The sequence below is a fragment of the Phyllostomus hastatus genome, unplaced genomic scaffold (genome assembly GCF_019186645.2).
Source record: "Phyllostomus hastatus isolate PE091 unplaced genomic scaffold, TTU_PhHast_1.1 phas_contig_551, whole genome shotgun sequence".
NCBI classification, from domain to species: Eukaryota; Metazoa; Chordata; class Mammalia; order Chiroptera; family Phyllostomidae; genus Phyllostomus; species Phyllostomus hastatus.
The window spans coordinates 3901567-3968801 of record NW_025333909.1 but is presented as its reverse complement, the minus strand read 5'-3'; the positions used below and the strand labels follow the sequence as shown (position 1 = coordinate 3968801).

Genomic DNA, 67235 nt, shown 5'->3' with positions numbered 1-67235 from the left:
TTATAAACAAAAGTTACTAGAGCATTGATAGTCATATTGAAGTTGCTGGGTCACCAAGGATATAAGTTAATTTACTTGTCAGAGAAGGAGGAAAAGGAGAAATGGTTTCAGGCCAAGGTACCAGCAAGTATTAAGACATATATCTGGGGAAAGGATATGGCATTTTCAGAGAAAGGATAAGGGGTGGAGGATGGAATGAGACCTGAATCAAGGTTGTAACATCCTTTGTGTGCCACATAGAGTACTTTGGACTTTAACTCTATCTATTTGCATATTATCTAGGCTATCAGTGCCTCTCTGCCACCCCCCCCCCCCACACACACTAACTAGGCTGTTTAGTTTATTTGTCAGACAGGCCAAAAATAACAAAACAAATTATTTTTAACCTTGCCCAGTTACATAATGTAAACCCAAGCTGAACAGGGCCCAAACTCTGGTTTGCTGCCTTCTAGATCTCTTGATGTTGATTAAAATGGAGGGGAGGGGGCTGATGTGGAGAAAGTAACTAAAAAATGAGACAGATTCCAGACATCTGGACCAGCCTCAGGTAAATCAATATGCAGACTATGTCCTGTTTGCTTTGGCTTTTACTTTAGCTCCAGGCCTAGAGATTGGGTGGGAAGAAAATGTTTGTTCACCAAAGCATATTTATCCACTGACCTCCAGAATATTTTCAGAGATGGTTGCAGTTCCATTGAAAACATGCAGGCCACAACACATTAGCCTCAAACCACACAAGAATTCTCATATTTATTCCAAATAGTACTCTTTCTGCTCCCATGCTTTATCTGGGTGAACGTATTGGTAATTATCAACCTCACAATTCCACTTCCTCACATGTATGGGGCTTCCCATGAACAAAGTCCTCTCACAACCATTGGGATCATCAACAACCTTTGGAGGGAAGTTAATAGGTGAACTCAGTTCCTTGTTTTGCAGAAGAGGAAACAAAGGTTCAGAGATGGACCTCCCCCCATCCCAGCTAAGGGAAGAATGCAGAGCAGGATTCCAAGTTCAATAGTGTTGCCACCCATCTAGTTCCTGTGAGGAAATGTAATCAAAGGAACGTGAAAGCCTCAAGATTTTTGAAGATTCAACAACATTTTCATTAAAAATACCCCATAGTTAATTTTCATTTATTTTAAAAAAGATTTTATTGATTTATTTTCAGGGAGGAGAAAGGACAGAGAAAGAAAGAGAGAGAAACATCAATGTGTGCTTGCCTCTTGAGTGCCCCCTACTGGGGACCTGGCTTGCAACCCAGGTATGTGCCCTGACTGGGAATCAAACTGGTGACCCTTTGGTTTGCAGGCCAGCACTCAATCCACTGAGCCACACCAGGGCTCCATTAACCAGGGCTAATTTTCATTTCTGGTACATTTTCTTCAGACTCACAGTCCTAAAATGCGGAGGAGCCACACTGAACTTAGACAAGTGTGACACATTTACATTCTGTGCCAAAATGTCAATAAAGGTCATTCTTACTGAGCAAAATAGGGCTTCAGGGGAAGAGGGGCCTCTCAGAAGTATAAGGCTAGTTGAGTAGCATTTATGCCTAGGGCTCCAGGAACTGGAAATGTACCAAAGAATTGATTTATTTTTCCCTGTTAGATAAAACAACCCTTGCAAGCCTGAGTTGTTCAGTGACATTAAGGCATTCTTCTGCCTTTAGCTGCTTCTCTTTGATAACTGACTTTGTTTGTATCTCCCAACCTCACGGACTGGGCTTCAAAGATCTGCTACTGATCTACTCTAAATGCTCTTTTTCTGTGTCTTATGTTTCTATCATTCTCTGTCTATCTTTCTGTCTCTAAGAGAACTCATTTCCTTTGTGCTGAAAGTCCCACATGTCCTTATGTGTTACCAAGCCATATATACACATGTGTGTGTGTTTGTATTCCCTTTAGATTCTCAAAAAACACCATTAGTGTTATTATCCTTTTTAACAAGTAACAAAACTGAGGCCCAGAGGGGTTGTTTGTCCAAAGTCAAACTGTAGTAGGCATTTAGACAGGCATGAGCAGAACAAGGATAATAGGCCAGGTACTGAAGGTCACCCGGGGTGGAAAGCCCTGGGTGCCAAGAAATGGACAATGTAAGGTGGGACCTTGCCCCCATTGTGACCTTTTATCCATAGCATATCACTGGTCATGCAATTTAGACCCCCTGGCCTTTCATATTGCTGGCCATGTAGTTCAGACCCTCCCTGACGTCTCCTCTCCCGGCATGTTGCTAGTCATGTGGTGAACCCCCTTAGAAGAGAAGCAAAAAAGCCAGAGAATAGCCACATATGAATTCCATACAAATCCTTCCACAACCACTAAGTATTAAGCCCTTAAGACAATGAGGTTCTGAAACACATTAGTCTTAGCAACAAAGCCTTGGGTCTACTGACCATGGAGACAGGCTTTTGGTCAAACTAGAGATAACATTTAGGCCTCAGTTGTGTTTCAGCTCCAGGCTCGGAAAAGCATCAAAACCAGACAATTGATGCCATGGCTGATATCAGGACCTGATACATTGACTAATGGTTCCTATCCTGATGTTGACCTATCAGTGGAGACCATGACCCTGAAAGGCCACACCTGGAAAAGCTGATGAATATTCTATAGAGATCCTTCCCTAAGACCACACCTAAGATCCCTGCACTTAGAGAGGACCTAGTGGCTCGCTCTCTCTTTCACTAGCCCCCATGTTTCCCCATGTACTTCTTTTCCCAGCACATGCTGTCTCTGTAGCACACTGAAGCCTTTCCCCCACTCCTTCCCCCAGGAATCTATATATATACTTGCTTTCTTTCTCCTAAGCTTCAAGGGCCCCTCTTTTACCTCTGTAACTTATTTCTTTAGCCCATGTAGCCCAGCTGGCTCACTTCCACGGCTCACTTCTTCTATCCCTGGGTAGACTTTCTAAAAAACTTTTGTATTTGAGTCTTGGCTCTGAATTCTCAGCCAGAACTCAAGTACCAAGGTTGCTAAACCGAGGTCCAATAGCAGGTAACATTCTGGTGCTGTTCCCCAGCAAACAAAGCTGTTTGAAAAGTGCAAGATTTGAGCCCAAGTAGTCTAACTCTAGAGCCTGTACACTAAAAACCATCCATTTTTTCTTGCTTTTAATTTCAGCAGTTGTTGCACTCAATTATCCTATGTACTAGGTTTATTCCAACATATATGTCTTGCTTTATGCTGCTCCCTCCCTACCATTCTCTTTCCATTTTTTTGTGCCTATACCTATATTTAGAGGTTTAATTGAAAGTCCTATGTTTTCCACAAAAAGTGACTTGAACACACCAAGATGTCTAGCAATTTGAATGCAGTTAGCATGGAATATTAGAAGCTAATGTCTTTCCTAAAGATAGATTTATTTATTTATTTATTTATTTATTTATTTATTACTAGAATGGAAGGGAGGGAGAAAAACATCAGTGTGTGGTTGCCTCTCACATGCCCTCTCCTGGGGACCTGGCCTGCAACACAGGCATGTGCCCTGACTGGGAATCGAACTGGTGACCCCTTGCTTAGCAGGCCAGCACTCAATCCACTGAGCCACACCAGCCAGGGCCAATATCTTTTCATTGGTCTCTTAGTTTTCTGGGATAGATATAGTTTCAACTCCATTTAAACATTTTCAAGAGCAAACACATTTCTTTGGTAGCTCTCACATAGCTTTATCATACCTAGGTACACACTTCTTGTGAACCTAAATAAATACTGGTTGACAACAGGTCAAGTTACTTGAATCTGGAATGAATAATCTCAGTCCACAGGGTAGACTTTAGCTTGTGCAATAAATAATTGAACTAATGTTCAATTAAATAATCAATCACCTTAGTCAGTCACCCCATGCTTATCAGAATGTTATCAGCAGATTGAGCATGTATTGTAGTAAGCAGCTCAGAATGACTTCAAATTTACAGAATGAGCTAATCCTTGTGATTTTAATGTAAAAGCAGTTACATTTCAGGCAACTTCCCATGGAGGAGGGTCACAAGAGAATCAATCTTTGATGAGAGCTTTCCAAAGCAGGGCAGAATTGAATTCTCTCAGTGTGGAAGTGAAAGCATTTTGAGCCCAAATATTCCTAAAGAGCTACAGACTAAACTGGTTCCTTATTATAAATTAGAACAAAAGTAGAATGAGGGCCTTAGGGAAATCCCTTTAATGTGAAACTAGCAAAAGCTTTGAGTTTTTAAAGAAGTGTTTTACTGCCAGCTAACTAGCTAGCTATAAAGATTTGTATTTATATTTATATACTTATTTAAGGATATGTACATGGATGAATAAGGATCCTTAAATATGTTTATATCCTTTGAGTCAATATTTCCAATTCCAAGAATCTACCCTAAGGAAATAATCAGAGATTCTGACAAAGATGTGTGTAAAAGGATATTCATTGCTGCAGATATTATATTTTTGCCAATTTAGCAGGCTGGAGACTGGAAAGAAAGGTTGAGTTGTAAAAAATAAACATGTTTCTGTGCATACATGCTTATGGATTACTGAGATTTATAGCTGATATAGATGGGTATATAGATATAGACAGATTGATATAGATATAATAAATATATAGATGTCTATAAGTTTAGATATCAATGATGGGTCACATTAAATGTCCCAAGGAGTGCCTAAATACATATGATATAACTGTAAGATATACTGTGCAGCCATTAAAATTATGATTTCAAAGAATATTTAGCAACATGGGAAAATGTCAATTTTATGATGTTGAATGAATAAAGGAGAGCACAACACATCAAATAAAGAATATGATCCCAATTAAGAAAAACAAGCAGAACACACACAGAAGCACACAACACATGTACACATACTCAGAAAAAGGACTAGAAAAATGCACCAAAATGTTAACCATTGTAGCCTCTTGGTTATACAATTATGGATTTTTTTCTCATTTACATTTCTCATGTTTATATCCTTTTGTTCTAGGTACTGTTAAATTTTCTAGCCTGAGCATATTTCACATCTGTAATAGCAAAGGAAACAAATATTTTAGAAAAAGGAAGGCTTATACAATGAGATACCACTTCATACCGGTGAGAATGGCCATCATAAACAAAGCAACAAACAAGTGTTGGAGAGGCTGTGAAGAAAAGGGAACCCTAGTGTACTGTTGGTGGGAATGCAGGCTGGGGCAGCTACTGTGGGAAACAGTACGGAATTTCCTCAGAAAATTAAAAATGGAACTGCCTTTTGACCCAGCAATCCCACTGCTGGGATTGTATCTTGAGAATCCTGACACACCAATCCATAAGAAACTATGCACCCCAATGTTCATAGCAGCACAATTTACAATAGCGAAGTGCTGGAAGCAACGTAAGTGCCTATAAGTAAATGAGTGGATCAAAAAACTGTGGTATGTTTACATGATGGAATACTACACAGCAGAAAGAAAGAAGGAGCCCCTACTCTTTGTGACAGCTTGGATAGAGCTGGAAAGCATTATGCTAAGTGAAATAATCCACACGGTGAAAGACAAATACCATATGATCTCACCTTTAACTGGAACATAATCAGTTTTGGATGTTATGCATAATGTTTATTTTCAATACAAATGGTATCCATGTCACCTCAATAAATTCAATAAAAAGAGAAAAATGGTATCATACTGTACACATTAGTCTGCAATTTGCTTTTCTCTCTCAAAAACATGACTTGGATAGTAGACATTCTCATTCTGTTTAAGTGATCCATGGTAATATATAGTACTGATACACCATTTGTTTATTCAACTATGTCACTATTGATGTACGTTTAAGTTGTTTTTAAGTTGCACTATTACAAACAGAAGTAAAAAATATGGTTCACAGCACTCTTTGTAGGAATGTTCTTTTAGGATAGATACCAGCAGAGAAATCAGTGGATCACGGGATGCCTAACACTCAGCCTCAATAATTATCAACAAATGGCCAACCTCATTTCGTCTATACTCCACCTGTCAATACAAATTGGATTATTTTAAAGCAAATCATATAATTTGGATACATATTTTAAAATTTAGTATATGTTGAAAGTTTTGCCTCCAAAATGGCTGGACCAACTTATATTCCCACCAGCAGTGTTTGAGATAACCTATTTTTAAACCCTTTGCCAAACTTGAAATTATGAAACTTTACAATTTTGTAATCAGAAATAGTATTTTTCATTATTTTAATTTGCATCTCCCTGATTAACAGTGAAACTGGGCATCTTTTCATATGTTTAACAGCCATTGGTTTTTCCCCTTCTGTGAAATGCTTGTTCAAATTATTTGACAATTTTTTCATTTTAGTTTGTCTTTTTTCAATCACATTAGATGTTTATAAAGAAAATGCCACTAAATAAATATGTACAACATTAGCTTGTGTTAGTGGTTTGAGTGTTAAAAGGCAAGTGGACTTCTCTTAGCATCCAGTCATTTTTTTATTCACCTGTTTGTTGAACACTTGCAGTCTTCCAAAATCCAGAGTACATAATGTTGAACAAAAGAGAGAAAATACCTGCCCTCATAAAACTCATTACCATCTAACTGGGGGAGGCAGAGAATTAAATAACCAAATATATAAATATACAGTAACAGATAATTATGTGTTATAAGATAAAAGTACCTTAACCAAAAGGCTTGAGGTAGTCAGGCTGATGGACCATTGGGTAGGCTGAAACAGATAAAAAGGTGAGTAGACCCTGGCCTGGTAGCTCAATTGGTTAGAACATGGTGCCAATACACTAAGACTTTGGGTTCAATCCCCAGTCAGGGCACATACAAAGAATCAACCAATGAGCTCTGGCTGGTGAGGTTCAATAGATTGAGTGCCATCCTGTTTACCAGAGGATCGCTGGTTTGATTCCTGGTCCAGGGCATATGCCTGGGCTGTGGACTGGGTCTCTGGTGGAGGGTGCTGAAAAAGCAACCACACATTGATGTTTCTCTTCCTCACTTTCTCCCTCCCTTCCTTTCTCTAAAAATAAAATAAATAAAATCTAAAAAAAATCAACCAATGAATACATAAATAAGTGGAACAAAAAATTGATGTTTCTCTCTCTTTCACTCTCCATTTCCCTCTCTTTCTAAAATCAATAAATTGAAAAGTAAAAAAAGAAAAGAAAAAGAGTGAGTAGCAGTTGCTCTCATTCAAAGGACCAGAACCAATAGGAATGGATCTTTCATATCCTGAAGACATTCAGATCCTACGGCTATCTCTAATTAGCTTTAGGGTCAAAATCTGCTTGAAAGTTATTCCTTTATGAAATAAAGTTGGCTATAAAAGCACTGGCTGAATGGGTGATGGAGCACTTCAACATTCATCTTTTGCAAACAATGAGGCAGAGACTATCCCCTCTATCCCATGGACAAGTTCACTGCCAGAATCCTTCTAGGAAAGCCAGAAAAAACATGTGATGGATAGGCCAAGTGTCTTTGAAGAAACTAGGAAAACTGTAACTTAGGGAATTTCAGTAGGATTCGGTACTCCTTTATAGCACTATCAACAACAGTGAGAGCAACGTATTAGCAATGTCAAAACCCACAGCAATAGCAAGAATATCAAGATCTATAATGATAAGACCAAAAACATCAATAAGACTAAGAATAATATCAACCACATCAACAGGAAATATAAGGACAGGGATGACAAGAGCACCTCAGACTTTTTTGTACCTACTCTGTTTTTCTTTTTAACTTCTTTTTTTATCCTCACCTGAGGACATTTATTTTCATTGCTTTTTAGAGAGAGGAAGAGAGACAGAGAAACATCTATGGGAGAGGCAAATGTTCATTGGTTGCTTCCCGTATGCACCTGGCCAGAGGATCACTTGTGCCCTGACTGGGGATTGAACCCACAACCCAGGTATGTGCCCTGATTGGAAATTGAACCCACAACCCCTTGGTTAAGGAACAGTGCTCCAATCAACTGAGTCACATCACCTAGGTCTGTACCTACTCTTTTAAAGAAGACAATAAGACCACGCTCAAGGATGCTTGCCACCCTGTCATATTGTACAGCGAGAATCCATCTTCAGCCTCAAAACATGAAATGGAAGAAAAAGTGCCCCAGAGTGTGATCTATCAAACTTCAGTGATCCCTAGGGGGAGGGTGGTAATGGAAGGGAAGTGGGGAGGGTTGGGAGGGGGGGCTGGATTGGGAGTAAAAGGGAGAAAACTGTATTTGAACAATGATTAAAATAAAATAAAAAAAAACTTCAGTGATCCACTGAGAAGACACCATCCACTATGAGGAAAAACATAATACTGAGCAAGAAATGCTTCAGTTATATGAGGATGAGTCCAAAGAATTTTGGGAAGTAATCTGTTTAATCTGTTCTATATCCCCTGTTATGCACATTTCCATTCTTTCCATGTTTGACTGTGAGAGACTCACCGAGGCTTGGGATATAAAAAAGTCTTCCAAAGGCAGAAGATAGTTTGGGCTGTGGTAGGGGGCAGTGGCCTAAATAGTTGCTGTTTATGATGTTTTGTGACAAAATAGAATGACCTTCACTTGAATTGATTTTAAGACCCTAAATGTTGAGAGGCAGAACATAAAACCAAAAATTCTCCAGAACTCATGGCTCTTTGAATGATGAGAGTTTCCTGATATGGCTTGAAGCTAGGCTGTGGGCAGGACCGGGCTGTGGTGAGCTTGGAGGCTAAGGCTACTCCAGGGGGAGCATTGAACCCATAGTCATCTCTAGGGAAATGTGGAGTTTGAAGCTGCTGCAGTTTATCAATGTTTCTCTCAGAGTGTGGTACCCATGAGGGAAAACATTCTGTGGTCTGACCATTGCTATGTAGAGCAAGACTGTCAACTCCCTGGATCTAGACACTGCATGTTTGTCAATGCAGCCAAAGATGGCATTGGTTTTTGGTTGACACATCTCACAACTAGCATACTGAGCTCACTATCCACCTAAATCCTTAACCTATACTACATATGCTGCTTCCAAACCACATGTTTTCTACCCTGGATGTGTGTGTGTGTGTGTGTGTGTGTGTGTGTGTGTGTGTGTGTGTGAAGCAAGTTTGGGGAGACGAGTGGGCAGAATTCAGAACTAGGTAAGAACTGATCCAAAGAAGGCCTCACCAGTTAATCAAATGCTACTACCAAGAGAGACCCCTAGCAGAAGTAGGCCTCAGAGAGGGGACACCATGGGTTCACAGTCTGAATTTAGCTTGGAGAGATTAGAAACCTCATTCAGTGTTGGTCCAACACAATGGAACTAGGACTTTGGGTCAAGATGGAGGCATTGGTAGACATGCTTCACCTCCTCACACAGTCACAAAAAGAATTAGAAATAGATCTCAAAACAATACCCAGAATTGTCAGAAAATTGAACTGTATGGAAATCTGACAACCAAGGATTTAAAGAAGACACATTCATCCAGATGGATGCCTTTTTGAAAATAGGCCACCCTACTAAGGCAGGGAGTCAAAGCAGTTCTATCTAATACACAGAAACAAAAACAGGGAGGCTGCCAAATTGAAGAGAGAAAGAAATATAGCAAGCAAAATATAACCAGAGACATTGAAATAAAGACCAAATTGACAATAACCAGAGAGAGGAGGGAGGGGGATAATGGAGGAAAGAAAGGGAAGGGTTGTCAGGGTACATGTATAAAGAACACATGGACAAAGCCAAAGGGGGGAAGGTTTGAGGGTGGGAGGTGGGGGTGGATGGGGCAGGAAAAAGTGGTGGTGGGAAAATAGAGACAACTGTATTTGAACAACAGTTAAATTAAAAAAAAATATGGCCCAAATGAGAGAACAGAACAAAACCCCAGGAAAAAAAAAAACTAAACAAAATGGAGTTAGCCAACCTATCAGCTGCAGAGTTCAAAACACTGGCTATCAGGATACTCAAAGAACTCATTGGGTATGGCAGCAACATAAAAGAAGAAATGGGGGCTTCTGGCCAAGATGGAGGCACACGTGGTAGACACACTGTGCCCCCTTGCACAACCAAAGGAAGGACAATAACAATTTAAAAACAAAGAAAAACCAGTACTGACAGAAAATTGAACTGCATGGAAGTCCGACAACCAAGGAGTTAAAGAAGAAACATTCATCCAGACTGGTAGGAGGGATGGAGTTTGGCAGCTGGGGCAGAGAGGACTCGTGGCAAGATGGTGGCTAGTGGGCCCCAGGCATGCAAGGCAGCAGTAGGTGGACCCAGCAAGGCAGAGGATTGTGGAGGGGCTTGGCCTGTGAGGTGGCTGGAGGACCAGATGGTCCCACATTCATGAGCAGATAAACCAGGCAAAACTGGGGAGTGAGACAGACCATGCAACCCAGGATTCCAGTACAGGGAAATAAAGCCTCAAAACACCAATTGAAAACACCTCTGGGGATTGAGGTTCTGGGAGAGACTCCCAGCATCACAGGAGAGTTCATGGGAGAGACTCATAGGTTCCTAGAATGTGCACAAACCCAACCACATGGGAATCAGCACCAGAAGGGCCCAGTTTTCTTGGGAGAAGCTGTGGAAGTGAGTGAAATCTGGCAGAGAGCAGAGCAAGTGCCATTGTTCCTCTTGGACCCCTGCCCCACATACAACATCACCACCCAGCAACTGGGTTGCCCCACCCTGGTGAACACCTAAGGCTCCGCCCCTTACTACGTAACAGGCATGTCAAGACAAAAAAATGGCCCAAATGAAAGAACAGATCAAAGCCCCAGGAAAAATACAACTAAGTGGTGAAGAGATAGCCAACCTGTCAGATGCACAGTTCAAAACACTGGTAATCAGGATGCTCACAGAATTGGTTGAACTTGGTCACAAATTAGATGAAAAAATGAAGGCTACGCTAAGTGAAATGAAGGAAAACATACGGGCAACCAATAGTGATGGGAAAGAAACTGGGACTAACATCAATGGAGTGGACCCGAAGGAAGAAAGAAACATCCAATCAGAAAAGAATGAAGAAACAAGAATTCAAAAAAATGAGGAGAGGCTTAGGAACATCCAGGACATCTTTAAACATTCCAACATCCAAATTATAGGGGTACCAGAAGGAGAAGAGGAAGAACAACAGTGAAAAATTTAGTTAAACAAATAATAAAGGAGAATTTCCCCAATCTGGCAAAGGAAATAGACCTCCAGGAAGTCCAGGAAGCTCAGAGAGTCCCAAAGAAGTTGGACCCAAGGACGAACACACCAAGGCACATCATAATTACATTACCCAAGATTAAAATTAAGGAGAGAATCCTAGAAGCAGCAAGAGATAAGGGGACAGTTACCTACAAAGGTATTCCCATCACACTGTCAGCTGACTTCTCAAAAGAGACCTTACAGGCAAGAAGGGGCTGGAAAGAAATATTCCAAGTCATGAAAGACAAGGACCTACATCCCAGATTGCTCTATCCAGCAAAGCTCTCATTTAGAATGGAAGGGCAGATAAAGTGCTTCTCAGATAAGGTCAAGTTAAAGGAGTTCATCATCACCAAGCCCTTATTATATGAAATGTTAAAGGGACTTATCTAAGAAAAAGAAGATAAAAAATGTACAGTAAAATGACAGCAAACTCACAATTATTAACAACCACACCAAAAACAAAAACAAACTAAGGAAACAACTAGAACAGGACCAGAACCACAAAAATGGAGATCACATGAAGGGTTATCAACAGGGAAGTGGGAGGAGAAGAGAAGGGGAAAAGATACAGAGAATAAATAGCATAGATTGTAGGTAGAAAATAGACAGGGAGAGGGTAAGAACAGTATGGGAAGTGTAGGAGCTAAAGAACTTATAGGTATGGCACATGGACATGAACTAAAGGGAGGGAATGTGGGTGGGAGAGGGTGTGCAGGGTGGCGGGGAGGGAAGGGGGTGAAATGGGACAACTGTAATAGCATAATCAATAAAATATATTTTTTAAAAAATTAAAAAGAAGAAATGAAGGCTACCCTAAGTGAAACAAAGAAAAATGTACAGGACATCAACAGTGAAAGGAAGGAAACTGGAACTCAAATCAATAATTTGGAGCAGAAGGAAGAAATAAACATTCCACTGGAACAGAATGAAGAAACAAGAATTCAAAAATATGAGGAGAGGCTTAGGAATCTCTGGAACAACTCTAAAGGTGCCAACATCCAAATCATAGGGGTGCCAGAAGGAGATGAGGAAGAGCAAGAAATGGAAAACTTATCTGAAAAAATAATGGAGGAGAACTCCCCCAATCTGGCAAAGAAAATAGACTTCCAGGAAGTCCATGGAGGTCAGAGAGTCCCAAAGAAGTTGGACCCAAGAAGGAACACACCAAAGCACATCATAATTATGTTACCCAGTTTGAAAGATAAGGAGAGAATCTTAAAAGCAGCAAGAGAAAAGGAAACATTTATCTACAAAGGAATTCCCATAAGACTATCAGATAATTTCTCCAAAGAAAATTTGCAGGCAAGAAGGGGCTGGAAAGAAGTATTAAAAGTGATGAAAAGCAAGGATGTATAACCTAGTTGACTCTATCTAGCAAAGCTATCATTTAGAATGCAATGGCAGATAAGGTGCTCCCTAGACAAGGTAAAGGAGTTCATCATCATGATGCCCTTAATTATATGAAAATTTAAGGGGACTTATCTAAGAAAAAGAAGATCAAAATTATGAACATTAAAAAGGTAAGAAATTCACAACCACACATAACTGAATCTAAAAAATAAGCTAAGCAAACAACTAGAACAGGAACAGAATCATAGAAATGGAGATCACATGGAGGGTTATCAGTGGGGAGGGGGAATGGGGGAAAATGAACAGCAAATAAGCATAAATGCTAGGTACAAAATACATAGGGGGTGATTAAGTACAGTATAGGAAAGGGAGAAGCCAAAGAACTTATATACACAACCCATAGACATGAAATAAGAGGGAGATTGCTGGAAAGAAGGGGGGTACTGGGTGGAGGGGGGCAAAGAGGGAAAAATTTGGCAATGTAATAACATAATCAATAAAATATATTTTTAAAAAAGCACAGGGGGAACTGATTTCCATTCTCTATAAACAAAGTTGAATTACTCCAACCTGCTACTTATCCAAGTTGCTCTGAGTCTAAACAGGAAAGCAGACTGGAGTGCAAAAGAGGAGTTTGAAAAACAGAGGATTAAGGCAAAATGGCTTGGAATTCCTTCTGGCACATACCCCTGGAGCTAGGTAACTGGATGAATTGGTCTCTCTAGATTTTGGGAGATTTCTGTCTCTGGGGCACAGTTTGAGCCATAGACTGAGAGGTCTCTCTCCTTGGAGAGTGTCAATGCCACATCGATACATTCTTTTGCTTTGATCTCTTCTTTAGCCTCCATGAAGAACCGCCCACAACCTTCTCTCTGTTATGACAATGCAACAGTAACTTCAGCTGAGTTACAACATATACCAAATTCCGTTTTGCTATGTCTTCCTAGGAATGAGACTTGGGACATGACCTGGTCCTTTGATGGAGACCTAGGACAAATGTGATTCCTGTCACATCAGTAATAATGTATCCAAACTCTTTTTTCAGGCTCAACTTTTTCTGCAAAAGGTCTGAGCTCATATGTTTTTTGTTGATTCTGTTTAGGTAAGTTTCCAAACAGAATCAAGTTAGCTCTACGTTGGCCTCTTTATGAGGAAGTAGAGGAGCTGGTGTTGGATGAAGGGTTTACCCCTTGTGGGGTTTGGCACATCTTCATAATAACTATCCAAGGTTCAACTCTTCCAGTATGTATAATGATTAGCTTTTATACATGATTACATTTACTCATTATAAGAGACCAGTGAGATATACATTGTCACCTGCTTAGATGCAAAAGTCAGGGTTTAGAGAAACTAAAGCATTTTTAAAATAGTCACAATTAGTTACCAGCAGAGTTAAACACTGAAGGTCTCTTGACTCAAAATCTAGGTAGTTTCTGCCTTTTCATTGGCTTTTCCTAAAAGTTGGTGGGGCTTCCCACCTGCTGTATTCTTTCCAGGGCTACGCTGTCTTGGGCCACTTCTGGGGACACCAAATAAGGGAAAAATATGCCAGTAAAAATTACTTTGTACCTTGTCCAGACATAAAGTAGAAGACACGAAAGCAGGCCTCATTGTTTAAGCTCTGCTGCCCGTGAAGTGACCTGGTCATAGTGGTTAAAGAGGAAGAGAGAAACCTTACCAGACTACTAAGAAGGCCTCTTTTTTTTCAGGGACTCATGGTATGTTGACAGGGGGATCAGTGGACATGGACTAAAAAATGGTCTCTGCCTATATTAGTTTTTCAGGGTTGCCATAACCAAATACCACAGACTATGTGGCTTAAGAAATAAATTTATTTTCTTACAGTTCTGTAGACTAGAACTTCAAGATTAAGGTGTCCGCATTTTAATCTCATGAGGCCTTTTTCTGAGTATATAGATGTCCACCTTCCCACTGTGTCCTCACATAGCCTTTTCTCTGCATGTATACATTCCTGGTGTCTGTTAATGTATACAAACTTCCTCTTCTTATAAGGATCACAGTCATATTAGATTAGGGCTCATCCTGATGGTCACATTTTTACATAATAACCTCTTTAAATGCTCTGTCTCCAAATACAATCACATTCTAAGGAACTACCATCTTCAATATATGAATTTTTGGGTGAGACACAATTCAGCTTATAACACTGCTCACTATTCCTCATGGCTTGGGCTGAAACCAGTCCACTTTTTAGGTTTAAATAACGACAGAACAGCTGCATAAAATAACACAAAAAGAAGATATTTTTGAGATGAAAAATATAGGGTGGTAGGGGTCAAAATATTAATTCCCATCCAGTATCTTCACCTCTTCCCCCAAGTTCCAGTTCTTCCACATCAAGCAAGCCTAGAACTTCAGGGATGCTTGGCAACCTTGCAAGCAAAATATTGGCTTTTCTGCTGAATTGTCTCTTTTCTTCTTTTTGGTCAATATTTAATGATTTGAAGAAAATTTTGGGCTCCTTTCTAGAAACACATATTCAAAATAAGACTGGTCTATTTCCCTTTGATTCAGAAATGTTCAATTATATCTTTAGGCAGTGGTAATCATAAGTATGGTGGATATAGATTTTACATTTTTCAGCATAGCTTCAGTTCCAAAAATTTGGTCCTGTTGGTCCCATAACTATACACACATTTATCAGATTGGTTGTTTGAATCTGAGTTTACTTAGAAAATATGCCTTGTATACAAATACTTTCGGGAGATGCTAATGAAGTTTACTATTCCCTTTAATAACTTTTCATTGTTTTGGGGACAAATTCTAAACTTATACTGATATCCAAATGCCTCAGTGAGGTAGACCTGCAGATCTGTCAATTTTCACCTCCTGCCACCACTCAACATAAATGTTGTATTGAAACCATACATAATTTTAGTCACCTAAACTTACCTGTATGCTTCATACATCAAAATAATTACACATCCTTTTTAAAAAAGATTTTATTTATTTATTTTTAGAGAGGGAAGGGAGGGAGAAAGAGAGAGAGACACACAGAAACATCGATGTGCAGTTGCTGGGGCCCGTGGCCTGCAACCCAGGCATGTGCCCTGACTGGGAATCAAACCTGTGACCCTTTGGTTCGCAGCCCGTGCTCAATCCACTGAGCTATGCCAGCCAGGGCTACACATCCTTTTTTAAGGATACTCTTTTAGAGTGCATATGATGCTCTTCTTCCCACCTGTACCTGTAAAGTGCCCACTATTATCACATTTATCCGTAAAGTCTCAGTTCACATCTTTGTGAGACTTTTTCTGCTCTTCCCAGAAAGTTGATCATTCCTGTTTTGCCACTGTAGCTTATAGGACATATAGTGATGAGCACATTGGGCTAATTGGAACACTCTGTCTATCTGGCTATATTTCTCACTACACAAGGACCTGGCTTACAGTAAGTAGTTATGTGTTTGTTAAATGAATGAAATGATAGGAAAAGGACATTGCCAAGGATGAGTGTCTTCGCTTTTCCCACCCTCCAACATGATCAATGTGATTTTTGTCATTAAGGTGATGAAATAAGAATGAAGTAGAAGTACATATAGCTCAGCCTAAGTTTCTAGCCTATTTACCAGTTATGGGATCTGACCTGATTTAAGCTGACTCTCCAATACTGGGCCCTAAGAAAATCAACCTAAGTTGTCAAATTAACCTAACCCTCCAAAAGTATAAGTAGTTGAGTGGATGGCAGGATAGTCTGACAGACATGTTCCCAGACAGACCTTGTAGACCTTGTGTCATGTTGGGGGGTCCAGGAAACCTGGTTTTTCCCACTCCCATCCCCACCCTAGGATCCCTGAAACTGGGAGACCAAAACATGGCCACTGTGGTGGTGAAATGCTAGCCTGGAAATTGCCACACATAGGCTTTGCGGAGGTAGTATTGGGGGGTGGTGGGGCAGAATGGTGCAGAGGGACTGATGCAAAAGCTAACTGTCATTCTTGAGCAACTGAGGAGGTAAGGGCTAAAAGTCCAGACTGTTGCCACTGAGACTTCCCTTTCACAATGACTCTGCAGTCCAGAGGCTGGGGAGGCGGTTACAGAGGCCATCTCAAGCCAAGCCTGGGCAGGGGGGTGGTAGCAGATAAGCCACTCACTGTTGAATTCCCTCCCCATCCTACTTTTTTCCTTCACATCTATTACTACATCAGACCTCACAACAGTACTGTAATGTAAGCAGGCCAAAGATTGTAACTTGTTTTACACTTGATGGTATCAAGGTCCAAAGAAGTGGGCCATGAGACAATCTTTTCCCATACTCAACTGTTCAACTTTCCTCACTCACTTTCCATGCACAGAGACTGAGCTCTGCTCTTACTGGAGCTTCAGGTCCATTCAACTTAGCAGCTCTTTAACCTTTCCATGCCTTCAACTTCTCCATTTCAACCTGATCATAATATTGACCCTAGTAATATCAACTCCTCTTATCCTGATTTATGCTGTATTGGGACACTAGTCATCTATCTTCTAAATGTTATTTAATATCTTCTAGCATGTGCCAGGTACTATGCTAAGCACTAGCTAATACATCAATTAATAAAACACAGTTACTGTTTATTGAACAGAGTTCTCAAATACAAACTGCAGTGTCCAAAACCAGGAAGGTGACCATCAATAAACATGTAAATTGACCAAAAATAAATTATTCCAAATAATGGCAAGTACCGTAAAGGAAATCAGCAGGGTGCTGAGTATGTGAGGGGGAAAGGGTGAGGGGAAAGGGTAAGGACAATTATTTTAGTTAGAATTCCAACCGCAGAGAGCTCATTCCATGGAAGGGATATTTTAAGCTACAGTATGGGAAGGAGTCAGCCAAAGAAAGTCCAAAGACCCAGAGATTAGAAAGAGCATCTGTGTACATAGTCTAGCTGACTAGGGTTGATAGCCATCCAGAGGCAATGTAGTATGCAAGAAGGGCAGTGGATGCAGCCATAGGAATCCCCTTGCTTTTAGACCCATTCCTGTTAAGAGTTCTTTAAATGGAGCAGAAGAGAACTGGCATTTACTGAATGCATACTATATTCCAGGAATAAGTTGGTCTCTTTCCAGTGTTTTATTTTATTTAATTTTTAAAATTTTTTCAGTCTCAGCATTTTCATCTCTATAACAAGCTGAAAGGGATTGTAGATACAACTAGTTTATCTCTCCAAGCTGTAAGAGCCTCATTTTTCTGTTAGAAAGCTGAATCTCTGGAAGATGAAGTGATTTTGCCTCAGGCTGTCTGATAGATAAGTACATCCCTGTTCAGTCTGAGACCTAATTGACTTGGGTAGGAATGAAACAGTCTCATCTAAACTAAATGGACTCACCAGACTCTTGGCACTGCCTATGAAGCTGTGAATGGGAGAGTCCATCTTGGGTGCAGATGGAGGAAGTCATCTTGTGAGCCTTTGACAGTATGGCTAAGTCTTTGGATGCCAACAGAACTTTTCTTAACTGCACACATTTCCAGGAAGAACAGGAACTGCAGCACAGTGTTTTGGGTGGATAAGAGTTATCCTGGTAGGGGCAGAGGCCTTGGAATAGGGTTAGATATAAAGCCTCAAGTCTATCTGCTTTTCTTGCAGGGAACCTGGGGTTTCATATGCATTTCCATTTGCTTCCAATAACCTTTTCTCCTCCTCTTTCTCCTTCTCCTTATCTCCCTCCTTCTCTGCCTCCTCCTCTTTTTCTCTGCAGCTCCAAGTGCTCACAGTGACTACATCTAGTTATAAGCCCAGGCTCAGGCTTATCCCAACATTTGTCCTAATATTTATCACAGAAAATAGGAGAATATAAAGGAGAGGAGGAGAGAAAAAAAGATAAAGAAGGAAAAGGAGATAAGAGAAGAATGAGTATAAGAAGAAGAGAAGGTGAGCAGAGGACAGTAGGAGAAAGAAGGAAAAGATAACCTCCTCTCTTTGACTAGTAGGCTCACCAATCCTGCCTCACCACAGAGCAACTTCTCTGGCGCCTAAGTCTTTTTCTATGAAATAGTATTTGACCTTGATAAGCACCCAGCACTGTAGTCACCAAGTTCCTCAAATCAATAATGTCAAAAGAAATAAAGTGTATCTGAAAATCCATGGAATCTTCCAGAACCCCTCAAGCTCACTCTTATTTCTACCAGGGAAGAGGGCAGAGATCTTTGTACATAGTAATAGCAGCAAAGCGAGACCTTCCTGCTCCATTCCCTCCACCCAAAGCAAAAGGTTCCTTTGAGTTTTCACTCAGTAAAATCAGCATGTAACAGATTAGCCACCTGCAAAAGTCCTTAAGGGGACAAGAATTCATACTAATCAAAGTAGGAAAGAACAAAGCTTCACAGAAATCAGAAATCTAATTAAGGTGGAATCTCATAAGGTCTGACTGAATGTTAAAGAAGTTACAGAAGCCTCATCAACAGGATTAATTTATCTGCAAAATGACACAAAAGGGTGAGTGGGGGTTCTGCACGAACACTGGGAAAAAAAAGAGCAGCAAGAGCTGAATGTGGTCATTGTATCCATGGTAGTGTTCAAGGAACAGAGAAAAGAAATAGATGACCCTGAACCTCTTTTTTTTTAACCCCATCTTAGTTTAAAGAAGTTTAGGGAAGGAAAGAATTAATTAAGCTCATCTAATCTCTTTTGTCCTGTCTGTGTTCTCATCAAGCAACTTTCTCATTAATTTGGCTTCCAGAACAAATTTTTCAAGTAAGACTGTAATTGTTGATTATCCAACATGAGCATCACCAGCTGTTTGAGGGTTACATTTTCTCTGGAATTAAGCAAAAACAAACAAAATGAAACAAAATTCTGTATCACATCTGCTTCCTGTGAGTTTGACTTGCATGAGTCAGTTCATGGAATACAATTAGGTAAACTTCAGGTCTCTTCTCAAAAATGGAATGTGCCCCAAGGTGAGAGATCTCTGCTTAACAAGTAAACCCATATCTTTATAATGAATTTCTGTCTAACTTTGTAAAGTTAGAGTCAATCTCATAATTTTGCAGGTAGGGGCACTGAAGCCCAGAGAGAGGAAGAAATTTGCCCAAGTGAGCAAGTAGCCTTATCTGACCTTGGCTTTTATTTTACAACACTCTATGTCTGCATTCTGAAATCTGTTTGTTAGCTCTTAATTCAGGGTAAGGAGTTCTGTAAACTCAGAAACATAGTTATTAAATAAACGGAATCTAGATAGTTTTGCAGTAACTGCACAAGGGACTTAGGTTATTCACAGCTTTGCCTTTTGATTTAGGATGACAGATTTCCTTCCTCCAGCACCCCACCCTTTTCTCCTTCTACCTGATTTTCATTGCCTCCTCTTCCTTACCTAAAGTGACAGAACGATAACCCTGATTGAAACTGTGTTTGTTTCTTTTCAAACTTTGTCCCTCTATGGACATGGAAAGAAAGCAGAGGTTTAGAAGACAACCCAGTTGCTGTGCCATTCTATCTTCACTTCTAGCTAGATCCTAATTCTAGCTCTTTCACTAAGAAAAATCTACGCTAGGTATGAAGCGTAAGGAAACAGATACTGCTGCCATATGAAGAGATTTGGACTTGGGTGGGATTGTAGATATCGATTGAATGTGTATGGAAATAATTTTTCAATTGGCATTTTAATTAGATTTAACAAGAATTTTCACAGGGACTGCTTCATAATGGCACTTATCTTAGGCTGTCTGAATTAAAAAGAAAAAGAAAAAGAAAAAGAAGTAAATCAAGGTTTCTGCTTGGTATAGCTCACCTTTTAGCCATATAAATATATATAACCTAAATGCAATATGATCAAGCCATAATTGAGGTACACACAAAGTACAGGGCACACTGTCCAAGAAAAGTTTCCCAGAGGAGGTGATAATTGACCTTGGACTGGAGAACAAACATAAGATCTTCTGGCTGGATAGATATGATGGGACCAGGAAAATTTTCAGGTCCATAGAGAAATGAAGACCTGAAAATTTGGAAAGGTCAGAAGTGTACTAGAGTATAGGATATGTTGTAGTCATACATATTGTATGACTAGAGAGCAATGAAGACTTAGGTTGTGGACAGGTTGTGAAGGGCCCTGATAACCTGCTGAGGAACTTAGACTTTTAGCTTTGGGGAATGCAGAACCAATGAATCCTTTTAAGCAGTGGAGTAACACCATCAGAACTGTGTTGTAAAAAGATAATCTTGACAATAAATACTAATCTTTAAGAAGAAATATATTATTGACTAAAATTAAATATCCTGTTTATTTAAAAATATTTTATCTTGAACATTAGGAACAAGAGTATCTTCTCCCTTAATATAGGCATTCTGGAAGCTGACCTTGTTATTCTTCAGTCATTTAGCTAACATTTTCTAAACAGTAACTTGCTCTGTGTCAAAAGGTGGGGATACAGAAATTAATTTAGATAGACATCCTTGTCTTTGAAGCAATCTAGGCTATAACAAGGAAAAGACAGGGACATAAAATATCACATTATAAGGTAGTAAATGTTTTAGTTAGTATTAACAAACATATATAATGATGGTCAAAGGTGACTGATCTTTCTATCTTGGATTCCCTCCATGGAAATATGGATTTCCTCCAGGATGGTGAGCAGATTTGTTTGAGGTGTAGGGTTAGGGTCATGAGGACTTAGGCATTCAAGGGTATATGTTCAATATTCAGTTGAGTCTTCTGATCTGCAGGTGGGAGAATAAAGAGACTGAGCAAGCATGTAGACACATTCACATACATACAAAGAAAAATACAGAATCCTGGGAAACAATAACATACCATAGGAAGCAGAAAAAGAAAGAAGAGATTATAGAGAGTACCAAGGAGAGTAATCACAAAGATGGGTGAATCAGAGGGCTGCAGATAAACAAATTCGACAATTTTCACTGAACACTACTCTGGGTCAGGTGCTATGTTAGACACTGAGGGAACAAATAAGCTGCCATGAGCTCTGATCGCCTGTCAGGAAGTTGATCTTTACATCTCATGTGAAGCATGCTTGTGTAGCTTCTAATTATTGAATTCAGTCTGAATAGAGAGCATATCCTCTAAACCAGTTCATGACAAGGCTTTAAAAAAGAAGGAATGGCTGACAGAGTCACCTGTGGCAGACATTGAGGGAAATGAGAGCTAGTGGAGAGACTTTTGGCTTTGCTGATTAGGAATTTATGGTTAATTTGGTGACACCAGATAGCAGGGCCAGTGCATAAATTGACATGGAGAACAAATAAAAAGCTAAGTTATAGTGAATTAGGAGGTTAAACAGTAATGTAACCTTTAGAAACTAGTTTTTCAGGGAGGTTGTATTGAGTGGGCATCAGAAAGATATTTTTGGTTGTGACTTGACTATGCATTCAGGCTGAGAGATAAACAAATGAGGAAACAAATAAGATGACATCTCAAAGGAGTTGTTGAACTTTGTGAGAGCAGAGCCAATGGTGTAGTGGAGGCAGGTGAGGTGGGGATAGTCCTAATTTTAGTTTTGAAACCCCTTTTCTTGACTTAGGGGTCAAAGTGGGACATTCAAAAGATGTACCAGAGGTTGGAGGCTGCAGATTGCAATTCAGAAAAGAATGTTTGGAGGAGAAGTAGGATAAGGGGAGAGGAAGTTGACTTAAACCACAACAAGCATGGTTCAGATAAGATGAGAGAATCAACTTCCTGCCAGAGGAGAATAACTCATGGCAAGAGAAGTGAGAGAATCTCTATATTTGCCATTCTCCCAAAATTACAAAGAATAATACCTCTGCTTTGTGGTAAAAATTGGTACGGTCTAGTATGTAGGCAGTGGGAAGTAGTAAAATGACTCTCCCAAATGGCATGTGGTATAGAAGAAAGTAGAAGAGTTGATTTGTACTTCAGCACAACTGCTTACTGAGTGACCTGAAGTACGTCATTTGAGCCCTCTGAACTCCATGGTTTTCATCTTTTGAAAGCAGAAAACACCTTCCACCTCCAAGAATAGTTCTGAAGATTACATGAGATGATGTGCCTAAAACACCCAGCAGAGTGCCTGGGACATAGTAGCCATTAGTCAACTGTTGGCTCCCTTTCCCTACTTCTGGGTTTTTTTTTTTGTTTTGTTTTGTTTTGTTTTTTGCCTATCAACACAGTGTGCAGGAGTCTTCAGATGCCCCCTTTCTTTCCTCTGTTTATTCTTAATTGTGAATAATAAGAAGAGAAAACCTGGAGATTCTGGAAATCCATGCCACAGTGTCCAAGAGCTGACCATCTCCTGGATAGAGTCAAGCTGGCCAGAGAGGCCTGCAATGTGCTCCTCCTCCCACCTCCATTGCCAAACATTGAGACAAACCAGTGAGTTTCCTGGATGTCTGATAATATCATTGGGTCAGAGAAGTGGGCCTCATATGTAGTTATAGGCACTCTTGGGCTCTGGAATGTATCTGAACAATTATACCTGAATCTCACCTCTGTCACTTACTAAGTATATGATTTTGAGGGGAATTGTTTTATTTCTTCGAGTGTCAGTGTCCGCATTTGTGAAATGGAAATAATTCTTATTCTGCAGTGTTGTTGAGAGGAATAAGTGATATAATTGATGTGAGAGTATGTGGTATATAACAAGCACTCAACAAAACTTTTTCCCCTCCATTTTGTACTTCTCATTCTGCCCAGAACAGAGAATTAAGGTACAGTACCCCTTCTTGTGTATTTATTTATTTATATTTTTTTCTGAATCTATCATTCACTAAACAGCATGGACACCGCAGGTTCAGATTATTTTACAAAGAGAGCTCAAGCTGCACTGGGCTTGATGGGAGAAAAATAATTCTTTGATTACTGCACAAGGACACCAAGTCTCCTCATCCTACACAAAGTCAACATGAAAGGATGCAGACAAGTTTTGTCAGACAGAAATCAGAGAAATCCACATACTAAGTAACATGTACAATGACTATAATGCATCCCTTAGGGGATAAGAATGTATTTGTAGGAAGGAAAACAAATCTTTCCACAGAGAAAGGACTTTCACAAGATGGTTAGGTGGACTTGGGTTTTGTTTCTGCATCTGTCACTTAGCTAATGAAGATACCATCTTCAGGATGTTCTGTGCCATCCATTTCATACATATATGATGATGCTCTTGCAAGTGTGGTCCCATCATTACTGAAGGCAAGTGATGCGATGCTAGTGGGGTACCGATGGAACTGGCACAGTCACTTTTTGTTAAATGGATCCCAGATATTTACAAATCCATCAGGACCACCTGTGGCAAATGTATAGTGGATGTTGTGAAAGGAAATGGCATTGACTGGGTAAATCTGCTCAATGTCATTTTCTTTTAGCCTGTGACATTTGAAGGCATATTTCTTCTGTACCTAGGGCTTGGGTCCAAGTACTCAACTGCTCCTCGGCCTTCAGTAGAGCTCAGTACATAACCCTGCTTGTTTGGAAACACTCAGATGCAGTGAGTCTGGACTCGCAGCGCTCCTACACATAGCCCATGTTCCGCAGGTCCCGCACCAACACTCTGCAGCCTGCAGTGCCTACAATCAGCCTGTCTCCAGACACTGAAAGGGTATACACCTTTTCAGGCTGAGGAAGGTCCCAGAATTACAAGGAGTTCTGGGATCCCACAGTTTTACTGTCTGGTCCCAACTCCCAGTAACCATCACATTTACTTTTAGACAGTATTTAACACATCTGATAGGGGCATCATGGGCTCCAAAAGATTTCTTGATCAGTGTTTAAATCATGCATTTTCAATTGATGATCTAATCCCCCAATCCAGGCATGTGTTGGATCATAGAAGGCGCAGTCCAGGACAGCGCTGGTGTGCTGGTACTTGAGCCACATGGAGTTGGCCTGTATATTGTAGAGGTGTACTGACGTGTCCCAGAAGGAGACCAGCAGGAACTGGAAGGTGTTGGGGCTGAACTTCACTGAGGAGATGCCATCCTTAGGTGGCTGGTTCAGCTTGAATTCATTAGAACCGGTCATCTTGACTTCCCTTCAGAATCAACTTGACCACCGCTAGCTGCCACCTCACTTCGCTCCCCAATATATAGCTTTTAAAAAAACATTTTACCTTGTATTATCTGGCCTTGTCAGGAGCTCTCAAGTATACTACTTTCCTTAAATCTCATAAGATACCTATTTATTAGCTTAATTTTGAGATGTAGAAATGGATAGTGAGAAAAAAAATACTAATTTACCCAAGGCAAATTGGGTAAATTTGCCACACCTAGCAAGTGGCAAACTGGAATGCAAATCTAGGTATTTGAACTGCAAACTCAATGTTCTTGTCACTATAACACAAGCCTCACATGACAACCTGAACTATCTGTCATTAGTCCAGAGCCCACTGTGATTGCCTTTGATGTTTTTTCCCCAATTATTATAGTTGTAACACTGTTTAACAGTAAGAAACACTTGGCCATCTACATCATAGCATCTGTTTTGGAGTTAGAACTAAGTTTAGGTTAGACATTAGAAATTCTGAACTACCCATTACCACACAAATTGTGATGGTTGACACTCTTTAGATAAGACTGTGAAAACTGACACATGCAAATATATAGGGCAGGAATATTAAAGAGAAGTGTCCTGGTGACTAATCTGGAGAGAAGTATATAAGAATTGATTGCCTCTATAATCAATTCTACACCAAATTCTAGCCTCCTTGTTCTAAAAGATGTGTAGCTGTTGTGTAAGCTGAAGGGTTTGGCTTAAATTTTACTTTATCCCCACAAAATGCATCATCCTTGCCCTTGCTTTAGTCAAAGAAAATACTAGGAAGATTGAGAGCAGAGCCAATGCAGTAGTGTGTGCCAGATCAATGATTCCAGAGACATCCACCCCAGTCTGAATTAAAGAATATGTATTTCAAAGAAATGAAGGTTTGTTTCTTCCAAATATATGCAATGAGCTATCATAAGTTGGTTCCTTATTCCTTCCTTCCAAGGGGATTAGGTGGACGACTGTAGAAAATAGAATAAGAAAGATTGATTAGAGTAATTTCAGTTATTTTTGTCACAGATGAGAGCTTTTGTAGGACTCTGACTGGGAATAAGATATAGGGAGTGAAGAGTGGAACCACTTTTCTTTTCCTAATCTTTAGACAACTCTTTGGAATTCCTATGTTATTTATATTGTTTACTAGAAGCTAAGTAGAGGTCTTCTTCAGCTCAGCCTGTCTAATGATAATGAATTGGAAATTAATTGAGGTTTTTCTGGATAAAACAGCCCTTGTAGACTGAGATGATAACTGAGTTGAATTTGATATTTCTTAGCCAGAGCCATATTGTATATTTTTGTAGATTGCTTCAGAAGCCCTACCCTTCATAAATTGTCACATGACATTTGACTCCTGCTTCTGTCATTTATTCACTGTTTAACTTTAGGCAAGTGACATGACCTCCTTGAACCTCAGCTCCTCATTTTTCAAATGGTGCTAATTTTAGTGTCTCCTTCATAAGAATGTCATGAGGATATTAAATAAACTAATACATGGAAAGGGCTTGAGACGGTGCCTGGCACTTAGTAAGTTCACAATATGTGTTTATTATTATCATTACAGTACAAAATTAGTCTCTTGGTAAGTCCAAGTTTTTTCCCTGGTTTTTCTCAGAACATATTTGATGTGTTTGAATATCTATAGATGTTCAAAGATATTCTTAGGCTTATGTTTATCCTGTTGAATCAGTGGTCCCTCCATTCACAGAAGTTCACCATGTTCTTTCCTACCTCTGCACTTTCACTCTCATTCATCTCTCTGCCTGGAATACCCTTCTCTGATCTTACTATCCTTCAGAGGTCTTTTAAAATGTTACCACTTCTGTGAAGTTTGTAGTTTAAACAGTTAGAATTAACTGTTCTTTCCATGGCATAGACTCTAAAACTCTGGCTTGGAGATGGAAGGACACTACATCATCTGTATCTTTCCTGGCTCCTTATGTGTCCTCCTCATTGCATAAGTTTCAAGCCCTCAATCTAGCATACAAGGCCTTCCTCGGGCTGCCTTATTTGCCTCTCCTACTTTGCTTTGATCTATTCTTTTCTTTGCATACTCTATTGTAGGACACATTACCCTCCTCATCTTCCTGGACTACACCACATTCTTTCTCACCTTGGAGCTTGTACATATGCTGTTTCTTCTTCCTGGAATGGCTTTTCACCAATTATTCACTTGGTTTGCTCCTTCCAATTTTTCAGTCTCACCTCAAATGTCACTTCCTCTGAGAAGTTTTCTTGACCATATTCAAGCCTGGTGGAATAGGTTCCCTTGTTATGTGTTCTCCCAGGTCTCTGTGCTTCCATATTTCTTCTCATATTCACCTGGAATTATTTAATCCCTATTTTCCACCATACTACAAATGTCAAGAAAATAGGCATTTTACGAATCTTGTTCATCTCTGTACCCTGAGTGGCTCCTACAATGTCTATACCTAGAAAACACTTAACATGTATTTGTTGACCAAATAAATCTAGTCCAGACTCACTGTAGAAATGGAAATATGGAGGCACATAGAGAGGAAGGGATTTACTTAAGGTCACACAGAGACTCAGTGGAAGAGAAAAGATTGTAGCCCAGTTGTGCTGACTTGTGATACAGTGCTCTTTTCCATACATGCAGTTCTACTACAGTATTTGTTTCTTGTACATGCTTATGGATTAGTCTGACTCCTGGACTAGGCTGTACATTCTTTGAGGACAGGGGTCACCTCTTATACCTGCGTTGTCCAGTATGGTAGCTACTAGCTACATGTGACAATTGAACTTGGAAACATAGGTAGTCCAAATTTTAATGTACAGGAAGTGTAAAATAAATACCACATTACAAAGCCTATGAAATACATCATGATTTTTTACATTGCTATCAGTTTAAGATAATATTTTAGATGTATTGGGTTAAATAAAATATATTATCAAAATTACTTTCACCCATTTATTTCTGAAAATTTTAATGTGGCTATTAGAAAATTTGTGGCTCACATTACATTTCTATTAGATATATATTACTACTCTGTTGTATATTTCTTTTTCCCATTTAGTGCCAAGCATAAAGCTTGTAGCCAGTTGTAACTCAACACACTGTTGTTGAATGAAGTTTAACTGTAGTTTATAGGTTAATTGTTGCCAAATACCTTGTCAATATCACTGGGTTTGTGAGGAACCTCACACTGAACCCTCTGTCCCCAGGCCCAGATGTACATGAAGTTCTTCAACCTTGGCCTGGGGTGCCCTATACATTGCATCAGCCTTTGGGTTTCCTTTCAGAGGAAGCCCCATTGCAATCATATGTACAGCAATAACCAGAGTTGAGGTGGAGTGTGTGGACACCAGCCTCTTGCACAGGAAGTGGTCTCAGCTTTGCAATTGTCCTTGGGGCCTTTTCTTTGCAGGCTTCTGATAGGAGGTGGGGGTAGGTGAGCAGGAAGATGAACTCAAAGTTGAAGGGGGGCTTTCTTAGTTCCTTCATGGAAGAGAGGTAAGCTATGGAAAATGGGGTTTTTGGGCTAGGGAGTTTGCCTGCATTTACTTGTGCACCAACACATTCATTTGTTCAATTCAGAATCTGGGGCAACTATTTTTCTCCTGGCCCTGTGAAAAAAGGAAAGAATCAGACATAGTCCCTACTTTGCAAAGTTCTTGGCTTCTGGTGAGAGACAGGTACATAAGTCTGCAGAATGGACAGTTTTTAAAGACTAGAAGTGGGCAGAGCAGGGATTTTGCTGAGAGGAGTAGTCAGAGAAGGCTTTCCAATCACAGTGAACATTGCTATTTTTTTTCTCTCTATCTTTTAAGATCTAGCTAAAATCCTACTTTTAAAAGAACGTTTCTAAACATTACCACCTTTTCACCCTCTGCCCTGGAGAATCATGCCTTTCTTACTAACATTTCTTATAGTACTTTGTACCTTTGTCAAATAAATCGTCTCATTCTATAGAGACATAGTTCCTTAGGTTCATGCCTGTATTCCTCTCCCCTCTGGCCCAAGAATCCCTCTGTGATGTGATAGCTGAGGCTCAGACAGGCTGTGCATTCCCTTGATTTTCAATGGAATTTAATTAATGAGTTATAGAGCTGCGTCTAAAAGCCAGGGGCTATAACCTAGGTTCTGAGACACGGGGAATCTGACTAAAAAATTTAGTGTTTTTTTATTCTAGCACTGAGTTAATAAATGAATGTGTCTACAGTGTGGGATCTAAGCACTGCCTTCCTGAGCCCCCATCCAACTATTTTCTTCCTCATCCCCCTTTATAAGCATAGCCAACTCAGAGAGCATCCAAAATGGGGACTCTGTGTGCTTTGGATGGACAACAGACCAAAAGGATAAGTGCCCTTTGTGCTATTGCTGCAAACTTGGCCCTTCCTACCATTGTTTGTGTTTGTGAGGTGAAGAAGAACTCCAAGGAACCCAGTACCTTTTGCACTTATTTAGGCCTTCTGCATAGGTAGAATGATTTACAGGTCCTCCTGGCTCCTACTGCTCTCTTTTATAGACCTATTGTGAGGCCCAAAGTAGCCATTGTTAATTATTGCTTTAGGTGAAGACAATGTTTCCAGAAAGCCCCTGTTAAAAAAACAAACCAGTAGAGTACTTTAACTTATAGGTGGGGAATAAGAAAAAGTATGTAGATTAATTTAATCACTATATTGTGAACAGAAACAAGAAATTTCTCCTTGAGAAATTGCCCACAGTACAATACTTCTTCCACCCTAAACTTTAGTAAGAGAGGGGAAAAAAGGAACTGAATCTCTCTAGAAGCCAGATGTGGAGAAACTGGTCATGAGAACTAAGCCACTACATTATTCTGGTAGGGAAGTTTTCTGTAGAGTAGTATGAATGTAAGTGAATACATAACCTAGCCTGTCCCTAGAGCCTCTAGGCCCTCACAGGAAAGCCTACTGTGAGGGGGCAGGGATGGAGGGTTTATAAAGGAACCAGGAAATGTTTGAGTTGAAGAAGCCATGGAGATCATCTAATCCAACTTCAGTTAGTTAAATGGAAAACCAAGGCTAAGGGAGGGAACACAGTTGGCAGATCTGGGAGTAGGGCACAGAACTCCTGCTTCCTGGGATATGTTCTTTTTTTTTTTTTCTCTTGAACCTGAATTTGTAAGACTGTATGAGACATGTCCAGAAAGTATCCAGCAAGTATGATGAAAAACACATTTATTGAAGAAGATACAAGATACAAGGAACATTATACATAGACAATGATGACTCAGTCCCCTTCAAAGTTGGCACAGTAGGGCCTCACACAGTTCTCTCAGCATTATGATATTCTTGAGGAAACCTGGTTCATTGGCAGAGGTTTGAATCAAGTTATTACCAACTGCAATATGATGTTCCTTCTGCTCTGGTAGCGGAAGCCATGGATTGAATTTTGCCACAACGTGTTTTAAGGCAAGATCTTGTGTCAAAAGCTCAGACACAGTAGGTTTTGGAAGCCCCAGATCAGCTTCTAGTTCTCACGCTGTCAGTCACCAATGTTCATTGACTGTAGCCTGTAAATGTTCAACATTCTCAGATGTTCTACCTGTTGCAGACCTTCCAGAACGTGGGTCACTTTCAACAGATTCTTAACTATCTTTGCAGCATTTCTGCTACACTTTTATTTGCACGGCGCTCATTGCATCGTCCCTGAAAGCCTTCTGAATCATCCAAATAATTTCTGTAGAGGAATGTTTAAGCTTCACGCAAAATTTGATACAGATTCATTGCTCTACTTGGTCAATCATTTTGAATGTGATGACCACACAGTACACATGCTCACTCAATAGCGTGTACTGCCCCCACTGACCAGTACAGTGTTGTCATTGTTCATGCATGCACATTCCAGTCCACTCTCCTTGGCTGCCAGATTACATGGATGTCACGCAAACCATTCTCGTTATATTAACAATGGTCAGACTTTTTCTGGACAGACCTCATATGTAGCTTGGGTAGAGTATTCACAGGTGCTTGAGTACTTCCTGAAATCCTACATCTGCTGTACAAGCTAAGGACTGGGACTTGGGCACTGCAATCATTGAAGGTGATCCCAAGCATACTGTTAAAGCATTGCAGTAATTGCCTCTCCCATCTGTCATGTCATCAGGATTCACAATGTAGAGCACTGCATAATGAGAATCAAGCACCTTCCTAACCATGAATGGGGGCTGCCCAAAGATTGCAAACACAAGATGCTGTAAAGCCACTCATTTTCTTCTCATACCTTTCATGTCTTGTATGAAATCTGAAAGTCATAATTAAGGGTCTGGTACCATCTCTTCCTTCTCAATGTCAACTACTTTTCTTTCTTCTCTTTGTACCCAACATGGGAGAGTAGAAAAAGCCTAACATTTGGAGCCAGAAAGAAATGCTTGCAGATGCCCCTTTCTACATTATTTCCTAGTTTTTTATCCCTAGGCAAGTAATTTTACTTCTATGTGCCTCAGCTTCCTCACCTATAAATAAGGGTAATGAAAACACCATTCACATAATTGTTGATTAAATGAGATAATACATGTAAAGCACATACTAAGTTCTTTAATATATATGAATTTCCTTCCTTGTCTACATTTATGACTCTTGGATACCAGAAGGTGGTCAGAGCAATGCTGTCAGGGCCAGTTTAATAGGCATGTGAGCTGTAAAGTTCCATAGGGACCAATGCTTACAAAGACCCCATACTCGGCTTAATGTTCTGCTGTTGCCATCTTGAAATTCTTACTTTGTTTTAAAATAAGGAGCCCTTCATTTTCATTTTGGACTGGGCCTTGCAAATTATGTAGCTGTTCCGGAGGGGATAAAAAGGGTATTTCTGCTGCTAGTAGGCATTTTGACAAAGTGAGAGAACCCATGATTTGGAGTTGATAGAAATAGATTTGAATTCCAGCTATGCCACTAATTTTCTGTTTGTTATCAGACATTTTCTTTCATCCCTCAGAAGCTCAATTTCTCAATTTGACAATAGGGATTTTCATTTGATAATGTCTCAGCTATGATATTCTAGGATTCCCTCAGTAGCTCTGGAGAAGCTCCTTGGCCCATAGGCAGAGCCAGGGTAGCTAGGGGCTTTTTTGCTTCGATTCTCTGCAACTAGGAGAGCCAGTGTCTTTTGGAGGTTGTTGGGAGTGGGCGGGCACATGGCAGTGGGGACTGTTGCTGCACTAGTGGATCCTTTCACAACAGCACTGTTTTGTCATTTTGCACCCAGATTTCCGTTGGCTAACCTCAGCCTTATCTTCCTCATTTCTGTTTCCTCTTGAAGACACCAAGGGCCCTTCAAAACACACGATGATCCTGCTCACCACATAAAGTCCAGTTCCCTCTGGCCTCTGTAGGTTGGCTATCACCAAGGAACCTGTGCCTCCTCTGAGACAAAGGCACCACTTCAGTAACAGGTATAGTATCCATTTGCCTTCTCTTCTTGGACTCCCAACCTGGGCTAGTGTCTATGGCTACTAAACATGGCTTGGACCTGTCCATTTCATTCTCCTTGAACCCTCATCAGGGATCTTGAGTTAAGGACTGGGGAGAAGAAGGTTCTCATTGGTTTTCTATCCTGGAGCTTCTAATAGTGAGAATGAAGGATGATATTTTTCCCCCAAACATTCTGTTTAGGAAATACCCACATGGAAATGAAATATTTCCTACTACTCTGTAAGTAGGAGTCAAGATATTTGAGTAGCAGCCCTGGTTTGCCATTTACCCACTGTATCTTTGAGCAAGTCTTTTTTCCATTCTATGACTCAATATTTTGGCCTCTTTTGCAAAGAAGAGGAGGGGAAGGATGAGATGGATTTTGTCTGGACTCTTTTAGTTTTTATATCCCTTATTTTGATGATTGTCAGCCCTCTGTTGACAAATGAGAATGATACTAAGTAAATATCTCTGGGTGGGGTTGAACAGGCTGCTGTGCCATGCTTAAAAAAATCCAGACTGCCCCTAGTATGAGAAGGCCCAAATGAGTTAGTTGCAGGGCAGGTCCTGCTGCTTGGTGTATTAGCCCTTCTGGAGTGGAGCAGGGGATAAATGATGATATTTTATATAGAATGATGGGCCAAGAAATGAATTTTGGGAATTTTTCAATATGTCTTCATATACGTATTCACCTCTTCTTCCTCTGGGTCTAGCCAGCTTTTCTCAAGTGAACCACTTTTCTTATATACACTTTATTGGAGAAGCATGGACATCAAGAGTGGAAATACATATTGGTTTTAGATCAGCTACCAACTTCTTCCGTTCATAGTGGGGTTATATGTTCTATAAGGCTCTTCAGTTTTTAGTGTACTAAGAAGGAATCTTTACTTCCCTCACATTGGTTTTCCTTTTTGACAGTCATAAAAGATGTTCAGCAAGCTTGGATTCCTCCAGTTTATCCAGGTCTTCTCCCTGGGGTTGGTAACCAATGAGGGTAATGATTGAAGAAAGGCACCAGTTGCCTCTGCCCTGCTACCCTGAATTCAAATTCTATTAATCAGCTTCCTTAATTGGCCAGCTCCAGGGAATGAGCCAAGGTACCAATGGACTACTTTTTGGGAAGCTCTGGAAAGCTCACTGAACAGTTTTCTAACAACTCTGCCAGGTAAGTCTTCTTGTCCCCAGTTCTAGAGAAGAAAACTGAGGCCCAAAGAAAGACTTTCCCAATTCCATGATTGGCTAGTTGGTGCCCAAAGCACTATTAGAATTCAACATTGTCTGATTCTTTCCACTCTACCATATCCATTGGCAATGATCGCTGCTTTGGCTAAAAAAAGCCACACTTCTGAGTGGCTTGGGATAAATTGTGTAGGTAGCATGAAAAATGGAGGAATGGAAAATACATTTTAGATCCTTAGGTTTGAAATCAGTCTAAGATCTCAATTTAGAAGGGCATGTCACCCCCTCACCAGCATACATTCAACTGAAAGAGTTAATAAAATAAAAACATACTTTTTTTTTCTGAAAGAGAAGCCTTCTGACTTGTTTTAACTGGGATAGGACCTTATGGCCTCATGAGGCAGTTTTCTATTCTTGATAACCTTGGAATGTGTACCACTTTTCATGTCAGTATTTAATATTGCCAACTACTTTCTCACAGATCAACTGCCACTGCTAAGAAGAGGGTAAATTTGACTCAGACAACTGGAATATTTAGCAATAGAATCTGGGTGTTGTCAAAGGAATTCTCCCAGGATTTCCAAGCCTATCCATTCTCCTGGCAGCTTCCTTATTTCTCCTATGGTTGTGGGTTGAAGTATTCCAATGCCTCACTGTGGAGACAACTGCCTGTCCTTTTCCTTTCTTGTGGGTGTATCCACTTTTTCCCAGAGGGACAAGTACAGGAAGGAGGTGAAATGATTGATGAGTAAATCTGGAAGGCAAAATGGGTTGGTATATGGCAAGACTCCAAACTGAACAACTTGTATGAACTTTAGAAACTTTCTTTCCTAACATAAGCCTCCATTTTCTCATTTATAACATGAGTAGATGAGACTAGATCCTAGTTCTTTTTATAGCTGCCTTTCTGGAGTCTTGATGGTACAAGGTGATCACATTAGGTAAGGCTGAGGCTCTCAGAAATTTGTGTTTCATCTGTCCTGACCTTGTTAAATCAATTGTCACTGACCCTTGCTTTCTTTTTGTCAGCACAACCACCATTTTTTGAGAACTTATGTATCAAATACTGAACTAAGGACTTTAAAGCACATTATCTCATGTCATTCTCACTTTAACTTATTAGGTACATAGTGTACTTATACACATTTTGAGGATGTGGAAAAATAAGTTCAAAGAAATGAAATTATTTATCCAAGGTTTCTCAGATAATTAATGGCAGACCCAGGATTCAAGCCCATGATTGACTTCAATGCTGAAGTTCATACCCACAACACTGTAGAACATTGTCTGGGAGGGCTGGGTAGATGGGACATGACACCAACTCTGGGACCTGGTTCCTTCCTGAGGGGAGTGAAGCAGGATGATAGCCAAATTGTTCTCTCTGTGCTACATAGAAGATCCCACTAAAGCTCAAGACCCCCAACATGCTATACCTATAAGACTCAGGCCTGAGGAATCCCCAGCTGAGCACTGGGGCCTCACCTGAACTCTCAATGGAGTGTTCCCTACTTACCCTCAGATCCTTCTTTTTCTTCTTCTTTTTTTTCTGTCAACAGACAGTTTATTCTATAGATCCCTCTTTTGATTAGAAGCTTTATGTCTATTTTACTCACTTCCTTATTATGGTGCTTCAGCTAATCCCAACAGCCTGTGAAGTTTCCCTGAGGTTCAGGGTGTGACTCTTTTTCTTTCTCTCTAGGGCCGCATCTCCTACGAAGATCTCGCCTCCCCACTGAAGACCCTGGCCCAGCCTTCTGCAGTGCCACACTCCGTGTATTTGACAAGCTGAGTTGGACACTCCGTGTGGCAGAGTGTCAGTTTGTCAAATACCCCAAGTGCGGCATGTGCCTAGCAACTTCAGGCCAGGGCACTTCAGATACAACAAATAGACTATCAGCTGGATAAGGAACATACGGAAAACACCAACTAAGCTCTCACAAGTTATTTTTGGTAACTTTGAGTGAATGTAAGCATTTTATCTGAGGTTACTAATGGAAAAATCAGGCAGCTCTGGGAGCCACAGTCCTGGGTGGGTTCTGCACACACTGTGGGAGTCTGAGGTGGGCACAGTTGTCTTAAAAAGGTATCCAGGGCCTGGAAATGTAAGTGCTACTTGATTCATTGTTTTTTCCTTCACATTCCCCTTCCAGCATCTGCCAGCAAAGACACCAGAAGTCTCAGACAAGTGCCATGGCAAGGCTTAGAAACCCACTTTCCTGAAAGCCAGCCTTGGCTCTAAACACGCTTTGACATCACCCATCTCTCTTTTGCCTCATGCTTTTTCTCCTGAGAATACCCTCTACATTTCTTTCTACCTATCCAATTCCTTTTCACATTTCCTTGCCTAGACAGAATCCAGTCTCTCAAGTGACTTTTGAAAGTCAAATTACACTTTCTTTTTTCATTCTCAAATCACTTTTTGCCTGGTTCCTTTTATGTACCCCTTTATCTCCTACTGCCTAATGATACCACTTGAATTGTTAGTGAACTTTTCCAGAGGATATTTTTGAATTCCCCACTAGGTTGTGTGCTTCTAGAGGACAAGACTGTGTTTCCTTGATTGCTGTCTCAATTCCACCCCAAACCCAACCACTAGCACAATGTTCTGGTTGTAGAAAATACTCAATAAATGTTCATTGATTGATTGGCTTTCCACTACTTCATTACCTTTTGGCCTTTGGGACACATGTCACCCAGGAATTATGTGAGGAAAAAAATTAAAGTGTGGTCAACATAATGCTATAGGACATGAAAGGTATAGCCAACATGAAGGGATTTTCTCCCTCAGAAATTGGGTCAAAGGCTGCAGAAGGAAGGCACAAAAATAGGCTCAGAGGGTAACTACATTTTAGAATTACTTGGCAACTAAAAGTTTACAGGTGCTTTATCAGAATTTTTCATAAACTTTCCTATTCTAATGCTGCATTAGAATTTTTCAAGAGGGAGGTATAGAATGAAGTATTTCCCATACCTCTCTGATTGTGAAATTTTTTCCTGTGGACCATCTCCTGAGTCTACTATTCCATGGAACAAAATTTGGGAAGCTGCCCTAGGGGAACTTCATACCTCCCTGTCTTCTAGAGATCTCCTTTTTTAACTCCTGTACTTTCCCCTGACCAGCAACCTATCTAAGACAGGTCTTATGTTACCATCTCATTTTTGTTTATCCTTATCCTGCAGCTTTGGGGTAGCCCTATATCTAAGACTTCTTTCCTGGCTTGTCTAGTATGAAAAAAATGATCAGTTTGGGAACACAGATGATCTCCAGAAGTCTTGTTCTGCAATGAATATATTCTTGTAGGATTTCACAGATCTTACATTTGGTCTCTGTTCTACCCACTACTGACTTGATGTGTTTAATTTTAGGCAAATCACTTTTTCTCTTTGGGCTTTCTTTCCTCATCTGCAATATGGGAGAATTAGAATCAATAATCTCCATGTTTTCCAAGAGAAGAGACTGAGATATCCCTGGGGGTCCATAGCTTCTATGGAGGGGGTAGTCCCTGGAGTTGGGGCTACTTTTACTAAGGAACATGCAACTAGGATTCTCTTCCCAACCTCAACAGTAGAAATAAATAATGGCTATTTTCAAAGGCTGTGGTGTCTGGACACAGAGCTGTTTCATGAAGAAAGCTGAGGTTTCTACTGGGTGGGGATCCTGTTTCAAGTGATTGTATGCATAACAGGGAAGAAGTTGCTCCTTTCACAAGCTATGTGAAACTGGCATTTGGAGATAAGGAAAATGCTGAGTTTTTGACCATGGGCTTGACAATTTAAGGGTGGTGAAGTGAAGGACTCCTCCTTGTTCACTTTTGGTACTATTATGACTTCTGTAATCATCCCAAAGCAGAGAAGTTCCTGGTGAAACCTGAGCTGATCTTGGGGCTGTGTTGGAAATGAAAGTGGCAACGTGTCAGCTTCTATGATGAATGGAGAAGTTGATCTCACATGAATTTTATGAGGGAGAGGAAGCAGTGCTGAACTTTTCCAGAACAAGTCCTCAAAGAAGAGAATGATTTTTAAAGTATATGCATGTGCATGCACATGTGCGTGTACACACACACACACACACACACACACACACACACACACATTCCTATTTCCCACTCCTGCTTGAGGAGAGAGACTTATTTGCTCTGAACTCCACTCAACATTGAAAGAAGGGACCAGGTGATAGGGATGACCTATGAAGAATATAAGTATTTCAAGTTTTTTAGGGTTCCAGGAAGTGGAAATCCTTGAGGGTGGTGCATGTGTACTTTGGAAAGACGAGGGCCCCTTTATCTCTGCAACCACAGTCTCCTGAGATAGAATATGGGCTCCTTTTTTCAGGTTGCAATCAACCTGGTAAGAGTCATCCAGGGGGACCCTGCAGGATGATTGAGAAGGGAATAATGGAAGGCAGTTGAGTACTATTTTTCCAAAGATTCATTGTGTTTTAGCTTGGCCCACTGCTGAAGTGCTGAAGTGAGGTAAGGGTGGCATGGGTAGGAAGAAGAAAAACCAAAAAACAAAGGTGCTGTTTATACTCCCAGGGCCCCAATCATCTCAACTAGTCTCACTTTAATCATTCTTGGTAGGTGCTTGAGACAAGACCAATACAACCAAGGTTGCAATTATAATTAGATATTTATTGAACATCAGAAGAATATCAGAGCACTAGACTCACAGTAAAGAGAAGAACTGAACCTTGGCCTATTACATGACAATTTCAAGTTAAAACATAGCTTTGGAAAGAAGGAAGTGATTCTAGACATAACTGGTCTCCTGAGCTGGCAGAACTGAACCTCCCTCTGGTCTTCTGGTGAGAAGATGCCAAAGGTAAGTGGTGTCTTAGTGCTATGAGAATTTCCCTCTGGTGCTTGGAGAGATGCAGCAGAAGTCCCATGCAGGGATGCTAGAAGGCTCGGGACCTAACCCAGAAACAGGCTTGCTTGTGTGCCTGTGGCAACTTCTTAGGCAAAGCCAGTCACACTTAGGGATCCCAGTGTTGGCAGGTAAGACATGTTGGGCTATCCAGGAAGAGAAGAGAGACCATACAAAAAAACAGGAGTTAAAAGGCAATTATGTCAGCAACCCTGGCCTAGTATGGCAGTTTTAGCAGACACTCTTGCCCTCGGTGGTCAGAAGCTCATGATCCAGGGAAACTGTGTTCCGCAGGCAGTCATAGTCACCATTTGTCCTGGCAACGATCTGGTACTCCTGGTTCAGGCGGGGTTCATCAGAGTAGCCATTGCCCAGAGTCCAGGAAGCTGGATCTTCACTGTAGCAGCCACTTTCGAAGATGGGCACTCTCATTGTTTCATCAGGGTCACTGGCCTCCCTGGAATTCACCCTGTGACCCAAGAGCCCACCACACATAAGAAAGGACTTGAGGCTGGGACTCTGGTTTCCCACCTTTGTACCCCAATTCTTGTCAACTGATTCATAGGCTGTCACCCATACATTGTAGGAACAGAGGGCTAGTGGACCTGAATTATTCTGTGCATTTTGGGGGCCACTACAGAACTTCAGGGAGTGCTTCAGAAAGGGAAGAAATCTGTGCTGACCCTAAAGGCCTTTGTGCCAAACCCCCTTTCCTCCATGCCAATGACCTATAGAATTGAGGGCAGGGGAAGAGAAGATAAAAGAGGAGAGACTGTCTTACCTGAAGACTTCATAGACATGATCTAGAAAAGAAGGAGAAATCAGGTCAGAAATCTCCATTGGGAGTGGACAAGGGCTATGCATGGACTCTGGGTACCAGTCAAAGGTATGGGAAGAGGAGGCATAGAGAAGGATATCAATTATTTCAGCTTTCCAACAACTGGGAAGGTGAGTTGAAACAGGGATATAGATTTCTCAGGGAAAGGAACAGAAAGCACACCTGGTACTGTGACTCAGGACACTGGGCTGGAGCAGTTTCTTATTCAGGGCATTGGACCTGAATCCACTTCCCACCCAGGAGTCTTGCCTAAAATACCCAGGGAGTCCCTGTGAGAAACTTGGCAGCCAGGCCAGAGTCCAAACAGTAGGGGCTGATTAGTGTGAGATCAGGAACCATGGCCTACACCATTCCCAAATGCACTCATCCCATCCCTGCACCCAGGAAAGGTCCAGAAATGGGTCTTGAAGTGGGTTACCATTGCCCCCTAGGAGAAATATCTATATTCCATGCAAGTTTGGAATGTTTGGAATGTCTACATTCCACAGGCTAGTTTGGTACAAAGATGAATGTCTTTTTGTACTGTTCTCTACGAACTTACAATCTTTCAACTGGAAATGTGTGCATTACACCACAACAAATTATTTTATTGAACTCCAGGCTTTGAGTCCATAGGTTTTATTGCTATGTGTCATTACTGATAAACTTCATGCTTCTGCATTAAATCCCCTAAATAAATTGTAAGCAACTCAAAGCCAAAGATTATGACTTCTCCTTCTCTTTCATCCTTATTAGACATCTCATTACAGAGATGGCTGCACTATGTTGCATACCAAAGATTTGTAAATTAATTTTATAAGTGGTATTATTATTGTTGGCTTTCATGTCTGTCTTTACTTACCCTTACCTTCACTCCCAAACTAGGCTTGGAACTCTTTGAAATGCCTAACAAAATGCCTGATACAGAGTTTATACTCAACTATGCTGCTGAAATAAATGAATGGCCAAGAGTCACCCAGTCACACTCATAACTCACCCTGTTGGGACTTCTTCCTGTAGAACATGATATAAGCCATGCTGAAGACCACCATACAGCACAGGGAGATGATAAGAATTATGACAAATATAGGCAGGCCCTTTCCTAGAAAACAAAACAACACTAAGTGGTATTTGGTTAAAAATTTTTCCAGAAACTGAGATCCAAATAATCAGCCCACACTGACCCACACATCTTTCTTTTCATTTTCTATCTTCTCCTAAATTTCTAAGCTAGTCAGAGAGACAAACAAAATCCCACTCCTATGACAAAGACTTGAAAGAAGCTAGAGACTTCGTGTATAAACAAGTTCTTCCAAACCCACTGGTTGATGGCTCATACGCCTCATAGTCTTCCATGCTTTTCTTGGGACCAAGACAAGAGGTTTTCACCTTCTCTTAGAGAGGAGACAGTAGTACCCTAACTTATCAGCTTCACAAAAATGCTGAGAGTTTTGTTAATTACTTGTAACCATAAAATTCTTTCCTTTACACTCTCTGGCCAAGTACTCAGGTTTCTTTTTCCTCAAAATATATTTCCATGGAGTCTCCTGGGTTACCTATTCCAATCATGTCTACAAACTGAAGGAAATAACTAGACTGGGCTTCTAGTCCTGGATCTGTTATTTACTTGCTGTGTTGCTGTGGTAAGCAGAATATTGGTCCTCAAAAGATGTTCTTATCCAAATCCCCAGAATCACTGTTAGTTCATGTTGTAAAGAGAAGTTAATATTGCAGATTGATTTAAGGTTGCTAATTAGCTGACATTGAGATGGGGAAATTATCTTGAATTATCTGGGTGGACTCAACGTAATCACAAAGGTTTTGTAAAAGTGAAAGAGGGAAACAGAAAAAGAGGTAGGAATCAGAGATTTAAGGAAGGAAATTTGCTACTTTTAAAAATGGTGTGAGGGGGCCAAGAGCCAAGAAATGTGGGTCATTTTTAGAAGATGAATAGGGCAAAGAAACTGATTCTGTCACAAAGTCTCCAGAAAGAGCACAGCCTTGCTGACATCTTGATTTTAGCTAAGTGTTTCAGACTTCTGATCTCTATAATTGTAGGATACTTGTTCCTGTAGTATAAAGGACACATGGACAAAAACTAGGGGGGGTGGAAATGGAGGTAGGTGGGGAGGGCTGGGTGGATGGGCTGGGATGGGTGTAAAAGATAGAAAACTGCACTTGAACAACAATTAAAATAAAATTTAAAAAATTGTAGGATAATACATTTGTGTTATTTTAAGTCACTAAGTTTGGAGTAATCTTTGTAGCAGTCATAGAAAAATAAATACAATGACTAGTCAAATTCTTGACTAGGCCCTAATTTTCCCATAATTTCAAGAAAAAGATTGGATCATATCTAATGTACTGTAGCTACAATATTCTGAATCTAGGGGGCAGGATCAAAGGATAAAGAGGGACAGGTAAAGGAATCCCGATGTTCTTAGAATTTGCTGCTGCAACTGGCTTTGTTTTTACCAGATCTCAAAATATTCTTTCTTAGAAATCTGGTATTAGTGGTCCTCAGATCTCTGGTCGGAGTTGAGAGAACCTAAACTATAAAGTGACACAGATAAAAGGAAGATTCTTCCTTGGAGGGAGTTAAGTAGTTAAAAACTTGATAGAGAATGTAAAGCACAGACCTGAATTTTGAGAATCCCTATTCTGTGCAGGATTAGTTTCTCATTTTCCCAAACCAGCTCTCCAAGAGGTATCTTCTAACCTCCCTTCTACCACTGGATATTGCCCTGGGAGAGGTATGCAGTTATGGCAGCCTTCAAACCAAAGGTGGCAATACAAAGGTGGCACACCAATTAGGTATGGGCTGTGATTGGAGACATCCAAGAAGCTCTGCAACCTGGACTGCAAAAGTACAGGAGTATTAACAAGTCCACCATGAATTATAGGTAGCTAGAAGATGAGATCAAGAGTGATAGTCATTGAACTAACACAAACCAATCAAAAGAGATGCCTATTGTAGACTAGGAGTCTAGGACCCCTGCAACACTAGACACCAATATTTTTGTTGAAGGACCATGAGGTGGTCTGGTGAGCTCTGAGAAATAGGCCAGGACAACCATTTTTCTTCTTGCTTAAAATGTTTGTAAAGTATGGCAATAAGAACCAACTGAGAACACATCTACCACTTCCCTTAACCCCACTCTGACTTTGCTCATCCCTGGATCTACATCTCTCCCTCCCCAGCCCACCTACCCTTCTCATCTCCAGGGTCTTTCACCATTGCCTAAACTGTAAACCATAGCAAGTAGTGGTTGCAAGGATGAATTTCCTTAGGACAAGGTATATCATGGAAAGTGTCAGTTGTAAATTTTAAATCCAAAAAGAATGAATAGAAGTTGTGACATTGCCCTTACCTGGCCTAGTACTGGTATCCCCAAGGTAGCTATGCTCTTCAGTGGTCCAGGCCCAGGATGAGTTCACTGTGGGTGTTCCTATGAAAACAGGCTATTAGGATCTGAGAACCAGTTACATCCTGGAACTGGAATGTAGAGAGCAACTGTAAAGTTTGGGATATTTCTCTGGACATCTGTACTGAGCTTCCCAGAATTTCTGGCCATGTCATTGATCACTTGTACTAGGAGATGAGTACAAGTTTATTACTTCCTTAGTTAACTACTGTTGGAAGTGGGAAGAATGTCCAAATACGGGAGGTAACATATTCAAAGTCCCGCAGCAAGTGAGACTATGGGCAGAAGTCTTCAGTTTTCTCTTTTCCCATGGGATTATTCTATCTCCTTACTTTTGCTTCAGAAGTTCTCACAAAGAAGAATATATATATTCATGGTACTACCTTTTCATAACCCTTAAATCCTTGCTATCTTTCTTTTATTTTTATTGCATTATTGCTATGTTCTCTCTGAGGAATCCAGAGACCTCTTGTTCACTATATAATGTCATTGGACACCCCCCCTTGGCTTTCATGACACCATTTCAGACCTCTCAGTTCAAAAAAACCTTAGTAAAACTTACTTGCCAAAGGGGATTGCATGGTTGTAGGTGCCTCACTCTGTTTTTTTTGTGACTTTGAGGAGTCTGTAAAGGAAAAGTAGCTCAGTCAAGGTCCCCAACACCCTTGAGAGAACAGAAATGACCTAGAAAAATTGAAAAGTAAGTAAAGGCTGGTAAGGTCCACCATTGGACCTATCCCAACAATTCTCTCATGATGGTAAAAATTTGTGTGGTACCTCTTTATACTTAAAATCATTCTAAGGCTGCATTATTCACCCAGGGTTCATAGACACAAAAGAAATGTGTAGGTAGAGTGCAGAGGGTCTTTTAAATTGGATGGGAAAAACAGACTTTGTTTTTAGTAATGTTAACTAATTTTTGGCTGTTTATTCTCTTTAGAGAATTACAAAGTATTGCAAAGAAGGTGGCTGTGGGTAATGTCAGTGGAAATGGTAGATTAATAACCCCTGAATATTTACCTGTTCATAAATGCACAAAATGACTGGCAAAACTTTTATAATCAGCTTCCTTTTTAGAATTTTGGAAATTAGCCAAATGCTTGCATGGTCCAAGAAACACTCCATTCTTGTTAAGAACGTGCCCATTTCATGGCATTTTAACTTATCTTAGCCCCATTATCTCTCAACAGTCCAGTAGTAGCCTTGAAATAAAACCCAATTCCAGGTACTGCAGTAAACAGAAAAGATTTAATTCCCAAACAATTGTCATTATTTGACTTGTGTAACAGTTTCTTAAAAGACCTTATTCAAAAGGCTTGTCTTTATTGGTCAGTCAGTGCTAAAACTCTCCCCAGAGAGAAGAATTTGTCACACAGCTGCTTGAAGAAATGAATAACAGTTGACAGAAACAAGAGCATAACAAAAAAACATTTTTTTAAACCGAGGAATGAGATATCCATAGGGACTTTGAAAAACACACATACATAGAGCTGTGCACATACTCAGGAAATACGTGAGAAGGCCATAATTTTTTACCTTTGTCTAGCCTGAAGGCTCTGAAAAGCAGGAAATGAAGGCTATGAGACAGTTATAAACTTCCTAGGTAGGTGTTTAAGATAATTTTAAAAGGCAATAAAGCCCTTTAGTGAAGACAGGGAAATTTCTTGGTTCTAGGTATCTAAGGAAATCTTTATTCAGTTATTAGCATGCCACTAGGGTAACCCAGTAGAGATGTGGTGGCCATTCATGACAATGAATATAGAAGACTATACAGAATAAGTTCAGAATAGCCATGAAATGAACAAACAGCAACTAGTATAACAAGTAGTGCCAACAACAAGTGCTGGTAAGAGAGAGAAAAAAATAGATTTGCAGAGAAGCCATATTATATTTAAAAAGTCCAGTTTTCAAAGAAAATATGAGACATGAAAAGAAAGTAGAAAGTATTGGTTATAAACAGGCATAAAATAAGTAGAAATGGTCCCTGAGGAAACACAGATATTGGAAGTACTAGAAAAATATTTTAAAACAACTATTTTAGCCCTGGCTGGTGTGGCTCAGGGGACTGAGTGCTGGCCTATGAACCAGGGGATCACTGGTTCGATTCCCAGTCAGGGCACATACCTGGGTTGTGGGCCAGGTCCCCAGTGGGGGACACATGAGAGGCAGCCACACATCAATGTTTCTCTCCCTCTCTTTCTGCTTTCTTTCCCTTCTCTCTAAATATAAACAATTTTAATAAAAAAACAACTATTTTAAATATGTTTTAAAAATTACAGAGAATCACGTCTAAAAAGCTAAGAGAATGAGCACAATTCAAACCAATTAGAGAAAATCAATAAAGAGACAGAAATTATAAAACAGGAAACACCTAGAAATACTGGAGTTGAAAAGCACAATAATTAAAAGGAAAAATTACTAATGGGGAGAAAAATATGCTAGAGCAAATTTTAACAGGCAGAAAAAAAATCTGTAAATTTGGAGATATGACAGTTGAAAATGAGCCACTTCAAGGAATAGAAAAAAAAAATGAATGACAAAAAATGAGCAGCTCCTCAGAGATCATAGGACAACATCAAGTATACCAAAATACAGGCAATGGGAGTTCTAGGAAAAAAAAGATTTTTAAAAAGGCAGACATAATATTTTATTTTTTTATCTTCACCTAAGGATATGTTTATTGATTTTAGAGATAGCAGAAGGAGGTGGGGGAAAGACAGAAAAAGAAACATCAATGTGAGAGAGAAACATTGATCAGTTTCTTGTCATACACACCCTGACTGGAACCTGCAACCTAGGTATGTACCCGGACCAAGAATCAAACCCGCAATTTTTTTTGGTGTATGGGATGATGCTCCAACCAACTTAGCAACCTGGCCAGGGTAGACATAATATTTTAGAAAATAATGTCAAAGAATTCAAATTGTATGAAAAATATTTAATCTGCAGGTAGAGAAGCTCAATAAATTCTAGGTAGGAAAATTACCCAAACCTAGACACATAATGAAAGTCAAAACCTAAGAAACAATATTGAAAGCAGAAAAAGAGAGAAGCAAGTCATTATACAAAGTGATTCTCAGTAAGATTAATTGTTGATGTCTCATTAGAAATATGGAGGCCATAAGACACTGAGACAACATATTTAAAGTACTCAAAAAAAAAAAAACCCAAACCCACGTATCCATCAACAATTTTATATTTAGCAAAACTACCCTTCAAAAAATGAAGAAATTAAGGGACACTAAGATAAACAATAGCTGGGAAAATTTATCACTACCAGATCTGCCTTATGAGAAATTTTAATGAAAATTCTTCAGGCTGAAATGAAAAGACACTAGATGGTTACTTGAATCAATGTGAAGAAATAAAGCATCAGTAAATAAAACTGCATAAGTATAGATTGTAAATGTGTTTTTGTTTGTAATACTTTTTTTCTATCTGTTTGAAAAGATAACTAAGAACCCTGAAACACCAATCCAAAAGAACCTATGCACCCCAATGTTCATAGCAGCACACTTTATAATAGCCAAGTGCTGGAAGCAACCTAGGTGCCCATCAGTAAATGAATAGATCAAAAAACGATGGTACATTTACACAATGGAATTCTATGCAGCAGAAAGAAAGAAGGAGCTCCTACCCTTTGCAACAGCATGGATGGAGCTGGAAAGCATTATGCTAAGCGAAATAAGCCAGGCAGTGAAGGACAAATACCATATGATCTCAACTTTAACAGGAACCTAAACAACAAAACAAACAAACAAGCAAAATACAGCCAAAGACACTGAAATAGAGAACAGGATGACAGCAACCAGAGGGGAAAGGGGAGGGAATTTCAGGGGAAAAGGGGAAGGAACAAGTATAAAAGACACATGGACAAAAACTGGGGGGGGGGTGGAAATGGGAGGGAGGTGGGGAGGGATGGATGAGTGGGCTGGGATGGGTGTAAAGGACAGAAAAGTGTACTTGAACAATGATTAAAATAAAATTTTAAAAATAAAAATAAAATATAACTACATAAAGCAATAATTATAAATCTGTGTTGATGTGATTATAATGTATAAATCTGTTATAATAACAGTATAAAAGAGGAAGAATATAGTTATATAGAAACAAAAATTTTGTATGCTATTGAAATTAAGTGGGCATAATCCAAACTATATTATAGTATACTAAGAATCAATGGCAGTCTCTTTGGTAATGACCAAGTAAATAACTAAATTTATATGGTAGAAGAATGCAGATCCAAGATGATGGCAGATTAGGTGGAAGCTACACTAATCTCCACCCAGGAATAAACTGGAATTACAACCAAATTATAGAAAAAATAATCCTGAATAACCAGCTGAAGACTGGTTGAAGAGAGGTCTTTTATTTTTAAAGATTTATTTATTTATTTTTAGAGAGGGAAGGGAGGGAGAAAGAGAGAGAGAAAAGCATCAATGTGCAGTTGCTAGGGGCCGTGGCCTGCAACCCAGGCATGTGTCCTGACTGGGAATCAAACCTGCGATGCTTTGGTTAGTGGCCGTGCTCAATCCACTGAGCTATGCCAGCCAGGGCGAAGAGAGGTCTTATCACCAAGAACATACAGAAGAAGCCACATAGAGACTGGTGGGTAGTACAGAGGTGCAAGAGGGCTGGCCAGACTTCCAAGAAAAGCAGATGAAGTTCTAGAGGGATATCTGAGGTGTGAGGGGGGTTCACCCTGAGAAGTATGGGGTCTGAACACCAAGCCAAGCTTCCTAGCCTAGAGCACAAGAACCAGGAAAGGTGCTCATATAACATCTGGCTGTGAAAAGCAGCAGAGTTTCTGTCCACCAGGAAAAGATAGCTAGAGAGACAGCCAACCTCCTAAAGGGCCAAAACACAAAATTTTGTTCACAGCCACTCACCCTGGGCTCCAGCAGAGGCCACTGGGTATGTTCTGAGCCTCTTTTTTCAAACGGACTAGAGCGTTTGAAAAGATTCTGGGATTGGAGTTTCTGGGGAGAGAGCTGAAAGTTCAGCTGCCAGGATCCCTATGCTGAGTCATTCCCCCATACTAAAGAAGCCATCTTTCTTGGGCACTCTACTCCTCTCCAAGTGGCATCAGCCTGGGGGGAAACAATAGCCCTACCTGCTGAAATCCCTCTTCTCTACCCTGTGGAGTTTAAGCCCTGCTGAGCAGTATAGCCAGAGGCTCTTTCAGTTACTAAGCCTAACAGGCAACCTGTAGGTGAAGGCAGATCTCTGGGTGGTTTGAGAATTTTGCTGACACACTCTCAGGCCTGGTGGTGGTAAAAGCCATCCTTAGTGTGTAGCTTGGTCTTTTATGCACTCACCCAGGCCCAGCAGAGGGAGCCACAAGCTGTGGGTCACTGATAGCTCCAGATTCATAACAAATTCATAACACATTGCCCAGGGTCAGTCACAGGCAGCGTCTAACATTGGTCTCCACAGAGTCCCTCCAAAGAGGCTCAGAACATACCCAGTGGCCAGCTTCAAACAAGAGCAGAGCAGGATACAATAAGCTTAAAAAGCAGCATATCCACAGGAAGATTTCAGCAGGCACCAAAAACCACTGAGTTGAATTCTGTTTTGTGCGATGAGCACCTGCACAGCAGCTTGCACACTGTGTTGGGGGTTGAGCCTCAAAGTTAGCTAGCCTGAGGGTCAATCCCACACATGAATGGACTGATAACAATTAGGATTCAATTATAGCAGGAGGGCCCACATAACATGCACAAGGGACATTCTTAGAGCACCCACCTCAGGTGATCAGGGAGACTGTGCCAGTAGGTCCCATGGGACTCCTACTACATAAGACCACCCTACCAAGACTGAGAGTCATAGCAGATCTACCTAACACATAAAAACAAATACAAAGAGGCAGCCAAAATAGGGAGACAGTGAAATAAATATGCTTCAAATGAAAGAAAAAGAATTCTCCAGAAGAAGAGCTTAATGAAATGAAGGCAAGAAATTTATCAGATATAATATTCAAAGCAATGATTATAAAGGTGATCAACAGCATGAAAAAAGACATAGAAACCGTACCTATGGACCTGTCAGAAATGAAGAATACAATACCTAAAATAAATAATACACTGGAAGGAATAATCAGTAAGTTAGATGAAGCAGAGGATTGAAACAGTGATTTGGAAGACAAGGTAGAAAAAAAACACCCATTCAGAGCAGCAAAAGAAAAAAATAATTAAAAAAATAAAGATAGTTTAAGGGACCTTTGGCACAAATGAAATGTAATAACATCTGTATCATTGGGGTACCAGAAGAAGAGAGAGATTAAGAGATAGAGAAGTTATCTGAAGAAATAATGACTGAAAACTTTTCTAATCTGGTAAAGAAAAAAGACACACTAAGCCTAGGAAGGGCAGAGAGTCCCAAACAAGAAGGACCCAAAAAGCCCACACCAAGACACATCATAATTATTTTTTAAAATTTGTATTGGTTTATTTTTAGATAGAGAAGAATAGAGGGAGAAAGAGAGGAAGAGAGATCAATGTGTGGTTGATTCTTGCATGCCCCCCCATTGGGCACCTGGCCAGCAACCAAGGCATGTGCCCTGACTGGGAATCAAACTGGCACCCCTTTGGTTCACAGGCTAGTACTCAACCCACTGAGTCACACCAGCCAGGGTCAAGACACATCATAATTAAAATGGCAAAGCTCAAAGACAAAGAGAGAACAATAAAAGCCATAAGAGAAAGGCCATTACTTACCTACAAAGGAGCTCCCATAAAACTGTCTTCTGATTTCTCAGGAGAAACATTTTAGGCCAGAAGAGATTGACATGGAATATTCAAAGTGATGAAAAGCATATTTTGTCCATTTATTGACAAACATTCATTAAGTGTCTCCTCTGTGCCACATACTTCCCTGGACTATGGAGAACTAGTAATGAATTTTACACCTGGCAACATAAAATAGATAATATATGCTGAAGAAGTTGATGGTTTGGTGATAATAGATGGACATGGGAAATTTATTTAAAAGTCTGTTGAAATTGTTTAGAGAAAAGATTATAAATCCTGATAAAATGCTACAGGGAAATGGGAAGAAAGGAAGAAGAACTCAGTCTTTGGGAAAATTTATAATTGAAGTATGAATGAAGGAAGAACCAGCAAGTGGTTCTAAGAAGAATCAGTCAGATAGGTCTTAGGAGAACCAAAGTAGAGTTGCAGTGTCAATACACCATTAGTGTTTGAAAGAGCTTGAAGAGGAAGGAATGTTTAACAGGGTCCATTGCTACAGAAATGTTGAGGAGGATGGGTGTGAATGGACAGGTCTTGAGCTTTGGTAATTTGAAGGTCAGTAATAACTCCAATTTACAAAGTTATATTGTGGTAAATTGGGAAGAACTTCCAGCAGAAACTACCTGTTTCGTGAGGTTTGTAGTGGCCACAGAGATGGAGCAACAGATAGAGAGAAAGCTTTTTAAATTTAACATATATAGAGGGATCCAAGATGGTGGCAGAGGAGGTGGAAGTTATATCCACTTCCTCCTAGAACCATATCAAAATTAGAACTAAATTATAGAACAATCAAACTGGATAACCATCTGAGGACTAGCTGAACAAGATTTATAACTAAGGATATGCAGAATAAGCCACATAAAGACTGGTAAAAGGGTAAGAGATGCAAAAAGGGGCTGGCCCCACTTTCACCTGAGGTATTGAGAATCCCAAGGGATATCTTAGCTGCAGAGGTCTCCCTGGAGGAGTGAGGGTTCCCAAACCCATGTCAGGCTCCCCAGGCTAGGGAACCAGTGCTGGAAAGAAGAGCCCACATGATATCTAGCTGTGAAAATCAGAGGGGATTCTGTCTGCCCAGGTGAGAGGAAGACTGCTAGAAACCCAGGTGTCCTCTTAAAGGGCCAGCACAAAAAACTCACTCATGAGCACTCACCCTGGGCTCTAGAAGAGGGTCATCAACTCAGAGGGGACGAGAGTCATACAGGGAGAGATTGGGTTGTGTGGAGAGGGCTGGAAAGATAGCCACTAATGTCCCTGTGCTGAGTCCCTGACCCATACCACCTAAGATGTCATCTTTCCTGGTTATAGCACACCCCTGCATACAGCACTAGCCTGGGATTATGCCCTATCCCAACCCTGCCGACTCCCCAAGGTTCCATACTCTAAAGCATGCTCCTGACAGAGTGATCTGTTGGCATCCCACAGCCTGGATCTTGGTTGCAGTCTTTGTTGAAAAACTCTTGAAGAAGGATTTCAGGCACATTGAGGGAGTGCCAAAGACATACAAGGAGAGACAGAGTTATGGGGCTATAGAGTGAGGGCCGTTTTTCCCCATGTGCCAAATCAGCACCAGCATTTCTGCATTGGGTCAGCCCCCACTCCCAAAATGGCATTAGCCTGGGAGCCTACATTAGTCTCACCCTGCTGACCCCCTGAGGCCCTGGCTTGACAAGCTTGAAACTGGCTGGAGGATCTACTGGTGGCAGCCAGACTGGGCCCATATGCAGTCTTTCCAGAAAAACTCTCAACAGGCCCCATTGTTCCTGTGTAGAGTTCTCCCTCCACAGGGCCAAATATTAATGTGTTTTATCCTGTTGAACACTACTGGCCCCACCCTGATGATACCCTGAAACACTGTTCTACTACAAACGTCTGCAGGACTCAAGGAATGGCAGCTGGGCTTGGTGTACACTGAAACTTTTGCTGAGTGTCTTCTAACCCAGCACTGGTGCCAAGTTTGAATCTATATTAACCTGGTGAACACCACTTGCCTCTACCTGGTGACTCACTGAGAACCTGCTTTATGTAACTCATGTGTTGCCTGAGGCTCTTTCTGAGGCTGAGTTTAACAAGCAGATCTTGGGGTGCCTTGGGATTTTTTCTGAACTTTCCCAGACTTGCTACTGATGGCACCAGGACCTGGTATGCAGCTTGGCCTAACTCACATTCACCTAGGCCCAGCAAAGCAGCTACCAACCATGGATCACATGTAGCTCCTAACAGGAAGCCCAGGTATGGTCACAGGCAGTATCTAACATTGACCTGCATGTGAGACTCTCCCAAGCAGCCTCAGAACTAACACACCCAATGATTGGCTTCAAACCACAGCAAAACACTACCTGATTAGCTCCACAAACAATATAACCAAAGGGAGGGCTCAATAGGCAACAGTCCCTGTTGAGGCAAATTACACTTCATCTCAAAGCAGCTTATACACTGTGGTCAGTGTCAGTCTTCATGAGGGTCAGCCAATACTCACAGATGGGCCAAAAACACATCAAGACTCAACTACAACAGCAGGGCTCATGTAACCCACACAAGAGACACTGCTGGAGCACCTGGCCCAAGTGATCAGAAAGAGTGTACCACTTAGACCCACAGGACACTACATAAGGCCACCCTACCAAGACTGAAAGACAAATAGATCTACCAAATACATAGAAACAAACACAGAGAGGAAGACAAAATAAGGAGACAAAAGAACATGTCCAAAACAAAAGAATAGGAGAAATCTCAAAAAGGAACAAAATCAAATATAGGCAAGCAATCTACCAGATAGAGTTCAAAGCAATGGTTACAAGAAAGGAGCTCACTGGGAACTTCAGCAGTGTAAAAAGGACATATAAACCATAAGAAAAGAGCCAGTCAAAAATGAAGAATACAATATTCAAAATGAAGAATATAAAGGAGCTCCTACCCTTTGCAACAGCATGTATGGAACTGGAGAGCATTATGCTAAGTGAAATAAACCACATGGTGAAATACAAACACCATATGACCTCACCTTTAACTGGAACTTAATCAACAAAAGAAAAATGCAAACAAAATGTAACCAGAGACATTGAAATTAAGAACAATCTAACAATAGCCAGAGGGGAGGGGGGAGGGGCCAGAGGGGAGAAGGGTTTTCAGGAACTACTATAAAGGACTCATGAACAAAACCAAGGGGGAGGGTAGGAGCAAGGGAGGGAGGTGGGTTTGGCTGGGCTGGGGGGCGGAGAGTGGTGAGGAGAAAATGCAGACAACTGTAATTGAATAACAATAAAATAAATAAATAAAATGAAGAATACACTAAAAAGCATCAATATCAGATTGGATAAATCAGATTGAATCAGCAATTTGGAAGACAAGGTAACAGAAAATACTCAATCAGAACATCAAAATAAAAAAATACTTCAATAATGAAGACATGTTTTCCCATGCAGTTGGTTCTCTTTTCATTTTAATGCTGTTTTCTTTAGCTGTGCAGCTTTTTATTTTGATGAGATCCCATTTGTTTGTTGTTTCCTTTATGTCCCTTGCTCTAGGGAACATGTCAGTGAAAATATTGCTGCATGGAATATCTGAGATTTTCCTGCCTATGTTCTCTTCCAGGACTTTGATAGTGTCTCGACTTATATTTAAGTCCTTTCGGGCTCTCTGAGTTCCGGGACTTGCTGGAAGTCTATTTCCTTGACCAGATTGGGGAAGTTTTTCTTCATTATTTGTTGAAAGTCATTTTCAACTTCTTGCTCTTCTCCTTCTGGCACCCCTATGATTCTGGAGTTTTGATCTGTTCTTACATTTGAGCCATATTTCTTTGTCTTGGTGCTCTTGTTATATAGTAAGGGGCAGAGCCTTAAGTATTTGCCCTGGCAGGGCAACCCACTTGGCTGTGTTGTGGTGCTGTATATGGGGGAGGGGTCAGAGAGGGATAAGTGCTGCTTGATTGGCTCTTGCCTGGCTCTTGCCCCACTTTCAGTCACTTCCCCTGCTACCCACAATCAAATTGGGCCCTTCTGGTGCTGATTCCTGGGTGGGTGGATGGGCTTGTGTATGTTCTGGGACCCTTTGGTTCTCTCTAATGGACTTTTCTGTAAGAGTGGGGTTTTCTCCCAACTCTGAAATTCCTGCAGGTTTTTACGGCCAGAAGTTTTTGAGGCTTTATTTTTCCACAGTGGAACCTAGGATTGTGCTGTCTGTCTCACTCCCCAGTTGTTCCTCCTGTGGTTTATCTGCACACAAATGTGGGACCACCTGGTCTGCCATCCACTACCTTGCCTGCCCAGTCCTCCAGCACCACCTTGCTGTACATAGTCTCCGCCCTGGCTGCCCATCTCTGCCCCTCCTACCAGCCTGGATGGATGTTTCTTCTTTAACTCCTTGGTTGTTGGACTTCTATACAGTTTGACTTTCTGGTAGTTGTGGTTATTTTTGTTTTGAAATTTGTTGTTGTCTTTCTTTCGGTTGTGTGAGGAAGCAAAGCATATCTACCTATGCCTCCATCTTGGCTGGAAGTCCCCAAACACTATTTTGAAAAGTATATATGCACTCCTAAATTCACTGCAGTGTTATTTACAATAGCCAAGTTATGGAACCAACCCTGTTGTCCAATAATATATGAGTGGATTAAAAAAGTGGTTGTATATACATGTGATGGAATATTACTCAGCCATAAAAAGAATGAAATTTTACCATTTGTGACACATGGATAGACCTAGAGGCTCTTATGCAGTGAAATAAGTCAGTCAAAGAAAGACATATACCATATGATTTCACTTACGTATGGAATCTAAAGAAGTAAACACACACACAAACAAAATAGAAACAGACTTATACAAACAGAGGACAGACTGATTGTTGCCAGAGGAGATGAGGTTTGGTTGGGTTGGTGAAGAAGGTGAAGGGATTAAGATGTACTACTCATTGGTAGATACAAAATAGTCATGGGATGTAAAGTATAGCATAAGGAATAAAATCAATTATAGTATAATACCTATGTATGGTGCTAGGTGCGTACTTAAAATGTTGGGGGAAATGCTTGTAAAGGATATGGTTGTTTAATCTCTGTGATATTTACCTGAAACTAATACTAAATAATATTAATTAGAAAAGAATCAAATATGTGTTATATATGTGTTATGCTTATATACATACATATATACATATTTACATAGATAGTATATACATACATATATGCATACATACTAGGTTTAGGTAGAGAATCATTAGTATAACTGGAAGTTGGGGTAGTTGAGTTTAAGAGCTCAGGTAGAAGTTTTGCTGTGGAGAGAAGCAAAGCACATCTTATTGTAGTTTAAGCCAAGAGGAAATGCATAGGGAAATATAAAGGCAGAAAGGGTGGTTGATAGAATTAACATCTTGAGGGGGTTCTTGATCTTCTTAGATAAGGAGAAGATAAATAGCTGCTATTAGGAATAGGAAAAAGAGCAAACTGATTGGCATAATAGCATGGGGACCAGAAGTGGATGTCACAGAGCATAAAACTAACATAGGGGCAATGCATGTCTGTACTTTTTTTTGTGAGTAGAGCTCAACAGTCCAATATCATGAGCAAAGACATGGTCTTTAGAGCCATACAAGAAAGGAGAAACAGCACAGTGGGTGAGGCAGAGGGATGATGGGATGAGACTATGTGGGGCAGAGATGAAACAGCAGACCAGACTGATGGGACAAGGTTTAAGAGGAGAAGGACACAGATAAATTCAATAGAGAGAAGCTTGGCTCAGAGAGCAGAAAAGGTGGAAGGTTCAGAATAATTTCTCTGAGCCTCAGTTTCCTTATTTGTCAGTAGGAGCAATCATGAGCATTGCTTTGTTGCCTGAAAGTATGAACTGTGACAAGAAATAGGTTGATTGGTTGTGAGCAAGGTCCTGAGCAGATGTACTAGGAACTAATTTACGGAAAGGTGAAAATGTTTAACTTGTTTTTCAATACAAGTTCAACATGTACTATGCAGTACATTTTGTTGGACTTTTTGGACATTCCCTGCCCTTTCTGCTTGACCATATTGTAAACTTTCAGAGAACTGGGCCAGTATTCATATAATTCGCTCAAAGTGAGACTGCCCTTGTGTCCCCCAAAACTAGCAGACCAAAACCTACAGCGTTCACATTGTCACTACAACTCAATTTGGGAAGCAAATCCCTTCAGTCAAACACAGGAGTATCAGGTTAATATCAGTTTCCTAACACAGTTTAGAGAGAGACAGTTTGCTCACTTTCCTTATATAGAGCTATCCTCAGAGGATAGCAGTCTTCAGGTGATTCTGAGGATAATTCCCTAAAAGCAGTTAGTTCCCAAAATGTTTTATGCAATGGCAGACTTGTTGGAATATGTGTCTTCCCTTCCAAAGAGGTTTGCTGGAAGGCAGCAAGACTCGTTTGGATGTGTAAGTGCTAGGCTGTTCTTTTAAACCCCCATCTGAAGTCTTCATGTACATAGTTTGTAGTGTTCCCAGGACAATGCTATAAGAAATAGCCAGACATTGATTAACCAAGGTCAGTCTTCATTGACACCTAAACTAGAACTCACATTTGGCTTTAGAAAGAAGTGAGGGAAATTTAAAGAAATCATGTAGCAATCTGAAGCGAAACCAAACATAACAAAATAACAAAATCATAAAGCAAAACAAAACATAACAAAATAACAATAAAAAACTAGCCAAACCAAACAGAGTAAAAAAGTTTCCAAAGGGTGTCTAGGAGCTGGTATTGATTCAACCATGAGAAACAGTTGGACACAGTGGAAAAAACATAAAATCTGAGTGCAAATCCTGACATCAACTTCTTAGCTGTGAGCTCTTTGGTAAGTAGATTCCCCTTTTTGACTCTCAGTATCTTCTTTAAAATTAGGATATGCCCTGGCTAGGTAGCTCATTTGGTTAGAGTGTTGTCCCCATACAGCTAGGTTGAGGGTTCAATCTCTGATCTGGGCACATACAAGACCCAAACAATAAATGCATAAATAAGTGGAACAACAAAAAATCAATGTCTCTCTTTCCCTCTCTCTCTGTAAACAAATCAACAAATAAAAAATAAAAAGAGCCACCCCCAAAAATAAAATAAAATGAGGGTAATGATAGCTATCATATGAGATAGTTGTGGGATTCAATAAGAAAACATGTGTTGAGTTCTTGTGCAGTGTATCTGGCAAATACTATGTACCTAGTAAGCATCATTTTCTCCTTTACGATCTTTTATTTATTTAACCTACAGCATGGCAGGCATTATCTCCAGTTCTACTGTGCCCAGTCCAGAATTTTTCTTTGTTTGTGATCGTACAATGAATACCTCCCAGCCCCCACCCCCACCAACACACACACATCAATTTCTCTTTTTTGGAATAAAGACACTCTACTGAGGTATATCTGGAATAAGGTGGTCTATTGAGATGTTCACCAAGAGAGAGTGTTGCTCACCTTTGACGACAAACTTCACAATGTTGCTGCGCTGCTCAGAGCCTACCCGGCCCTTGGCAGTACAGAAATAGTAGCCTGAGTCAGCCACCACTGCAGCCGTGAAGACTAAGGTACCCAAGCTTGTTACTATAATAGGTTCTGAGTTGTTAGTCTCTTCCTTGTACCAAACATAACTGATGGGAGGAGAACCCCGAGCCTGGCATTGAAGGCTAATCCTCGTTCCCTGGAGCACTGTGAAGCCATAGCCACTGTCAGTCGTCACTGTGGGCTTGGAAACAGAGACTGCAAATGGAAGACAAGAAAGGAGGCTCTGAGAAGTTGTAAGAATATCGGAACATAAAGTTGAATCATCCTTTCTGGGTATAGGGGTATGTTTATATCTACAAAGGGAACTAAAATGGGCTCCTGACGTGGGAGGGAGGCAGCAAATAGGACAATATAAATAAAAATAGCTTCCTTTAGAAGATTAGGTACCATTTATACTATCTGTCTTTTTTTGGGGGGGGGTGATTATCTGGAGCTAAAACTCAACTGACTCTTAAAAAAAGTTTTTTAAGCTCAAGTAGAGTTTTTGGATTATCTACAGTTTTAGGATTATAGGGGCAGATATTTGTAAAATTGTCAAGCCAACAAAATTTATCTTGGCTAAGTTTTATCCCTTTCCCTAGAGCTTCTCTGGTAGTACCAATTCATTCTCCAATATCCCAATAGATACACTCATTTTTATCAGTTTTAAGACCCAGAGCCCAAGAAGGGCAACAAGGCTATGGATGCTAGAATTTCTGGGACACTTGAAGTAGTAGGGTTGAAAGCCAGGAACACGTCCCAATACTTTTTAAATTATGTCATGAAGCAGACATGGAGAATGGTATAGTGATTGCTGGGGGATGGAGGGTATGAGGAAAGTAAATGGCAATAGAAAAAATATAATAAAGACTAAATAAAAAATAAATTATGCCATGAAATGGATGACCTTGAGGATACTCCGCCTCTCCATTTCCTCCTATTAGTGCATACAACTAATGAGAGACTATGTACACATTAACAGATGTCTCAGACTTTCTCAGGATTTTCTAAGATTATAGTCCTCTGTTAGGTCTTTGCCTATCAGTGATTTCCTACCCCCAACAGTGACTCACGTTTTTGGACACGGAGCTCAATGATCTCATCTCTCACCACTTGGGTGCCATCAGGGGTCTGCCAAGTGACTTCACAAGTGTAGTGGTTCCGATCATCCATCTCCAGGGTCTTCAGTTGGAGGGACACATCTCCTGGAACCTCATTGTTGACATTCAGGCGGCTCTGGTACTTTGCTTGCTGGATATGATCTCCGGAGAAGTCACGTAAGAAGATGGTGACTGGGTCAGAGTCACGTTGTACCAGCCACTTTACTGAGACTTGGGTGTAGCCTTGCAGAGGACCATAGGTGCAGGGGATATTCACATTCCCTTTCCAAGGCCCTATCACACTCTCAGGCGCTTCAAGGATGGGATGGCCTGAAGGTGGGGAACAGAGGAAGAATGCAGACATTGATAACACATCCACCTGGGAGCTAGGGTGGCTCTTTTCCACTAATCTTCCTCCAGCCCTCCCAAATCTTTGTCCCTTTTTCTTAAAAGCATTCTCACACTGCCCTCCTGAGAAACAAAGCAGCATTTTGCTGTAAGGACATCTGGAGCAGCTGAAAATGCCTTTGTCTATGCATATGTATGTCTTCCCTCCAACCTTGGGGGAACTGTGATGCCTGCCTCATACTACCCTCTCTGGGAAATTCTGGGGATTCTCACATAGCCTACTCTTGTTTGTCAAGAACATGGACAGCCAGTCCCAATTTCTCAATCCTGGACATCACTTCTAGAATTAAGTCAGACACAATTCTTCCATCTCAGAATAGGGGCATGGGACAGAGTTAGTGACCAAACTTCTAAAAATCACATTTTTTTTCCTTGTTCCTTCCCTTCTCCTTTCTTTCACCCATCTGTTCATCTTTTTCTCTTCATCTTCTTTTTTTTCTTGTTCTTTTCTCCTCTTATCCTCCTTCATTAGCAGCATAAAGAAAGAGTACAGTAGGCAAAGGGCATCACAAGAAAAGAAACATTATACTATTCCTCATGTACTAATCTCCAAAGTGAGGGTAACCTCAATAGCATTGAATTATACCTTCCAACAATCCTGTGGTGTGGCAGACTCCAGCCAGCAGAGTCTGCCTATTGTGACTGAAAGAGAAAATAAATGCACAGGAGGCAGCAGTCCTGTGGAGAAAAAGGGGACAACACGGCTACTCTCTCAAGGGGAGAGAGAGCCTATGAGTGCCTCGGCCACTCTCTCAAGAGGAGAGCACCCTGACCCTTGCCTAGACAGGCTTTTATTGTTTTTCTTGGGTCTGACATCAGAGAAAGATTTATTATCTATTACACAGAATATTATTGTCTACATTTTAGGTATAATGAAGGAAATGAAAATAACATGCAGAGGGGAATGGCGGCGAGCTGATGAGCTCTGTCCTTAGGAAAATTCACACAGGCTTTGGAAATTACCTTGAAGATATACAATACACATTTGTTATTTTAGACCAGGGTGGTGGAGTTTTAGCAAGAGCAAGCCATAACAGTCGGTATGCATTTTCTAGGCCTGATTCCCATGGGAAAACTCGGTTTGAAGGTCTGGCTCCTGCCCACCACTTCACTTCTGCAGGTTTTTCATATAGAGCTGAGTCATATTTGCCAGACTGAAACAAACTGGTCCCTTACACTGTGGTACTCAGAGAATCTAAAGAAAAATTAAGTAGGAGCACCAAGTGAAATCAGGAGGGCAGTGAAAGACTGCATGATAAGTAAGAATAACCAGTATTCTTATACCAGTATATATACCAATATAAATTCAAAGTCTGCTATACCATTACATTTCTCTGGGTGACCTTGAATAAATTTCTATACCTGTCTGAGCTTTGGGTCATTATCAATAAGATAGAGGTGAAAATAAACTTTACATGAAGGGTTATTTTGAATACCAAATGAACTCATAGGTATGAAAGTACCTAGCATGCCAGTCCTGTGTAATGTCTCAAGAGAAACTTCTCATATTTATCTTGATTCTTGTTATCCTATAGAAGTATTCACTATGTTTTTTTTTAAGTATTCACCCTGTTTTCTGCAGGGTGAATAGATTAATTGGACTAGATCATTGTCAGCTTTAATAATTACCCGAAGGAGAAGTTAGGACATGAAAAAGTAAGGAATTATCCTTCCTACACTGATGGAATCTGTCAACTTACAGGGAGGTAATAGGCTATCCCTGGGTTTGGGGGCAGCCAGAGAGGACACAGTAACCTGTACCTCCAAAAACAGGACTGGCATAAGAGTCAATGTGAAATGTTGCCCATATTAAGCAATACTCCTGACTTTCCTGGAAGACTGGTTAGGAAAAATCTACTTCAGGAAAACCTCAACACCTGAGGGGATCCATGAAAACTACCAAATGGTTAGGTACTTGGTACAACAGGTCTTGAGGGACCAGGCAAGATAGTACTTTGGAGATTTATGGAATGACATAGATCCAAGGGCTTTTAGAAACCACTTAGTTGCATTCCCTCATTGTACACATGGGTAAGGCTAAGGCCCAGAGACAGAAGATGCTTATCCGAATTTACACAGATAGTATGAGTAGAGCTGGGCTTGGAGTTCTAAAATAAAAGCTTTCAGAAGCTATACTGCCTTCTTACCTTCTTAAGTTCCTAAACTTATTAAGGATTTGTGGGCTTCATTTGTGCCCGAAGCCAGCAACCTCTTACCTAGGCCTACTTGACATGGTTTGAAATGATGTTATCCTAGGACTGGATAATGTCCCCTGACTGCCTGCAAAAGAATTCCCCCATCTGCTGGCTACTTTCTAAAAAGACTTTCCTAGAACTTTAAAGCCTTGTTCTTTTTTCTCATGAAACAATTGAATTTCCTTCAAATATTGTGTCCCCTCAGGGGAAAGACCAGGGCTTGGTTGGAAAAGGGTTTAACTTGAGAAAGAGGGAACAGTACTGGGGTCCATTCTGGTCCTGGCCCTGGACTTATAAAAGCAAAAGTCCTAAAGAAAGGAAAGACCTAGTTTTCTGGGTGTGGGCCCCTGTATAGAACTCAGACTGGGTCCCTTTTTGAATCTTCCTCCTCTTACCATTGCACAGAGGGGAGTATCTTCCCATGACCCCATGCCCTTGTGTCTGGCTACTTTTCCTCTGTTGGGGTATCTCCTGGATAGAAGAGTAACTTAGGTAATAGATGTTTATAAAATTCAAATGTTAGGATTTATTTTTATTATGTTTATTTAAACATGCATCTTAGATTTAACAGCTGGTTCTGGCCCTTAGAGGCTTTTTAGAAATGAAGCCACAGTCCTACAGAGCTTTCCAGCTGTCAGGCAGTGCCCTTTGAGACCAGCCAAGATGATCTCCTCACTGTACAGATGAGCTGGGGACACTAAGATGCAGGGAGAGGGAAGGCGTTGTTGGTAATTCAGTAAGTCATGAACCTCGGGTCTGTAAGGTAAGACCCATCACTCAAATGGAAGCGCTGCTCCCAAGTATGGAGTACCTAACAGTCTGAGGAAGAAACAATACACACATGAACTCTCACGTGCATGCCCACACATGATTTAAATTTACCATTTACAAACTGCTTCCATTAGCCCCAGCCCTGCTTCTACAAGTACCACCTCAAACCAATACATTTGAAGAAGGTAGGGAAGTGTATTCTAAAAAATGAAAATATTGTAGTTATAGAAAGAACTCTATATTTAGAAGCCTTAATTGTGCCAGTAATGCTTTTACCTCTTAGGCCACTTAATTCTATCTTGAGATTCTAGAATTTGATGGATCACAGAGCCCCAGGATAGGATAGTCTAAAATGAGTCAGCTATGAAAAGCTGTATTCATTCTGACCATAAAATGACACCAAGCTAACACCCTCCAGCCTCTCACTGTAAGAATATGGAATAAGCAGGGATTCAGCAAGAACCCCTTTGACCTCTCATGGTTGCATTTAGCTATTACTTAGTGTTAGTTTGTTAAAAGGCTATCTCAATTCTCAGGGATATAAATAAAGATGGAGGAAGACCCAAGGAAATAATGCTACTATGGGATAGTCAAACCACTTTTGGGATATGTGTCCAGCATTAAGCTCCCACAACTAGCCCAGACAAACTGGGCCATATCCACAGGGAAGTGAGTTACTCCAGAAAGTGGTAAGAAAGCAAGTTCTATGAAGATGAGTTGAAGGATCTGGGGCTGTTTAACTTGGAGCAGAGTCAAGGGGGCACAATGTGTGTTCTCAGAAATGTAAAGGGCTGTCACAGTATAGAGAGAACAGTTATAATCAGTGTGTCTGCAAGAAGCAGAGCTGGGACCTTTCGATAGAAGCCACAGAGAAGTGTACTTACTTCAACATGAGGAAGAACTTTCTAAGAGTTGGAGATGCACCTGTATAAACTAGATGGCCTGGGGAAGTAATGAATTACCAGCCACTGGAACTATGTGAACAGATATTCTGAATATTTGTTCATTACAGTGAAGGGTGGATGTAGGTTACTTTTAAGGTCCCATCTAGCTCTTCAACAGCATTCCTTCTGTGGAAGATATGTATATTAACAGGGATCGAACTCTGAAGTTATAATGGTAGAATTTAAGTTGAAAGACATCAGATGGAGGAGGGATTTGGATGGCATTGGGCACCTTCTGACTGTCCCTGAGATAAAACAAGTACTACGAAATTATGTGGATACTTTCCAAGAGAGGATTCTTTTCAATTTCTATGGAAACCTATCTCATGGTTTCTTCATTAGCCTTCAACTATCTCCCTGTCTTCTGCTCAAAGCTGAGAAAGTCTGCACCATTGGCTGAGAAACTCACCTGCTCAGCAGAAATAAGCTTTCCTCAGTAGACATTCAATCCCACCTCCCTCCCCAGCCTTTTGCCTGAGTCAGCAGTGGCATGCAGGCCACCATTTTCTGCCTTACCATAGGTGACCACAATTAGGTGGTCCAGAAGCAGCAGGCCCAGTAAGAGCCCCATCACAGCCAGAGCCATTTCTGTCCTTTCTTCCAGGCTCCTGCTGTCAAAGAGTCTTGAACTCTTGATTGCTGCCAGTGTCTGTGCCTGCTCAGCTCCCTTCCTTCCCTATATCTCTTACTTGGACTCCCAGTCCTATCTCACATTTCCCTTCCTTCCCTATTTCAGCACAAGTCACATGAGTATCCCCCTCCTTCCTCTGCCTGAGGTTAGAGGTTTGATGGTGGAGGAAGAAATTTCTCCCCCTGCTAGGGTATTGATTTGACTTTCTCTGGAGTCAGTAGGGCTCTCTGGTCTTTGATGTCCCAGGATGTGTTTATTTTAGGTTTTCTCTGCAAGACTTAGAGGTTGGGGGTGGCATTTGGGATAAGTTTGCTCCCTCCAGTCTGGGGATGTTTTTCTTTCTGGTGGGCCTACAGAGAAGAGATCCACATTGCTAGCCTATGTAATATTCAGCATCATAGTGTTAACTACTGCCTGCTCAGCTGGATAAGGCTGTCATGGGGGAATATACTCCCATTTCTCATATTGGAAAAACTCTTTTAAAAATGTTTTCAATTAAAGTTTACACTCAATATTATTTTATATTATTTTCAGGTGTACAGCATAGTGCTTAGATAATCATACACTTTACAAGAGGTTCCCCTGATATTACCAGTACCCACCTAGCACTATACATAGTTATTAGAATATTATTGACTATATTGCTCATGCTGTGCTTTACATCCCCATGACTGTTTTGTAACTTCCAATATCTGCTTTTCAATTCCTTCACCTTTTCACCAAGTCTGTCAACCTCCCTCCTCACCAGCAACCATCAGTCTGTTCTCTGTATCTATGAGTCTGTTTCTGTTTTATTTGTTTATCTGTTTATTTAGATTCCACATATAAATGACATCGCACAGTACTTATCTTTCTCTGAAGAAATTTCATTTAGCATAATACTCTTTATTTTTTAAATTTTGGCATCTTTTTTCTTTTTATTTTTTGATATTCAAGTACAGTTGTCTCCATTTCCCCCCCCCACTACTCTCCCCTGCCCCACCAACCCCCACCTCCCATCCTCAATCCTACCTCTCTTTGGTTTGTTCATGGGTCCTTTACACATGTTCCTTGATGACCCTTCCCCTTCTTTCCTCTGTTCTGAATCACTTTCTCCTACAGCTCAACATTTTTTATGGGAAAGCCTCCCATTAGTGCTCATAAGGGATATTTTATTTATTTTTTAAGGGAAACTTAAGTTTTTCAGGTTGAACTTTTTAATGACTTTCAATTGATAGAGACCCCTGACAAACAAGAGAATGACAGTAAGCCTCCTAGGAAGCTTAATTTCTTCTCTTCACAGGTCCTGGAGTGACTATAAGTCCACCAGCAGACTACATCTAGGTTTTGCACTGCCCACAGTCTACTAAGCTTTCAAAATATAAACACCTCCAAAGGAGAAATGCACCCAGCAAATTTATCCTGACTTGTAAATAACATCTAATCTTAGTTTTCTTTTTAATTAGTGGGATAAGAGAGACCTTGATAGGAGAGGGGTGAGCTTTGCAGAGAAGTGGAGTAAGATTAGAAAAAAAGACATTATTTCCTTCATATGCTTGCCAATGGGTGGTTACATACACATGATCTGGGGCTCTGCAAGGGCTAAGAAGAAACTCTAGCATTTTAACCTTTGTCATTACCATATGGAATGCTGTCAAGACCCTCTGCTTCCCAAATTCAGTCCCCCTTGTCTTGTCATTGCTTGTTTTTGGGTTATTTCATTCTGTCCACATCACTGGAACTTCTAGGGATTCTTTCCTATTGGGTCCTACAAAGGGCAATATTTTCCAACCAACAACCTACCACCACTACCACAATACATCTATACACACACATGCACATGTGAGTGCGCACACACACAACCCTTGCCCTCTACATGATAAAAATCTTAAGGGCCATGCCCCATTACACTAATGTCAATTTCTTTCTGGCCTGATGGATGCATGTTTTTTAAACTGCCCTCTTGCCTCTTGTTAGAACCTCCTGGATCTGAAGATAAATAAATATCTAGGGGGGCAGCATTTCTCTGGTGAACACTTCCAGTCCTTCAGTGGGCTCTGTAGTCCTCTTGAGCAAGAAGAAATTGAAGGGGAAGTCAGGAAGCCCAGAGACAGACCTGGTTCTGCATTTACTTCATTCTGAGACTTTGGCCAAGTTAAGTCTCTCTGAACCACAGCTTCCCTAATTTTAACGTGAGCACTATTAGACTTATTGTTTGTTATCATTTCAGATTTTAAAAATCAAACTATACTATACATATGACAACAAGTATAGCAGTGATAGCTACTATTTCTTTTTGTTATTTGTTCAAACATTTATCGAGTGCTTTCATGTGCCAGGCATGGTGCAAGGCACTGTGTATAACAATAATTAAGAGAAAGTCCTAGAAGGAGTTCACTCTCTAATGGTAAAATATTGAGTAAACTGAGGCACAGACTGGTAAATGACTTACCCACTGAGATAGAATTAGCTAGTTACTAGTAAGTGAGGGGCTTGTGATGGAGAGCAGACAGGTTACATCTTATTCACCATAAGTAAACCCCTTTGATTGAAGAGTAAGGCTGCATACAGAAATACATAATCTGCTGGCAAAAAGGTTAAAATAGTTTCCAATTGTTACTATCATTGAATTCATGTGTTGTAATCAATTAAGCCAGTATCTTATGGCATTTCTACATTTGCCCCTAAAGGCTTGGGGCATGCCACCAGTCTGCTCAGTCCCAATAACTGCAAGTAGCTTGAAATCCAAGTTTAGCACTGGGAATCATACTAAAATTCTTTAATTAAATCCATGAACTTTAATGAGACAGCATATTTACGATACTTCTACATGTAGAAATTAGGAAAAAACTCTACCATAACCCTTATTCACAGGAATCTAATAAGTTATAGATACTACAGAAATTACATAATTTGCTACTTTCCATATATGCATTGTTTTGGCTATACAGTGGTGAAAAGTTGCACATAAACATATGCCATAAGTTACCTAAACATTGTACTGATGTATACAAAGACATCACATTTATATTCGTGTGTACACCCATCCAATGCACAACAGCTAATTACAGATATGAACTGTGTAAGAATTTATTTTTTAACTTAATTTTTATTGTTTACACTATTATAGATGTCCCCATTTTTCCCCCTTGTCCCCCTCCATTCAGCCCTTGCTCCCTTTTCCCTCAGGCCATATCACACTGTTGTCTGTGTCTATGGGTTATACATATATGTTGTTTGGCTTTTGTGATAATGACATGTGATTCTTGAAGGAAGGGACAGAGTCCGTGAAAAACTATCCATTTCAGGTCTCAGCATTTGTTTTAGTGATACCCTTTGTGATGAAGTTATTTCAGTAGTCGGGATGTCTATTTCACTGACAAAAAGCAGTAAACGATTATAAAATGAGTTGTTTTTAAATGTGGAAACCATAATTATCCAGTACTCTAAGTACTGAACTACTCAAAGAACTATTGGCCTTAATGCTGCCACTGAGAATGAGGGAACTTCAGGGGTCATTCATTTGAACTTCCATATGGGATGTTAAAAAAAAATTGACTACACGAATTCTCAAATCAAGTGAATTGCTCTCACTTCAAGAAATTATTTTTTTTTATTTTGTATTATTCTTGTTCATTCTGTTACAGTTTTCCCAATTTTTCCCCCTTTGCCTTCCTCCGCCCATTCCACCCCTCGCTCCCAGTCAATCCCCACCCTTTTGTTCATGTCCATGAGTCATTCATACATGTTCTTTGACTACTCCCTTCCTCTTTCTACTCTTCCTCCTGCCCTCTCTCCTCTGGCGACTGTCAGTCTGTTCCATGTTTCCACATCTTCAGTTCAGTTTTGCTAGTTAGCTAATTTTGTTCATTAGATTCTCCTTATAAGTGACTGGAAACTATTATGCTAAGTGAAATAAGCCTGTCAGTGAAAGACAAATATCACTTCAAGCAATTCTTCACTTTCCTGTGGAGGATTTTCTTTTTTATCATGGTGTTCTGGGTGTTTGCTTTTAGATGAAAAGGTCCGTACACCTTCATACACCTTGTTACTTGAGCAATCCTGTTCCCTTTCACACAAATAGACATCAATGGAACCTTTGGTGCTCCACATATGTACCATGATAGAGTCTTCTCTGGGAGCTGGAATATCCAGTCTAGTTTCTGCTGAAACTTTAACTGCAATAACATCTGTTCACGGAAGTCTCCAATGCTATGATGATCTTGATATGTTATACATGCTAGTCCTTTTATATTTTTATTGTCATCTGTTAACTCAACAGCTGAGCACAATTTTTAATGGACTCATCCACAGCATCTTCCATCATTGGTAAGTCAGAAAGTTCCTCCTAGAACTTCTTCTGTTGGGAAACTGCTCCCAAATTGCTGAGATCAGATCCTAGTCATCAAATGTGGTTCTTAGATTGTTTTATAACCAGGCCAACTCCACTTAATACATTGGTGATGTCATATATTCTTCATTTTCATACTCCCAGTTTTGTTGCAACCTTATTTATGTCAAAAGATCTAAAAATACATCCAGGAGCATTTCTGTAAATATCCATAAATTTCTGAGTTAAATAAGCCAGTGATGCATCAAAATGACTTCTCTTTGCTTTTAGAGTTTTACTCATGGACACACTGTACATTATCTTCTAAATTAATCCTTGTTTTTTTTTCTTTTTTAAAATATATTTTATTGATTATGCTATTACAGTTGTCCCAGTTCCCCCCTTCACTCCCTTCCACTCCGTAGACCCTCTCCCACTCACTTCCCCCCCTTTAGTTCATATCTATGTGTCATACTTATAAGTTCTTCAGCTTCTACATTTCTCATACTATTCTTACCCTCCCCCTGTCTAGTTCCTACCTACAATCTATACTACTTATTCTCTGTACCTTTTTCCCC

The 67235-nt window shown here is 40.4% G+C and overlaps 1 protein-coding gene, 1 long non-coding RNA gene and 2 pseudogenes across 2 annotated transcripts; 1 reads left to right on the top strand and 3 right to left on the bottom strand.

Moving 5' to 3' along the window:
• Positions 1-23403: 23403 nt before the first annotated feature.
• LOC123824396 lies at positions 23404-24364 on the bottom strand (annotated as a pseudogene).
• Positions 24365-31659: 7295 nt separating this feature from the next.
• LOC123824353 lies at positions 31660-35600 on the top strand. Its single transcript, XR_006786680.1, has 3 exons — positions 31660-31758; positions 32696-32942; positions 34656-35600. It is a non-coding gene; the product is annotated as an uncharacterized LOC123824353 (long non-coding RNA).
• Positions 35601-37566: 1966 nt separating this feature from the next.
• On the bottom strand, positions 37567-62383 carry VSIG4 (V-set and immunoglobulin domain containing 4). Its single transcript, XM_045847446.1, has 8 exons — positions 62234-62383; positions 57373-57729; positions 56234-56515; positions 42627-42689; positions 42011-42088; positions 39637-39741; positions 38604-38625; positions 37567-38291 (listed from the first exon to the last, which is right to left on the bottom strand). Exons 1-8 carry the CDS (start codon positions 62301-62303, stop codon positions 38054-38056), a joined length of 1215 nt encoding a protein of 404 aa, XP_045703402.1. The 5' UTR covers positions 62304-62383; the 3' UTR covers positions 37567-38053.
• Positions 62384-66251: 3868 nt separating this feature from the next.
• On the bottom strand, positions 66252-66988 carry LOC123824254 (annotated as a pseudogene).
• Between the last annotated feature and the right edge of the window lie 247 nt (positions 66989-67235).

Bases quoted from the DNA above. Each gene is read 5' to 3' on its own strand.
- VSIG4 (XM_045847446.1), bottom strand. From the start codon at position 62,303: ATGGCTCTGGCTGTGATGGGGCTCTTACTGGGCCTGCTGCTTCTGGAC. The intron at 42,089-42,626 runs GTAAGTTTTACT...CTGTTTTCATAG, and splicing joins CATGCAATCCCCTTTGGCAA to GAACACCCACAGTGAACTCA. The intron at 39,742-42,010 runs GTAAGGGCAATG...TTTGTTTTCTAG, and splicing joins GGATACCAGTACTAGGCCAG to GAAAGGGCCTGCCTATATTT.